This window comes from Hylobates moloch, unplaced genomic scaffold (genome assembly GCF_009828535.3).
Source record: "Hylobates moloch isolate HMO894 unplaced genomic scaffold, HMol_V3 SCAFFOLD_2, whole genome shotgun sequence".
Classification (NCBI taxonomy): domain Eukaryota; kingdom Metazoa; phylum Chordata; class Mammalia; order Primates; family Hylobatidae; genus Hylobates; species Hylobates moloch.
The window spans coordinates 33,054,931-33,118,511 of NW_026652277.1; the positions used below are offsets into that span (position 1 = coordinate 33,054,931).

General features: G+C 37.0%; 1 protein-coding gene across 3 annotated transcripts; it reads right to left on the reverse strand.

The window, feature by feature from the left end:
• Window positions 1–4,681: 4,681 nt before the first annotated feature.
• MTTP (microsomal triglyceride transfer protein) lies at window positions 4,682–53,727 on the reverse strand. Of its 3 annotated transcripts, none has more exons than XM_032163690.3 (18): window positions 53,566–53,727; window positions 46,768–46,955; window positions 45,350–45,493; window positions 39,522–39,629; window positions 37,418–37,534; window positions 36,978–37,117; window positions 33,895–34,045; window positions 31,587–31,744; window positions 28,068–28,236; window positions 27,097–27,204; window positions 21,710–21,922; window positions 19,696–19,907; window positions 17,431–17,528; window positions 17,218–17,339; window positions 15,530–15,757; window positions 9,573–9,697; window positions 7,451–7,621; window positions 4,682–6,006 (listed from the first exon to the last, which is right to left on the reverse strand). In XM_032163690.3, exons 1-18 carry the CDS (start codon window positions 53,624–53,626, stop codon window positions 5,835–5,837), a joined length of 2,685 nt encoding a protein of 894 aa, XP_032019581.1. In that variant the 5' UTR covers window positions 53,627–53,727; the 3' UTR covers window positions 4,682–5,834. The 3 variants fall into 3 exon arrangements, with proteins under 3 accessions (XP_032019581.1, XP_058285643.1, XP_058285647.1); XM_058429660.1 differs by lacking the exon at window positions 53,566–53,727 and adding an exon at window positions 51,838–51,916; XM_058429664.1 differs by lacking the exons at window positions 4,682–6,006; window positions 7,451–7,621 and adding an exon at window positions 8,189–8,270 and having other exon boundaries at window positions 53,566–53,706.
• Window positions 53,728–63,581: the final 9,854 nt, after the last annotated feature.

Genomic DNA, 63,581 nt, shown 5'->3' on the forward strand with positions numbered 1-63,581 from the left:
ATTTTTGAACATAAATCTTTGTAAGCATCTCTGATTATTTTCATGAGGTAAAGTCCTCTAATTAGAATTACTAAACAAAAGGGCATGAGCATTCTTAGAAATTCTGACACATGAGATTTTGAAATGTCTTCCTCCCTCCATCTCCCAATTCCACCATCCCCACACACACCTAAATCACCAGTTCCTTAGAAATATTCTATGCTAACAAGAGCTGCCCTGCAAACACTGCATTTAGAAACCTCATATTTTAGCACTTCACTTATTTCAAATTATCTTGAAGGTGGAAGCATGAGCAGCTCCTTGTGATTTGCAGAAATACATATTTCACTGCAGAAAGTATTATGTAAACTTTTACTTTGACATTTCCCTCACTTGCTACTTTACAGACATCAGGAAAGAGTAATGGACTAATGGTCTTACGTGGTCTTATGATTGTCATTTTCTTTCTTCATTCCTGGGTCAAGTTTCTCTAGAACAGGGCTCTCAAAGTGTGGTCCCCATATCAACAACATGGGAAACTTAACCTGTTTTCAGTGCAAATCCTTAGACCATCTTACACCTGTTAAATCAGAAATGGACAGGGAATGGTGAGAAGCTGCAATCTGTATTTTAACAAGCCCTCCAGGTGCTTCTCATGCAAATTTGGGAACCACTGCTCTGGAACACTGTGCCCTGGCAACACAGTTTGGTCACCTTCCTGGACGGCAGCAAGACTGATATTCCTGAGTAGAAAACTCTGCCCTTGACCCATTATATTAGTGTACTAGTCCCCAGTGAGATATTTTCTCTCCAATCCTCATTTTCCTCAATGATTTTTAACAATGGAGACAATAAATGCCTGTCTCAGGGTTTTGTGAACATTTCATAAAAACAATTCTTAAAAAATATTGTTTTCCTTCTATATTGATACAATTAATCTAGCCTTTATTTTTTGACCATTTATCTTTTTTTTTTTCTTTTGAGGGAAGTGTCAGAGTACCAGGGCATGAGGGGAGAGTAAATTGCTTTGCTATGGAGGCTGTAACAGAAATCTGCCCACTTCAAATGGCACCTTGGACATCCTGAAGAGCAGTTTAAGTTATGGATGCCCTTAGCATCCATAGGGAATAGCTCAGGGGTCATTGAACACAGACTATAAACTGCATGGAGAATGCCGAGGATATATACATGGCCCTGAGTTTGAGAAGCTCACACTTTATTTAGAAAGATATTTACATAAGTAATCTTAAAGTAAAACTTCTAAAAAATAATCACATAAGGCAACAGAGAAAGGCAGTCACCTAAGTTGGTTTGGTTAATTTCCAGTTGGATTGTATATTTAATAAGCGTATATGGGAAGCAGGTATCTCCATAGCTGGCAGATTCTATGTGCAGGAAATGTAATAGGAGCTGGGCTTGGTAAGATTTGTTTGGGCAGAAGGGAAGGGGGAAGGCAAGAACAGAGAAACAAACAGCTAAGGGTAAGATCTGTTTGGGACAGTACATATTTCAGGGGCAGGAAAGGTGATATTCGTGAAGAGTCATGCATAGGAGACAGGAATGAAGTGTGGAACCTGAGTGTGAGAAGAGAATCGAATTCTAGTCTTAGGAGCTCAGACTGGATCTTGCCATAGGTAGCAGACTCCTCTGGAGTTAAATCTTTCAGAATTAAATCCAGACTCTGCCTTTTGCCAGCTGTGAGACATTGGACAAGTCACTGAATCTCTCTGTGTTTTGATTCTACCTAAACAAATCGAGTGTGTAATAATAGTTCCTACTTGGTAGGGTTGTTATGAGAGGGAACTGATTTAATGCCTGTAAAGGGCCTAGAGCAGTACATGGCACTTAACAAGTGTAATATAAAATTTATTTTTATTTTTTTGTAGAGATGAGGGTCTTCCTATGTTAGTCAGGCTGGTCTCAAACTCCTGGCCTCAAGCAATCATCCCACCTTGGCCTCCCAAAGTCCTGGGATTACAGGTGTGGGCCGCCATACCCAGCCAAATACATTTTTTTTATTTATTCAAAATATAGTGATAACTTCACACTCAGTAGGATGACTATAATCAAAAAGAAGGATATTAATAAGTGTTGCTGAGAACGTGGAAATATCAGAACCCTTATACACTGCTGGTGGGAATGTAAAATGGTTCAGTCACATTGGAGAAAATTCTAGCAGTTCTCAAAAAGTTAAATATAGTGTTAACATTTGAGTCACCAATTCTACTGCTAAGTATAAAGAAATGTAAACATATGCCCACCAAAAAGTTTGTACACAAATGTTCATAGTGGAATTATTCATAATATCCAGAAGGTGGAAACAAATCAAATGTCCGTTAACTAATGAATGGATAAACTCATGGCATAACTGTATAGTGCAATATTATTCGACCATAAAAAAGAATACAGTGCTCATACATGCTACGACGTGTACGAAACTTGAAAACACAATGCTAAGTGAAAGAAGCCAGTCACAAAAGACTACATAGTATATACGATTGCATTTATATGAATTGTCCAGAATGAATCTATAGGCACGGAAAGTAGGCTAGTGATTTCCTAGGGCTGGGAGATGGGTACATTGGAAGTGATAGCTAAAGGGTACAGGTTTCTTTCTGGAATGATGGATACGTTCTGCAATTGATTATGGTGGGCTTCTGATTCCATCAGAGGAGGAGACCTGAACAACCACAGAGAAAGGGTAACTACTCCGCCGGGCGCGGTGGCTTACACCTGTAATCCCAGCACTTTGGAAGGCTGAGGCGGGCGGATCACGAGGTCAGGAGATCGAGACCATCCTAGCTAACACGGTGAGACCCTGTCTCTACTAAAAATACAAAAAATTAGCCAGGCATGATGGCGGGCGCCTGTAGTCCCAGCTACTCGGGAGGCTGAGGCGGGAGAATGGCGTGAACCTGGGAGGAAGAGGTTGCAGTGAGCAGAGATTGCGCCACTGCACTCCAGCCTGGGTGACCGAGCAAGACTCTGTCGCAAAAAAAAAAAAAAGGAAAGGGCAACAACTCTTAGCTTTATTGCTGCTGTCACATGTTTCTCATTTTCATAACCTACTGTCTGTATTCGTTTAGCAGCAAATCTTTAAAATCAAAAGCATGTGGGAAACATCCTATAATGGGTTCAGAGAGCAGGTTCTGAGGTGAAACTACTTATATTTGAGTCCTGGTTCTTTCACTTTCTAAGTGAGAAAGTGTCTTCTGTGGGGCAAATTAGATGTCTTGTGTGCCCCATATTGTACTATTCAATACAGCAGCTTCTAGCCACATGCATCTACTGAACGCTTGAAATGTGTCTCATCCAATCTGAAATGTGCTTTATATACAAGATATATACCACATTTTGAAGACCTAATCTTCCCCACAAAAGTAAAGCTTCCCATTATTAATTTTTATATTACTTACATATTGATACGATAATACTTTGGATATTTTGGGTTAAATAAAATATATTATTACAGTTTACTTTGCCTGTTTTGGTTTACATTTTTAATGTGGCTACTAGAAATTCCAAATTACTTATGTGACTCATATTATATTTCTCTTAGTGCTGATCTATCATATGGAAATAATGCTACCTGTTAAATATAGTTTTTATGAAGATTAAATTAATGTATGGAAAATGCTTTAAAATACCTCGCATATAATAGGCACTCAGTAAGTGTTAGCTTTAACACTTACTTGAGGGTGGTCAGTTTAGAGAAGCAGGGAGCAACTTGTCACAGGCAGGACTGCAATATGAGCCAAGGAATGACAATAACATTTCACAGAAGAAAAGAAGCCAGGCTAATCTTAAGGCTTGCAGGAAACATCTGACTGGACAGAGGCCTGGAGATTCACATTAGGGGGCTATACAATTCCCAAACAGATGTCTTTTCAGAAGACAAATGTGTCTGTATGCTGACTTTTGTAATGGAGAAGTAGTCAGAACTAGAGGACTGCAAATGAGGTTTGAAGTTATTTTTCTGGCTCCAATATCTTATTTCCAAATGTGGACTATCACTCTACCCCTCTTTATTTTCTATCTTGTTTATCTAAAAAAGGAGTTACTGTTTGTCCTATGCTGCTGCTTTCTTGTTTCTTTGGAGCATGTTAGAGTTGCTCAGGATCATCCATTCTCCACTGAGTGGGCAGATACTTGGCTCAGCAGCCCAGTAAACAGTTGGAAAATGGCAAAACACTAACATTCAGGTCACCGCAGTCGTCACTGTTAAGTAAATGATTACATTTTGCAGAGGTGGCTGTGATTTTTTTAAACCTCACAGGGCTGAAGTGCCTGAGTCCACAACATCTTCAGCTTAGTGCGCTAGACCAACTCACTTTCCCTGTGACGTCAGCATCTTTACAGAGTGGTTTCTCCAAGGCTGATGCTACCATATACCATGTTCCACCCACCACCTTGGTTTCTGATTCCTTTCTTCCTTTTTAGTAACGTGACAGTAAAGGCTCCAGTCCAGAGCCTTATGAAAACTGGGGTTATGGCATGTTTTCAAGCTCACAGGTCCTTAAGAGGTTCTGACTGCTGATATTTTCAGTGGCCCATTTTTCAAATGGGTCTGGTCTCCCATCTAGAGAACCTGGCCTGACCTATATTGCTGCAGAGGCTTAGCTGTGTATGTGTCTAGGTTCAGAAAGTGGCAGGAATGAGAAATATGGTGTTGGAAGTAATGAAAGACAAAAGGAATTCAATATTATTTCTACATATTTATTTTATCACACTTCGTTTTCAATTTACAACAAATAGTGGGCTAGCTAAACTTTCATTTCATGTGTCTGTGTTTAGTGGAAAATAAGCACCTGTCATTTGTTTTGGGTTTATCACCACATCTGTTTATTAATAAATATTTGCAAATATTCAACATGGATCTTTTAATTCATACAAATAAAGACTTTTTTTCCTTATTTCATATTTCGGAAATCCAAATCCACCAGTTTCTTGAAACAATGTTCTCTTAGTCATCCTAGCTATTGTGCAGATTACAGTTAAATGAACTAGAGCTCTTACCCCCAAAAAGGTGAGATAAAATGATTAATATAGGAGGATGTCCCTTAGAGGACAGTGTACCACATTACAGTCTCAAAAATACACAGCAAAAGAAAAATCAAATGGAGTTTCTGAAATTAATTTTCCTGATTCCTCTGTGCTAAGCCCAATATTTTTGCAGGGCTGGAGGTAGAGACCTAAATGTCTTTGGAACAACCTCACTAAAATGGTCAGTAGAAAGATGAGATGTTATTTCTATGTGCCTTCTACCTTAAGTCTTAAAACTAACAATAACAGAGACATAAATATTAATTCTTGAAGTTGGCTAACAAAAGTCTTTTAAAAGTCTTGTCCCTTCTCCCCCGGCCCCCAACTCCAAGAAAAGAGAAAAAAAAAATGGTTTGTGTCTTACTTACTTTTTTTTTTCAGTTTAGGGAACATGTTTGGTTTTCCTGTCATGCTTAAGGAAGTCCTATCAAGGGCTTCATATACATTGATCAAAAATTGTTGAAACAAAATTGGGTTCTCCTTGTGTGGTTTTGTTTTTGTTTTTGTTTTTAGCAAACACTAGCTTCCTCTTAGAGAATAACTATTCTGACTGTACCAAATGGGATTTGAGAGAGGTGTAAGTAAACTAAGAACGTTGTTGAAAGTGTCACATGATGATTCAAAATGACACTGTGGGTAGCATACTGCATATACCCAAATTTGATCAAACTGCAGTTTTTTGTAGCTTTTTACAAAAATCTTAAATACAGGTAAATATGTAAACGCTGTGCTCTCAGAGAGCAAGTACTTAGTCATGCCACACTGTGTCCCTTTCGGGGAGACAAATTCAAGTAAAATATCACAGGTCAGTTTCAAAACCATCCGCTGGAAGTACTGTCCGGCTGAGGGGCAAACACCACTCTGCACATCTCCGAGTTCTCTTGATGGAGCGGGAATTCACATCCTGCTAATACGCTTTCTTTTCTTTTCTGAGAGACATAACCTCTGCCTGTGGACAGCCTTTCGTACTTTTTCTCAAATTGCCTGTACAACAACAGCAACAATAACAGAATTACACACACAGTTAAGTCACCCTATACCTCTCCAGCCAAGTTACTGAATGTATACTTGAAGTTTCTGTTCCTAAGCAATTTGAGAAAGGATATGAGTGTCAAAGGCTACTCCATGAATGGGTGATTTTCTTCGCATTTCTTTTTATATCAACAGAAACACTTCAAATGCCTGGGATATGGGAGTCCTGCCATACATTTTTCTAGAATGAAAGACTAAATTCATTTCAGCTTTTTGGTGATGCTGTTAAGCTTTGCAGGCCGTGCTGTGTCTCACCCTTCATTCCAGAAGCCCCACCTTGGGAGCACTCTCCTTCTGAGTAACAGGCAAGCCCAGCTGGATTTAAGCAGAGAATGTGGACAGAGAAACATTCTAAGAGCTCTGGCCCAAGGCAAATGTGGAACCAAACCAATTAATCATGTGGATGGGTTGGTGGTCACTGCATTTCAACCATTAGAAGGTTGGGGTTTTTAAAATGCATTTGTGAGGTTTATTCTAGATATAAGTTAATGTAAGTTAGTGACAGCTGAATAGTTTAACTATAATGCACAATCTTTTATTCTGTGAGAATACAACCTACTCATGTTTACTTTTATATAATTGATGCATTTTTTAATATGAATCATGAAATGTCAGTAAAATAATGAAGGTGCTCAATTTTGGCCTCCTTAAAAAAGGAGATGATGTAAGATGTGGCTTGCTGTTTTAACTATACAAATGACCTTTATGGTTACTATAGGTCAACTATTATGAAAGGGTCTGTGCTACCTAGACCCAAGGCATTCTAGCTGTATGTGATAGTATTGTTACAAATAATGGTTACAAAATTCAAATGACACAGCATAAACGTTACATGGAAATTAGATCTTTGTATTTTAAAACACTAACAATTTTACCAAAAGCATTATTTAAAAAAATTCAGAATCCCAAACTCTGAAACTTGAGCCAAAACTTGAACAGGGTCAAGTTGCTGCTATATGGAATACTTAATAATTGCAAATTCATTTTGGCCCTTAAAGATGGTAAATGGATTGCCAGGTGTTTTATTTGAAATCTTTTGTCCAGCAGTTTACTGTGAAGATACCAGATGGTAAATGTGTATCTGATTTTTTTAATGAAACTATGTGGCAACTCCTATGGTAAATCATAGGCCTTTCTTTCCTTGATAAATTGTTTCTGGATTAGAATATGATACTATCTCCAGAATGAAATGAACTAGTCATTAGATTTTTTTGGTATCCCAGAAACTGACTTTTTTTGGCCTTATCAATTATTCTTCTACTCATTTAAAGAAAATTCATCTTTCCCTGGGTTTCTACTGTTTCCTTTTAATTCTGAAACTGAATGTTCTAAACTGAATGCAAGTTCCTGGTCACTGGGGATGGTCCTGGAACATGACCTGAATGCTGCATCTTACCTGAATGGAGCTTCATCCTTGTCCATCTGCATGCAAACTAAGAACGGGTACTGAGAAAACTGCACTGTGGAGATAAACTCCAGGCCTGCTTCTGTTTCTGTACTGGTTTCCAGGCCAGCTTTCACAAAAGAGGAGTCCACTGTGATGTCAGTGGTTATTACCACCGTCACCCTAAACATTTGAGAAAAAAAGAAAAAACCTGTTCATATTATATTTAATGGAATTGGACTAACAGCTATAACTTTACAGGGTCTGAACGTATGATGCCAGTGACTGGAAGGAAACACTTAAGGGATTCAGAGGTGACCTGGATGTGCTTAGAGTTCTGCTGGTAACCAGGGCCTGGTGAGTCTCAGATATTGGGCAGGGAAGGTTTGCCCTTCCCCTGAGCTCTCCCCTGCCTTCAGTTGCAGATGTGGTGAGTGTCTGTAAGATACTACATTGTTTTGTATGGGCATAACAAAGACCAAAATGAAAACATTCCTGGAACCCAGTCCTCTCAGCAGGTCAGAAATACCCACGTTATATTAAAATGGATTCTAAACTCACCAAGAAGACAATCGATGCTTATAGTTTTTTGTTAACTATCTCTCTGTTGGCTTCTAGGCAGCTATTTTAATTCCATTTCATTACCTTCTCCAAAGAGTCTCTAGAGGTGTAAGCCCTTGATTGCCAAGATATTTGAAAAAATATTGTGTTACAAAAAATCATTCTTACAGTGGGGCATGTACAGTAGGTCCCAGGATGAAAAATATGGCGGTTCCTTTAATGATGCTCTAGATAACTGGATAAACAGATTGCATTGGCTGGGGAATGTGCCCTGGATAATAATGAAGAGGATAAATAATTTCAATAGAAGACTTATTTCTACTGTAATTGAATTGTGGACTTTAAATCAAACTGTGAGAAACTACTTTCACAATTAAATCAGAGTTCTATGCCCATATGTTTTGACAGGGATATTAATTTTTGCCGTGCAAATTAAAACCCCTGCTGCTGTTATGATCAGTGTAAAAATAGGTCAGAGGTCGTTTTAATCCCTGAATCACTTATTCTGATGGCCTATATTTAGCAAAGGTTTGAAAGATATTTTTTCAAATGAACAAGTGGAAATGGAAGACAGACTGGTTACAAAATAGATAATGGTAGATTCTTAAGGATACTGTGTACTTTTTTTAAAAATCCAAGTTACTTTTTTTGTTGTTGCTGTTGTTGATTTCTCTTTGCAAAGAATTCAATTCCATTTCATTTGGAAAAACTTCTGTCTAGAAAGTACTTTGGAAAGAGGTGAAAGATGGCTGATTATGTGGGAAGCCCTAAGTTATATTGTGAACACTTTGATGACCAGTGTCATTTTTCATTCTGTGGCTCCTTTTAGTAACACTGTGGGTTACACTTCACATTAAATGTGCTACTGTTTGATTGCTCTCGGTTCCTTCAACCATAGTTCAAGATGAATCAAAAATTTGATTTTATCACATATGTCACTTTTGCCTGAATGTGTTTTTAAATATCAAAAAATTAAAATTAGTTGCATTTCTATTTCCTTTTTAAAAATTCTGTAACAAACAGAAGACTAATAATTTTCATCTTCACACTAGTTCAAAGGCATTGTTTTATGTTCAAAGTAAAACACTTTCATTAAATCTCACAGGTAGATTAGAAAAATTAAAGGAGCTTAGAGTATTTTATTTAGAAAAAGGAATGCTGATGAAAAGACTTAAGGACTCCTAACATTTAATAGTTTCTGCACAGATGAAATTATCTATTTTATTTTTCCCCACTGAAGACAACAAAAGAGGAAAGTTTACCTTAAAGTGAAATTTCTTCTCTTGGTGGAATACCAAAAGAAGATGAACCATCTGATTCACAGGGCATCCTGTCTTATGTATGTCTTTAAAAGCAGGAAAATTCTTGGCTGAGTCATATTAGGTACTGACCTGCTCATAAGAAGCTATGGACAGAATAATTTCCTATGATCACTTCCAACTCTATCGTTTTATGGTTACAAATAGAAAGCATAGATTTTGAAAAGTCAGGTTAATTCCCAAAACATATTTCTGAAGTTCTCTGCATATAGTCTTATATGTAATTCATAAATGTATAATGCATAAACACTTACCTATTTTTTACTCGGGTTTTAGACTCACGATACCACAAGCTAAACTCCATTGCACCTGAAATATCAATAGCTAGACCACCCTGGACCTCTATATTGGCTTTTAGTCCAGATTGTAACTGAAGTTCCTAGAAGAAAAAAGCATAATAATAGTTATAAAAATAAGAAGTACAATTTAGTTAACCCCCTTTCCAATGGCACATTTGACCTCCTGCTGTAGATAATTCCATTTGAGTTGTGTTGATGTTGGAGTCTTTCTCTAGGCTTGGAAACATGCTGTCCTAATTTTAATCACCAAAAGTAGACTCTGTTGATTTGCTAAATTAATTAGTCGATTAAAATGCCAGAGTGATGAAGTGCCAATTAAGAAGGATGTTTTCCTTCAATCATTGCTACACTTTGAAAGGAACAATGGTTCTCAAAGTGTGTTCCTGTGAACAACAGCATCAGCATTGCCTGGGAGCTGCTTTGAAGTACAGATTATCAGCTCCCCTTCACACCTAATAAATTAGAAACTCTGAGGATGGGGTCTAGCAATCTATGTTTTAACAAGCCCTTGTATGATTCTGATCCACCTAAATTTGGAAACTTTTGAACTAAGGAAAATGAAGGCATCTCCATCAGAAATCTAGCTGTGGCTTTTTGTCCAGGGAAGTAAGGGGAGGAGGTTTGGATCAGGTGATCTCTCGAGGTCCTTCAGCACTTCTCTAGTTATGTGCTGTGTCAAATACAGTCAACTGCATCCTGCTAGAAAATAACAGACAATATTTAAAACTCCTGGTGGAGTGTGTTTGTCTGTTAGTATCCAAGGGGAACTGGTTATAGGACCACCTTTGCCCAGCCCTGAGTATAACAAAATCCAAGGGTGCTGAAGTCCCTTATATAAAAAGGCATAGTATTTGCATGTAACCTACACCCATCCTCCCATACACTTTAAATCATCTCTAGATTACTTATAATATCTAATACAATGTAAATGCTATGTTGCTGTTATGCTGTATTTTAAAAATTGTATGAATATATACTGTCGTTTTGCTATATTTTATTGTTTGGTGTTTTTTTTCCAAATATTTTTGATCTGAGGTTGGTTGAATTTGATGAGGAACCAGCGGTTACAGAGAGGCCAGCTGTGTACAAGTTCCAGGAATTGCTTACATCCAACTAGAAAAAGAAGGCAAAGCAATTTAACTAAGCCTAATACCCTGCTGTCTGACATTTGAAATGACACTGAGTTAACAGTCAAGTTCAACATGAACTCAATAGCATTTTTCAGAGGAACAGTAATTATTTACAAACATGGCCCATCCTGAGCAATTTTGTGGTTGTCTGAAACCCATTGTTTTGTGCTGTTTGCCTGCATTTAGCTTTTAAGTCTTGCATTTTTTTTCATGTACATTAGTTGAGGTGATGTTGGCACAAAACTTTTTAGCTGGATTGGAATCAGATTGCCTGGGGACAGTGTTGGAAGTGATAATGATTTTGAGAAAAAGACGCAGTATCCTTAATTTTGATATTCCTCCAAAGATCTTAAATTCCTGGCAACCGGCAGGATGACTAACTTCTTTATGTAACTGCCCTACTCAGACCAAACAAGCCATGCATTTGCCAGCTATAACTGCCATGATTCCACTTTCTAGCAAGGATTGTGTTGATCTCCCTGAGTTCTCTTCACTTTCCAAAAAAAGGTCACAGGAAACCCCAGGGAAAGGACTTGGTTTACAACCAGGTGTACTAAAAAAGTATGGTTGTGGCATGCAGCTACTTTCAGTCTGAAGGACACTCTTTGATGGAAGCATGACAGTCTCAGTGCCATGCTCAGGACACATTAGGAGACAGCCCTAAGGATACTTAAAGAGACATTTGATATAGAACAAAATATGGCTGCATGGGATGAAGGTGTTTTCTCAGGCATTATAACTAATGTGATGGACACAAACTATCCTGAAGAAAACACAATAGTCATGCCCACATTTTCACCTATGCCTGTGAACTATGGGACCAAAATATGAGAGTTCTGTATGTGTACTCCAAACATGATTGTTTCCAAATGAAAGCTATGGTGTGCCTCACCTCAGAAGTATTCCTTTCTTTGCATCTTTTTCTCTCTTCCTAATTTGAAAATTATAATCTTGTTCATCCACCCAGTCCAGCAGAGGCCTGTGATGTGGATCTTGGCCTTCCCACCAACCATATATTAAATGGAAGGCAAAATACACCAAGTGCCATGGAAAAGGCCATTTCATGGCTGTTAGACAACGCACGTTTTGTGGGGAGAGAGCATTTCCATTGCAAGGTGGGTTATGAGGAGTGCCTTGGATTTCTGGGAAAATTCTACTTCTTTACACAAAGGGACAATAGAAGAATGCATGTGCAAAGAGGAATTTTCTTGGACCCCCTTATAAAGATAAACCACTGACCCCTGAGGAAAAACAAAGCACTCTTTCCTTTTTGAAAGGGACTAAGCCACATGGTGCTAATTTTTAAGCAGTATAAAGTAAGTGGAACTAACAGGTTTTGAGCACCTACTGTGTGCCCAAAGCTCTACAAAGCTTTGGTGTCTCATTTAATCGTCATACCAATATTCCATGGTAGGCATCATATCTTAAGATTGAAAGGAAAAATCAGGCTCAGTGGCTACATATGAAGCCAGAAGAAACACTCCAATTGTCTCTAGGGTGAAGACATTTCTTTTCTTTCTTTCTTTGAGATGGGGTCTTGCTCTGTCACCCGGGCTGGAGTGCAGTGGTGTGATCATGGGTCACACCAGCCTCAACCTGCTGGGCTCAAGCAATCCTCTCACCCCCACCTCAGCCTCCAGAGTAGCTGAGACTACAGGCATACCCCACTATACCCAGCTAATTTTTTTATTTTTTGTAGATCTGGGGTTTCACCATGTTGCCCAGCCTGGTCTCAAACTTCTGAGCTCAAGGGATCCACCTGCCTTGGCCACCCAAAGTGCTGGGATTACAGGCATGAGCCACTGCACCTGGTCTGGGTGAAGACTTTTCTACTAATATTCATGGCTATCACAAACTCATACCTCTCTTTTGTCTCCTGGTGTACAAGAAAGCCTGTTCTAAGAAATATTGCAAAAAAGAAAACAAAAGAGAGAGAGAGCATAGGTTTATGTCCTTGTTTGGCCCAGAGTGCATATTTATTTAGATTCTTTCCTATGAACTAGAGGAAAAAGATATTAGAACTTTGTAGCTAATGTGACCGCTTTGATCCTCTTGGTCCCATAAGTGTTTCTTATAGCTCAGATGCTGACATTTTGACAACTCATCCTGTTGCTTCCATTTAGGGAAATATGTTCTTTACTGGCTAAAGAGGATCCCCTTATTAAACTGACTTTATCAGACATCTTTCTCTGAAGAGTAATCCAATTAGCTGAAGAGAGAAAGTGTGAGCAAGCACAGAGTAATTCCATCTGCCCTGGTGGCTGTGATGGGCTACCCACTGCCAATACTTCCTTCAGTGTCAGCACTTGACCTAGAGTGGTATGTGCCGCTGAAGCTAGGGTGGCATTACTGGAGTGCTCTGCAGAGCCAGGGGGCCTCAGACAGCTTAATTTGTATAATAACCTCAGATCTGCCAAATACTCCAACCCGACACACAGACACTGGGCTATGTTTAATTGCTAGGGGACAATCTTTCTCATAGAATACGCCTTGCCTTAGCTGCCCTAGCTTAGTGAATAGAAAAACTGTACCAGATAATCTAGATCAGGGATTGGCAAACTGTGGCCAGCAGACAAGTCTGGCCCACTGGCTATTTTTGTACATAAAGTTTTATTGGAACACAGACATACTCATTTGTTAATGTATTGCTGATGGCTGTCTTCACTCTACAGTAACAGAATTGAGTGGCTGCAACAGAGACCATGTGGCCTGCAAAGCGTAAAATATTTACTTTCTACCCTTTACAGAACAAGTTTGCTGACCCAGGTCTAGATTACTCCTCGTGGTTTTACACCCCGATTCAAATCCTCAGGAATTGTTTATGGGTAGCTAAGCACATACAGGTGGTGTTGAGCTGTCCTCTGTGTCTTAAAACGTGGACTACTTTTTCAGTACTTACGCTGCCTTTAGACGATTCTTTCATTAAAGCTGGAATTGTGCAATGTAAAATTCTGATATAATTTGAGAACTGTTTTTTTCATGTGTGACTTGAGGATTAAGGGATACAAGACACACTGCTCTTTGTCCTTTCTACATTCGTATTGATGGAAACAATTTTGTTCAGACACCCATTGAAAAACTATGTTCAAAAGCTTCCCTCTCAGCCACAGATAGCCATGTAACACCATTTTGGTCCAAAACCTAGACAGGGATTCCAAACAATTCTTGAAAAAGAGTCAGACTCTGTGACCTCTTATCCTTCCCTTCTTCCATCTTGGAATGAGGAAGTGATGCTGGAAGTGGAGCAGCCATCTGATAATCACAAGGTGACAAGCATGAGGTCAAAAGTCACAAGTAAGAATGGCTGAGCTGAAGGAAGGCAGCTTGGATTCTGATGATATCTTAAGGTTTCCTATTAACCCTGGACCACCTACTTCCAAATGTTTGTTACACTATAAAAGTGAAACTATTTAGTTAAGCTACTCTAAACTGCTTTTTGTTTTTGTTATATACAGCTATCCTGAGCTGATATGAGGAACAAGAAAGATAGAAAATTAACACTGTTTAATCCCAAATAATGAGGTTTTGGAGGAGTTTTAATACAGTCTAATATCTAAGATATCTCCCAGCCCTTAAAATCTATGATTTCATAACCAGAACCTAACAAATCAGAATACTCAAATTATCTGGCAAACAAAAAAGCTGATAAAATCTTCAGACCACCTGTTCCAGGTGCCTCACTTTACTAGTATGAAATTGTGGCTTAAGGCTATTAAGTAACTGCCCAAGAGCACATAGCAAGAAGGTAACGGAGGCAAAATTCAGACGCAGGCTATTATCCATTAATGTATTAAAACAATGAAGTAAACTTTACAAGTCAATTCAATCATCTGTAAATTTTTATTTCAATCTCCTTATATATTCTCAAGATAATAAGCATGAATTAGAGTACACAGTGATCACTTTGATTCCTTATAAGATTTTATTTAGCAAATATATCATTTTTTATGTTGCTATGCTTAGTGAAGCAGAAAATAAATCAAACTATTAAAGAAAAATTTTAAGCACCAAACATTCAAACTCAAAGGTTATTCAGATTAACCCTCTTCTGTTTTTCAGAAAATCTAATTAGGCAGACCATCTCCATCCCACAGTATCTTGGCTACTTAAATCTTACTGCACCAAAGATAGTATTGTCATTTTTTGGTACAGCATCATAAGATTTCGGGCCACAAAAAATTGAAAACCATTTTGAAGAATGTGGCTCTAGAGAATGAAAGTACTCCTATACTCTAAGAATGAACACATCTTTCTAAGATTTTATATACATGAGAATTTTGGGCAAAGAGTCTTCGTGATTTCTTGCATGTGGCTCATGGCCGTGGTTGCTTGTGCCTCTACTAATTTGGCAGGGTCAAAATGATGCTCTGTAGGCATCTTTATCATCGCTGTCATTACAAATGTCATCAGTGACTTATAAGGCCACATAGTTCAGCTCCTGCCTTCAGGATAAATATCACCTAAGCCCTCGTGCCTGAGAAAGCCAAGTGAGGAGACAGTGGTAGCTCTATTCTGTTGTGTCCTAACCTTTCTTGTTTCTGTTAGCATCAACATTTTCTCTTTGCCTCAAATTAGAGGCACTTATTAATCATCTAATAAATGAAATTATAACATATCTATAGTAAAGGAGAAAGGGGAACAATACCAAGAGGGCCAAGTGCTTGGAATATGAGCTCCAAGATGGGCACAATTTTGTCTTGTATCCTCCAAGAACTAAGCATATTTAAAAGGTGCCTGGATATTTTAGGGACTCAATAAATACTCACAGACTGAATGAATTACCTGAGAATGATCTATTAGCAGAATAAGTCCTTTCACCACACTGATAGGGTCGCCAGAGGCTGACAGCATTTTGGACATCAAATCACTGTATCCATTGAAAAAGGTGACAGGTCTGAGCTGAACATCAAAGAGGATGGCTGACATACCAGCATAGGAGTCAAGGTTCTCCTCCCCCTCATCAGGGGTGGCTGCGATTAAAGCTTCCAGTCCTTGGGCTTCAATAACCACCTGGATAAAATCAATATAATGTTCATGACACAAGCTCCCTGCCTGCTCTGTAAATAATGGTGAAGCTTCTGAGCTGCAGCTAGAACTTCTCAAGGGGCCAAAAACTTAAATATTTGCAACAGCTAGAAACAAAAACTAAAACAGACAAAAACCTCTATGCCTGAATATAAGGTGGGTTAGTTTTTCATTTAATCCTCACAACCACTCTTTGAAGTACATATGATATTACCCATTTTGTAGATGAGGCAAAAAAAGTCTCAAGTTTACTCAGCTAATAAATGTCAGAGGCAGGACCCATAACCCTTCTGTCTGACTATGAAGACCATGAGCTTTCTATTTTATGATGTCATCCTAGAGACTCTTAGTCTTTCCAGGACTGTGGTATACAATGCATCAGCTATCTTGCAGAGCATCTAAAAGTAGATGGAAAAGTGTTGGCAGAGTCATTCTAAGGCTGCTGCTATGTGAGGACATGGTATTCTCTAAGCCATGACTCACCCCATTCCATGTGAAACTTTTCTCCCTAGCCGAAAAAACAAACAAAAAAAACTCGATAAACACCATGAGGGGGCTAACACACTTATTTCCACAACAAATAGGAATCCTACATATTTTCTGTCCTCCATACCCAGCCCTTTAACCCCTGGGTGTTTTGCATTTCAAAGTACATATCAGAAAACAGATTGTGTTTCCTCAGGACGGAAAGGCATAGTATTCTGACTAGTAGTACCAAAAGGTATAGTAATATAAGATTGATAAAAACTCAAGTTTTTATAGCATTGGATCATTTTAAAAACTTAAATGGCTGTATTTACAAGGTTATAACTTGATGTGCATAAAAACTAAAAAGAAAGTACATGTCATTATTAGGAAGTCTTTATAGACCATCACCTCAATTTGGATAACACTACAGGGATGGAAATCAGCCAGATGTTGAATGCCTACATTTTATTCTTTTCTCTCCTAGCAGTGTTGGAGAAATATAGATTGACTCTTTAGAGCATCATATTCTATTATGAAAGGTTTTATTATGGGGAATCAATCTCTTCATAGAAACACCCAGAAAAGGGAAATATATTCTAGAATTAAATACTTGGGGGTGAGAGGAGGCTAAGAAATATATCTGTGAATAAAAATAAAATATTATTTTTAAACGTTTATGTGAGAAATATTGGCACGATTTCAGTTTTGTGAATATGTGCACCTTTGAAAAGACAAATGGACATTTGTCAAGTTCAATGGATCAAATTACTTAGGTTTCAAGTTCAAATTTGAAACTTTCTCTGAGTGACTATAAACCATACAGCCTCTTACAGCTAAGGGAATCATGGGCAAAATATGACAGAAGCCACCATTAACTTATACATTCTATAGCATTACCCACAGTATATGTGTTTTATTTTACCTCAGCCTGATTTCTTGCATACTTTATTAAGCAAAATCCATGAGAAGTGAGTTACCTGGCTACCGTGAAGACCAGCCTTCCCAATGTACTGAAAGATGTTCAGATTACTTCTCCTTAGAATGCCAGAACCCGAGTAAAGAATGTCTAGGCTGTAAGTAGATGCCGAAAGGGGACTACCTGTTGACACACAATAACTGTAATTTAATAGCAGTTCCAGCAATGCTAAGTGTTGGGGTACAGAAGGAGAACCTATTTTTGGTGTACATACGTTCTATGTAGCCAGTGTAGGCAGAAGAAGATCCCCTCCTGGAGAAACGGTCATAATTGTGAGCGACCATGTCCTTCAGAACTCGACGGACAATTTTGCTGCAACATATGAGGAAAAAAAAAAGCTGCACATTCATTGTAGTGACTGTTTCCCAAGTCAAATTTGGAAAAAAAAATCCTCAGTGGAAAAAAGAGGAAGCCAAATTTTCCTCATGCCTTTCCAAGAGCCAGGGCGGTGCCAGCTGGCGTGGTAGCCTCAGGATTAGGGCTAGCCCCTTCATCAGTCAGATATTTGAAATTTAGTTTGGTATCAAAATGACAGCAAGGCAAGGGTGTCCAGCTTAGAGGTGGCTTAAGTTGACTAGTAGACACATTTCAGGCACGGCAAAATGCTTTGATTCGTCATAGTTTTATTGTTAAATAGTGCATACACTTAAAGGAAAGTTGTGCCAAACTGGGGAGATTGCACAATATTTCTTTAAATGTTTTTCTGCATTCCCTAATAGTCTCTCTCACTAATGACATATGACAGTACATTTCCAGTATTTCTTCTATATCTGTGAAGTTTCCAATTACAGAAACAGCTCGGTAAAACCCGTATAGAAATCATTGTCTCCTCTGGAGTAAGTCTTAATGCTTACCCCATTGCGTCCATCTTGTCTAAGTAATTAGTGTTAAGATGTTCATTTCTGATTACATAAAATTAATCATATCAGTAATAGCAACATTATGACAACACAGCAAAACATCAAAATAATCAACTATAGAAATCTGTTCCTAGGTCTAAGGTAGAAAATAATTGAGGGGAGGCAATGGCATCCTGAGAGGTTTCCCCTCCAATATCACTAGGTTATAAGATTTTAGCCTAGAGAAGCAAAGATGAGGAGGGTCATGATAGCTATCCTCAGATATTCAAAGGGTCTTCTTGTGGATGAATGACTAGACGTATTTTGCTTTGCTCCTGAGATAAAACCAGAGCCAATAGGAAGATTTCAGGTTATACAAAGACATAATGATGAGAGTCTCTGAACAACACTGGCACAAGTTCCCTCAAAGATGGTGAGCTTCCTGTCATTGGGAGAGGGAAGCAAAGTTTGAATACCACCTGCTGGGAGACTATAGCCCTACAGTGGACAGATACCAAGCAAGGGAGCCTCTAGTGTTCCTCCCCACTCTAATGTTTTTGGTTCTGAGACTCTGACCCATAATGTTGGTGATATTTTCCTCACAATTTCTAGTCTGTTCTCTACCCCACTGTCTCCCCTTTCTGGGTCCCAGAAATGCTACAGCCATAAGACAAAGGCAGCAAGTACACCCAGGATCTCCTTCACAGGGTCTCATAAAAGCAAAGAAATGGAGAAGCCAAATGCGTTCAACTGGAAATACAAGGCTGCAGAGAGACTTGGCTTCTTTTCTCACTCGCTCACCTGCTCCATTGCTCTTTCCTGAATGTCCTGCTCTTATCTCTGTCCTACTCACATCCATGTTTCTTATGTCTTCCTTCCATCTTAGTCCTTGTTTCTCTTTCTTTCAACCTTTTAATGCTGTCTTTTTTCATTTTCTTTCTCTTTATTTTCCACCCTTCCAATCTCTGTGGTGAATGCTTAAATCTGATCTTTCCTGGGGGTAGTGTTCTGCATGTAACTCAGGAAAAATGAAACTTCTTTCTCTGACCCTCTAATTCCAGGGAGGAGGCACCTTGGGGGAGCCACTTTGCATTTGGGAGGACAGACTTGGGAACTGGAAGGAAATTAATTCAGCAAGAGTTATAGAGTGATGAACTCTACTGATTGCACTCTTTAAATTTTGAATCAGCTTAAAATGTGGGCCGTGCCTAAGATTTTAAACTTAAATGGGAAATTTATTTGATCTGTGATAAATGAGGCTTCAAAAATTCCTAACACTTGAAATGCTACAATGAAAATCATTTGGTAAGAATTTACATTGTTTTGTTGTACTTATTTTTAAAATCCTGTTGAAAATGCAGTTAGCTTTTAAAACATTCGGCAATATACACTTGCCAGACTGAACAAGACATCCCTAGTAAAAATTATACCCAGAGTTCCCACTCATGGACTCATAGTGCCAAAGTGAAGTTGTTTCATCTGGCCCCCTAAATAGCCCTATTATGGGAAATCTGGCACTCTTTGGTTTTGTGCAATGTAACCCTGCATAATGACCACATCATTATTCTTAGCTACATGGGTACCCCATGAACACACAAATAAGCTTGAATACACAGAGAGACATGTGCAATGTATTATACCTTGCAGGCATTTCAAAACGTAGGATGTCTTGAACAATGGCGAGCATGTATTTATTCATTTCTTGGGGAAGCTCCCCAATAGACAGCAGGATGTTCTTGACGTCCATGTAGGATGGATTGTTATTTAAAATTATAGCAGCTGCAGTAGTGCGCACAGTCTTTTCGTGAACTTTACGGTTTTGGTGGTATATTCTATTCAAGGTCTTCTTCACCTGTTCATAAGATGCTCAAACTTAGTGCACATCTAGATTTTTAAAATGGACATTTCAGCAGGAATAGCAGGAATAGTGAGTGTTCATAAAAATATACATGTGTTACTACATTTCCCAGATTCCTTTGTGATTTGGTGGGGGCCACGTGACTAGTTCTGGCTAATGGGCCATGGACAGAATCTATGAGGATCACTTCTAGGCTGAAGCCGTTAAGAGCTGGTGGCTTTCTCCATCTCTTTCTTCCATGACTGTAGTGAACTTCAGACCACATACTTCCTTATGCACATTAGGCATAGCATGAAAAATAAACACTTTTTTTTTTGAGGCAGAGTCTCACTTTGTTGCCCAGGCTGGAGTGCAGTGGCACAATCTCGGCTCACTGCAACCTCCACCTCCCAGGTTCAAGTGATTCTCCTGCCTCAGCCTCCCAAGTAGCTGTGACTAGAGGCGTGTGCCACCATGCCCAGCTGATTTTTGTATTTTTAATAGAGATGGGGTTTCACTATGTTGGCCAGTCTGGTCTCGAATTCCTGACCTTGTGATCTACCCACCTCGGCCTTCCAAAGTGTTGGGATTACAGGCATGAGCCACCATGCCTGGCTGAGAAATAAACTTTAAACAAATTGCTGAGATTTTGAGGGACATTTGTTATGGCAGCATAACCTGGTGTTACCTAACTAATATAGAATTTAAGGATACTACATGGCAATGGGGCTCTGGGGAGAGGTAGTTACATGAAGTAATGTTTTCTTACAATGAAGTACCTCAGAATCTTCCCATCTCTCTTCTTTTTAATTAATAGACTTTTTAAAGAGCAGTTTAGGTTCACAGCAAAATTGAGTGGAAAGTACAGAGAATTCCCACACACCTTTTAACCCTACACACACACAATCACCCCTTGTATCAACAACCTGCACCTCAGTGGTACATCTCTTACATTCAATAAACCTACCCGGCACTTCATTATTACCCAAAGTCTGTAAGTTACATTAGGATCCTTTTGTTTTCTAAACAAAACATTAGCATCGAAGAAAACGTGCCAAAATAATTGCATTCCATAGCAACAAGTAACTTCATTGATTATTAGAACTGCCTAATGATATTCAATGTGTAAGGATCTATACGAAGCATTTATAAATATTTCTTTAATTTCATTTCCCTTTACCTTTTACTAACTCCCTCAAATCTTGGCTTTGCTCTCAAATATGTAGATGTTAAATAAGTCACCCAAGAACAAACAACCAGGGAAGGACACAGCCAGAGTTTATATGTAGGTCTGTCTTTCTCAAAAGCCTGTGCCCCTAACCATCATGATTTGCAGCCACCAACTTCAACACAAAACTGGTGGGAAGGTGCTTAGCTACAAACTGGAAACACCATTCTCGGCAGATGGTTTATCTTGAGATTTATAGACATTCTCTGCCCTAACAAAGGTTTAATTTAGATGGCTTCCTGAAAAATGTAGTTGTAGTAACAAACAAAGTTATACTTAAACCAGGATATTTCAGTATTGAAAAATGTAACAGCATCTTAAAACTTTATAAAAGTAAATATATTTCAAAAAAGAATTTGTTTCTTAAAATAAGACAATATGCTTCAATATTTATGCTTCAGGATATAGGATGTTACCCTGTAAGGATATTTAGAATAGCCTCAAATGCAATTTAAGAGTTATTTTTAAGCAGGAGAGAAGACTATTTGGGGAAAATATAAAGTGACTTGAGCGGAATTTGCATTTGACTCATGTTCAGCATGCTTTTTTTTTCTTCTGTAAATGTTGCAAATATTCTTGGAGATTTTACCTCATCAGTTATGAAAGGGAGATCATATCTCTGGAGAGCAGTGGTAGCGAGGTGGCTGATGGGCCCTTCTCCTGCTTCTGCATACTTCAGAAGACTTGGGATGCCTTCTGGAAGCAGGGCATTCTTCAAAGCCAGCAGATACATCCTGGTGTCCTCTTTTTTCCCTGCTTTTTCAAGTCCTCCCAGGATTAACTTCTTAGCTTCCACTACTGCCTGAAAAATCATATACCTTAGATATATACATGACCATACATTGAAGAAGACTTGAGCAAGACTGGCTTTATTCTTGGGTTCAAGAAAGCAACCTACAGTTTTACAAAGTTTTTCATTGGTTGCTTGACTGAGGCACACAGTGGAATAAAAGCAAACAAGTAAAGCCTGATAAAAGTGTTTTGCTTTTTTTTTAAAAAAATACATATGCTAATACATTTTTCAGAAGCAACAAGTATTATCAATAATGGGCATATTTCATTTTGAACACATTTTGAATATATAAGGCCACTTTTTAATTTCATTGTGATTGGTTATTCAAAAAACTGCTCATTCACTGAATTGCTAAAGCAACAATTAGATGGAGGCTTAGTGTCACCATACACCTTTCCTTAAGTAAGAACTTGGGTGAGACCTCTTAGAGCTCAACCGTAAGGTCTGGCTCTAAATGTTTTAAAAGTGCTTGTTTTCACTTAATTCCAAATTTAATTAGTGCTTCAATATAGTTCGAAAATATTTCTTAAGTACCTCCTATGTGGTAGGTACTTTACTAGGTACTTTTCAAATACGTTCTATAATCAGAAAAGTCCTTTTGTCCTAGTCTGAGAAAAATGGGGATTGAGTGTAAGTTAATAGTTTAATGGGAAAGCAAAGTAGAAATAGGGACATCTGGGTTCTGGTCTTATATTTGCCACTACATATGTTTTAGAGGCTTCAGTTTCATGTTTAAAATAAAGAGTCTTTGGATGACAGTCTAGGCTGAAAAAAGTTTTTTAAAAATAAAGGGTTTTAAGATCTAATTCATCCACAGGATTCATAACCTCTGAAATTAGGCTACAAGCACACACAAACACACACACACATAAACACACACACATACACGGGGTTGGGGAGAATGGATGATATGGGGAAGAGTGGAGAAGTATTAACAAAAGGCTCCCAATAGAAGGAAAGATGCTAAACATCACACTTAATCAGAGAAGTGACATTTCTCAACTGTCAAATTGGTGAAAAATTCAAAAGTTTGCTAACATATTTTGTAGGTGAGACTATGGGGAAATAGGCCTTTTCATAAATTGCTGATGAAAGCCAAAATGGTACAATTCCTGTGGAAGATAATCTGAGAAAAACAAACAGAACTGCTTTTTGACCAGCAACTCTATCCCTGAAGCTACATCTCAACAATAGCAAAAATCTGTGCCTGAGATTTTTCGCTTCAGTATTATTTGTAATAGCAAAATAGAGGAAGCCACTTACATGACCATTCATAGGAGATGTTAAATAAAACATAGTCCATAGACACGATGGAGTACTAGGCAGTTGTCAAAAGGAATGAAAAAGATCTCTATGTAGGGAATATTTTCACGATATATTGTTAAGTGAAAAATGTAAGATACAAAAAGAGCCATGGAATAGGTGATTGAGGAAAACATCGACGATGAGACCTCTCTCTAATAGTATTTTTTTTTTTTTTTTGAGACGCTGGAGTGCAGTGGCGCAGTCTCGGCTCACTGCAAGCTCCGCCTCCCGGGTTCACGCCATTCTCCTGCCTCAGCCTCTCCGAGTAGCTGGGACTACAGGCGCCCGCCACCACGCCCGGCTAATTTTTTGTATTTTTAGTAGAGACGGGGTTTCACTGTGGTCTCGATCTCCTGACCTCGTGATCCGCCCGCCTCGGCCTCCCAAAGTGCTGGGATTACAAGCGTGAGCCACCGCGCCCGGCCTCTGATAGTATTTTTAAAACACAGTTTTGCCTTTTGAACCACATTACTATTTCACATGTTCAAGAAATAAAAGTAAATCAACAGGATGGAAAGTTATCAAAATTCAATTTAACCAGAAACAAATGAAACTAAATGTCTATCAACTTGATAATATGACTAAACAGAAGAGAATGAAAAAGAATTAATCCAAGTAACTTTTGAGCATAGAACTTTGTGTACATGCGATGGAATATATTCTAAGGACAAAAAGAACTGTAAAAGTCTTGAACTTTGGTTAGTTTTCTGTAGTAATACCAGTGTAGCAATTCCAAAAATATATTGTGTATGTTTTAGAATTGAGCAGGTGAATCAACATATTGGTGTTCTCGAAAACCACAGTTGTCACAGTGGGAGAAGGAAAATATAATGATGAAATGAGGGAAAAAATAACCCTATAGTGTTGAATTAGAATTAGAATTAGAGATAGCAGTGGGAACTCACAATTTGGTAAATACATGTATTTTTTTCATTGTAAGAGACTAGTTGCAATGGCACTCAAGTAATAAGAAGTAAAAGTATATAGAGGTAAAATGTCAGATGTCTGCAATTTACTGTCAAATTATTCAACTAAAATAAGACAGAGAGAGATAAAGCAAAGATGAAAATACGTTAACAACTGATGAATCTAGATGAAAGATATCTGGGTGTTCATGGAATTGTACTATTCTTACAACTTTTCTGTAGGTTTAAATTTTGTCAGGTACAAATTCAGTGAAAATAAGGAATTAGGATGCCAGGAGGTCAAAACATAAGCAAAAGACAAACATAAAAAAGAAACATGTGGCATAGTACTGGTTGTGCACTTGTCTGGCTGCCATTCACACTGTCACAGGACAGTAGCTTTTATGCTAGTAAGTTCTGAAAGGCTATAGAACTACACAGAATGGCAGGTTCCTTTTACACAGCATGCATATAGTGTGCCCAGTAGCTACCTTAAATTTGTGCGTATTTAATATAATACATAATTTTCTTTCCTTCCTTTCATATATCCTTGATTTGGGTAAAAGGTAGATGAGTGTTTCACAGCAGAAAATTCAAAAGAAAAACTGAACCTTTACTACAGTTGTTCTGTAGTAAATTCACTATGGCCAAATTTCATTATCCTCAAAGATGAAAAAAAATGTTTGCTCAAAAACATTAAGAAAATTGAATGCCAGTGATAGTAGAAGGTTTGCAGCTACCTTCAAGGTAATTTTAAAGATGTGATGAAAACCAGGCTGTCCATTATCAGAAGAACTTTAAATTTGATCCTTTGCTCTGTTTCCTTATGCTACATGACTTTCCTAGGTAACCCCAGTCTCTTTCAAGGTTTCAGCCACTCTCTATTTCTGACCCTAACTTCTCTCCTGAGCTGCAGGAGAATGTGGACACCTGCCTGTTGGACAACTGAGCCTGGTGACCCAAAGGATTTTGAACTTAACATGGCCAAAACAAACTAATAGCTCTACTCTCCTCCCACCCCCAAACCAGGCTGTATAAACCTTACTTAAGTGGTTGGCATCACCATACACGTGGTAACCTCAACTGAAAGCTTTAGAGTCACCTGGATTCTTATCTCTTTCTCATTTTCCACATCTTATCAGTCACTAAATAAAGTGGCCCTTGAATCTATCTCCCCTCAGCCCTCTGCCCCTACATTAATTCAGACCTTTACTAATTCTTGCCTAGGTTATTGCAAATGCTTCCAGTCAGATCTCACTAACTCTAATCCAGTAAACAATCAGTCCACACAACATCTTGCTTCTCTCTTAATAAAAAATCTGAGTATGTCATTCATCTGCTTAAAGACTTCACTGTTCTCTTCTTTCTGTGGAATGAAGGCCAGACTCCTTAGCTTGTTATTAATGAAGATCCGGCTCACCTTCTATCTCTTTTCCCATCTTTCCTGTGTCTCCATTGTCACTTATCTGCCCCCAGAAACATACATATTTTATGTTCCAACCCCACAGAATTTCTCACTGTTCCCAAGCATACCAGGCCTATTTTGACTTTGGGCCTTTTCATACATTATTGTATGTCTCCTAGAAGGTCCTTCATTCCATACTTTGACCTCTTCACTTAAAAACCTCTTCTAGATTAAGTGCAAAAATTGTTATTTTGGTGGAAACTTCTCGAGCACACTCAAACAGAAAACGTTCCTGCATCTTCTGTATTGTCTGAGTACTTTGTTTATATTTCAATATTATTTATTTGTTTATATTTGATAAACAGACTAGGAGTTCTTTAAGGATGGTAGAATATTTCATGTATCTTTATATTTGAGGATTAGCATCATGCCTAGCACAGAGTAGATGCTCATTAAATACTGCTGAACAGATCTTTTGATATGTGGGTTTTATCTTTAGCCAAGATATTTAATACACAAATACCTGAAGTAAATCAGCTACTCAAATAATTATGGAAATTGAAAAATATAAGAGGTCATGCTTCCCTAATATAAAAATAAATTTAATTTCTGCCAGAACTTAATAAGTTAATACTCAAGCCTTTTCAGTACTACTGGTTTTTAGTGATCTTTTTCATACTTAATGTATATTCTAGCTTTGGCTTGCCTCTTTTGGGACCATTTGGTTTCAAGAACATTTTCCCTACTATTTTTAATAGCAAGCACTTAGTAAGTAAAATGATATATAGTGCTGTCTGAGGTAGAAAAAATGCTGATGGGACACTGGCTGTATAATGTGGACAGAAAAAAATACTATGTTTTTATATATTTAGCATCTTTATTTGCATTATAGAAAGATGGGCTGTGTTAGACGTTAATCTATTTTGGTTTTCCATATTTAGTTAAACTTTAAAAGTATTTTTGCTTTTTGCTTTTTAATAAGAAAGATGTGAAAATTGATAGTCCACTCAGGCAAGTGGAAAAGCTTTAGGCAAATGAAATTGAAAATAAAATATAAAGTTCTCTGTGATTAGAAGTAACTAAATTCCTACTATCAAAACTTAAAACTGGAAACCACACTTACTTATAGACAAAGTTCTACTCTAGGAGACAGCCTTAGAGTCTAATATTTCTCTGAAAACAAGAAGTATATCATACACACCATTTAAAACTGAGTACATAGTGGGCACTCAATAAAGTATATGGGTAGGGAGGTTATTGTACTATTCACTTTTTAGTAAGTCTTTATTAAATATTATCTATGTACCAGGAACTGGTGAGCAATTGGTGTTGAAAAAACTGAGATCCATTTCTTCATGGAACTTACATTCTAGTGAAATAGAAATATACAATAAACATAATAAATGACTGAATTTTAATATATGTTAGATGGCAGAAATTGCTATGCAAATAAGGTAAGTAGAACAGAGTAAAGAGAATTAGGAGTGCCAATAGTAGGCAGCATGATGAGTATCAAATAGGATGATGGTGTAGAATGATATAATACATGAGACTGGATTTGCACTTACTTTGAGTTTGCAGCCTTCATTCTGACACAACTTTCTGACAAGTGTCCCAATGATGATCATAACAGTTTCTCTGATGTCACCGCTCCCAATAGAACCTTTGAACTTACTCTATTAACCAAACAGGGATAAAACAGGTTACCAAGACATTTAAATATTTCCAAGGAACACTTTTAGTTAAAAAATAAATACATACTTGGGAAAGTATTTTTATGTTTCTAGATTGCAAACTCAGAATTTTGCTTTTGAGACACTTACACATTTGCTATGTAGCTTTGAATTGAAGAGTTAATCCCCTTTTCAGGGATTTTTAACCTGCGGTACAGGGAATTCTTAACCCTGGAAGTTTATGGATTGGATTCATGGGTCAATGAACAAAAAAAAAAGGGAGTGGAAGGGTTATAAAATTTTATGTATGAGTAAAAAGGGGCCTCATCACTTTTATCAGATTCTCAATGGGTACATTTTCCGTAAAGATTATGAACTATTCCACTAGATCATAGGTAGTCAAGTGCAATTAGACAGAAAACATTCTTGGACACAAGAGAAGTCTAGCTTTTGTTTTCAACATAAATCTTTAACAGCAGAAGAATTGTATCTCTTCAGTGTAGGTGTATTAAATATCATGAGAATTTTTGAAGTCAAAACAAATCTTGTAAAATTGATTACTGAAGCATAACCTAGATTTCTCCCCTCTGAAATTCTGTCCTATGCTATATAACATGATAGGTGAACACAATTTTTAAATTTCCATATAGTTTATACTATTTATTGAAATTGCAAATAAGGCACTAACTGAAATAATTTATTGTACGGCTAATAATTAGTGGATAGAAAACACCCCAATTTGAATATGAATACTCAGCAGTCTCTAGTTGATAGCCTTCATTCTGATCTAAGAAACTTTTAATTACTGTTAATATTCTTAAGAAGTTTCATAGGAGTTGAGGGTCTTTATTTTCTATTTGACTTACAACGAGGGCTCTCAGGAGTTCTTCATTGGGATGAGAAGCAAATCCACAGGCATAGAGAAACCTCTCCTGGAGGATAATGCTACTATCACTTTTGAAATCCAAAAAGTCCAAAATGGCTTCTAATGAGTCTGAGGTCTGAGCAGAGGTGACAGCATCCACCAGCTGAGGTCTATAAAAAAAGGCATAATCATGGTTATCAACGTTTAGGGGAAGGAATACTTAAAAATCTCTACCATTTACAGAGTCTCTATTGGTTTGAGTTTTCTCAAGAAGTGATTTTTTTTTAATTTGAACAAATGAAAAAATGATTAAGACTTTCTCAAAAAGACCCCTCCCCATTTTATTTTAATTTTCTCCTTTAACGCCCCTCTCTCTCACTCAAACAATGTATACTCAGAATATACAAACTAATTTTACTATATTAATCTAAGCCAAGTATAATTTGGAGATTTGTAAGTAAAAATTATATAAATACAATTATAAATTAAGTTCAAATTCTTTCCTATGTGAGTAATACATAAAAGCTATGAGTCCCCGAATTTATTCTCTTTCTTTGATTAGCTTTGCAAATACACATATTTCAGAAGTGCCTAATTGAACTAAAGCAGTATTATTTGATGGAAAATCTTTTAACCTTAAATCTAAGGGGAAAGGTTTTCCTCTCTTTAAAAATAAAAAAAACCATCATGGTATAGTTCTATGTTTAACCACAATCAATATGTGTGAGCAGAATGGAACCCCTACAGGAAAACTCTAGTTATATATTCTAGTCATCAAAAATCTTTGGTTTTTTGAGCCTGGGACGGTAAAACTTCTAAAAGTAGTTGTCATACTAATGAACACATGTATGTAAATATTACATACTACATCTATACAAGCACACCAGACAATGTGACATGTGCTTAGTAGTTTATACTTTTAAAAAAGATGTACTATTTTGATCATAACAAAAACCTAGTGAATTAAGCTTAGATAACTAGAAGACATAATACTTATTGAATTTATATTGTGCAAGCACTGTACTAAAAATTTTATGTGTCTAATCTCTCTTTAAGTTCTTCATCTGTAAAATGAAGCTAAAGTGGTATTTACCTCAGGATTGTTGGGTGGATTAAATTATGTTATCGCTGTAAAACATTCAGAAGAGTGCTTGACATATAGTAAGTGATTGATAAATATTAGCTGTTATTAGTACTACCACCTCATTTAATCCACTGAACATCCCTGTCAGTTTAATATTAATATTCCCCTGTACATGCTAGGAAACAGACGCAGATATACCTAGTCATTTGTTCAAGGTCACATAGCTGGTAAATGGCATTGCTAGGATTGAAACCTAGGTTTTTCTGACTCTGGAGTCCACGGTTTCTTAATTACATCGATGTTTCTCAAAGTGTTTTCCATGTTAACACTAGTCTTACAAAATGCTTTAAGAAAAGGGATTTTCAAGATCATGTGTTTTAGAAAATATTCAAAACTTACCAGAATATTATCTGATTAAAGATACTAAAAAATTCTGCAACAGAGAGAAATTAACAAGGTTTCATCCAGTTTTGCAAACTCAGTTGCTCACAGAATCTTTTCCTTTTTGCATACCTGTTAACTTCCTGCAAATTACAGGATACAACATATAGGCTGTTTGGGAAATGTTACATTCCACCACCCTTCCTCTCACTATCCTACAATAAATAGAAAGAATTATTATCCCTATTTTACAGATGTTGAAAGTGAGGCTCGGAGAAGCTAAATATAGAAGACTTCCTTGGCTATGTGTGGTGGCTCACGCCTGTAATCCCAGCACTTTGGGATGCCGAGGCAGGTAGTTCACCTGAGGTCAGGAGTTTGAGACCAGCCTGACCAACATGGAAAAACCCCATCTCTACTAAAAATACAAAATTAGCCGGGTGCGGTGGCACATGCCTGTAATCCCAGCTACTCGGGAGGCTGAGGCAGGAGAATTGCTTGAACCCTGAAGGTGGGGTTTGTGGTGAGCCAAGATTGCGCCATTGCACTCCAGCCTGGGCAACAAGAGCAAAACACCGTCTCAAAAAAAAAAAAAAAAAAAAAAAAAAAGACTTCCTTTTTTTTGAAGGATATACTATTATTGGAGGTCAGAATTTAAACTAGATTTTCTGATTTTAGTTCATCTTAGTATCCTTTCTATTACACTACACTGCATGTGTGTTGCATGTTATATGGTTCGATATTGTGTAAATAATCTGATTTATAAAATACATCATGCAGTCCTCCAAATTATTGCTGCCTTAAGATTTTTAGGATACAGATAATGCTAATAAGGTTTAGTGTAATCTCTACTCTAAATTAATACCTAATTATTCCACTTTTATTCTCAGTAATTTCTGCCTTTAATGTTAAGACAATGCCTATGTACTTTGAGAGTGGTAAAACTTTTAAAGAATCTTAAAAATATAAAAAATAATGTTAAGACAAGTCCCTCTACCAATATATTTTAACATGCTGTAATTAAAACAGAGCCTGATAATTTATGATTTTGCTTCTTTTTCAATTTCTGGTTTATTTATTTTTGAAGAGAATAACCAACTTTGGTTAGTCATTTGGAATTCCTATCAATTTTTTAATGTCCTTAAGGCAAGTAAATAAATGCAATTGAGCATAAACAGACTTTTCAGAAAAAAGCTGCAATTTTCCTCCTGTTGGGGAATTCAGTTCTTTGAACTCAGTGACTGCTACTGCTGTGTGTGTGTGTGTGTGTGTGTGTGTGTAACTTGGCTAATTTCCACTTTTGAGTATGTTAATGAATGTTTTTCACTGTTTGTCAAATTAATTGGGCCTTGTTCTATATCATCAATTAGGATAATTGGTATCATAAGCTCAATTTGTATATATACACAAATTTTGTATTATAGACTAAAAATACATTCTATTTAGAAACAGATGCAATGTTTTGGGGAAAGAATTAAATCAACTCTGTTTATTACACATGTAAAATGGATCATAGTTTCACCAAATATTAAGTAATGTATGGATTTATTTTCTCCAGATTCTTTTCACTGTTCGCCTCAGTTCTCAATTTTCTACATAAAACATAGTCCAACTGGCTCTTTAGTGAAATCACATTTTCAACTGAAGAAGTCAAACCTTTTTTGTTGTTTTCTTTTAAATCAACTCAAATCTGTTCAGGTGTCAATTAACAGCATGAGGGACACAATTTCAAAAACGAGGCAGCACATGCCCCACGATGTCATGACAAAGCCCTGCCTTCACTTATCTATGTACCAGTCTAGTCCTGATTTAAACTCATAAACACAACAACATGTTTATTCCAAGTCCCTGCTAAAAATCTGCTATTGTATTTCTGGTCAAGTGACCATTAAATTACTGCACTGTGGCATAACTCTTTGATGAAAATGTAGTACAAGAAAATAATTGTTTTGGAGGTGGGGCAGTTGCTTTAAAAGGGATCTTTCTTACTTCAAAAAACCAACAATCCAGAAATGTTTCTGACAGACAACCCCACACAAAGGTTGGGGAACTTACAATACTTCCTTGTTTTCCATCTTTAGGATTTGAAGGATCTCTTCTTTCTTCGAAGTCCTGAGGTGCTGAATGAAGGCCAGGAAGTTTCTGACAGCCTCGGCCTTGGAGAGGTTGTCAGGCTGCAGGTATTTCCTGGTGGACTGCCAGTGCTCCAAGAGCTGTAAAACATAAACTGCAGGCTCATACCCCACTCATAACTGTGAACATCCACATTTACAAAGGGTGTTCTCCCTGGAATAAAATGTCCCCTGTGTCTGAAGCAAAAGCAGCTTTTCGTACCTTACCTCAATACATCTGACAGTTCCCTGCCCATATCACACCCCTGGGACTTCCATCCACTCTGTGTACCATTCCTCTGTAGGAGGACTGTTTTTGTCTATTCATATTTAGCTTGAAGATCCTAGGGCAATAATTAACTGGTTTCTGGGTATATAGGTCATTTCATGGATACACCAAGGGAATTGTATCCGAGGCCAGGCTTTGACTACTATAGTGCAATTTAAATTGTGCAGAACTTTAATTAACAGCAAAATATTTCAGAGATAAAACAATGAGAACTGCTGAAGAATTTCATCAGGTTTCTAATTTACCTGCACCTCACTGAAAATCAACTTTTCGGTGAGCTCCCTATTCTCTCTCTTTATTTTATTATTTGTATGAAATTCAATGTTTTGCTGTTGCTGAGGTCTAAATTATTCATTTCTTATATCTATGTTTTTTAGAGTAGCATTTAGATAAAGGTAATTCTCACACACACTAAGTTATTCTATTGCGATTTTAAAAATAGTATTAGGTTGTCACAAAAGTAATGGCAAAAACCACGATTACTTTTGCAACAACCTAATAAATAGTTCTAATTAACAGCATCTCTCGGCTTTGAAACTAACTGAAGAATTTATTTTTCATACTTTACTACTTTCCCCCCTAGTTTTATGAAATCCTATCAGTGACTTCTAACTCTCTAACTCTATAGTAATAACTTGCTGCCAGTTTTTAAATTATTCATTACTTCTAATAAGCAATGGATCTTTTTTTTTCTCTTTTTCAAGTGCCTTTTAGCTATCTAATCTTAAGAAGATATTCCAAGTGAAACTCCAGCTGCACTTAGCTAAAGATTTACTGGGTCATTTCTGAAGCAGAGAGCATATCAATATGAATTCAGGTGTTTTTATTTTTGTTTTACTTTAAAGAGCTGCAATAGAATTTACAAAAGCAAATTCCTCAATGACATAAATAAATCCTTTTCTATAATAATTAAGAAATATTATCAAAAATCTTAGATGGCTCATAATGTTTAATATCTATGAGAGAGAAATTAATAGTGCAGAGCATAAGAAAAGATTAGTTTTATTAGCCACCTTCCTAAATAATTTCCATCTCATACAGCATTAGAAAATTACATTAGATCATTAAATGACATATGGAAAAAAAAAACAGGTAAAAGAAGAAACAATGTTTGAAAATGATGATTTTGTGTTTTAAAATGTTTCGTTTTTCCTCTAACTCAATTTCAGAAACTAATAAGCAATTACTGTCTTGTACTTTAAGCAAATTATGGAATTACATCTTGATGATTTCACTTTTCTGAACACCAGTAATATTGAAGGAAAGAGCATCTTCCTATAGTTACACACAGAGCATGAAGCCAGTGGTTTGCTCTTCTGACAAGAGATTACAGATAAGGAAATGCTGGATGGTAAGTCATTTCTCTGAATGTATATCATAACTGATTCATGCAATAAAAGGAAAATTTTCTTTGTTGGATTAAAAATGTTACAAGATGATCTACACTTTGCCCTGGGGATGAGATATCGCATTTCTGACAGGAATTGTAGGGGAGACTGGGGTAAATAAATGTTTCCTAATTTAGGCAAAGATCCTGGTATCCTTTTTCAGTCCTTGCAGCAATAATCAGAACACTGAGGCCAGTAAAGTATGTCACCTGTGGACAAATAACTATTATGTGACAGAACTTTCAAGGTTCAGCCTTTGTTCACGTTCTTGATACCATATGCTTCCCCCTAACTTCATTAAGCCCTCTATCCTCCCTGAATTCTAGATGTGACTTATTAAAGGCTGCCCTTGAGTTATAACACTTTTTGAGAGGAACGAATGGTAACTATTTGTTAATTATTGATGTGTCATGCACCATGTCAGGTGCATATTGTGAGACTGCTTTCATCACAACTCTGTGGTAGCTGGTAGTTCTTTAGAAACTGTCTTCATTGAATGAGTTGATGCTTTCACTGGAGACAAAATGAAAACAGAGTCTGATGTCATGATTATTCCCATATTTGTCTGCACTTACAGAAGGACATCCTTTACACTGGCTCTGGAAGACCTGCCCCACAATGGGAATGGCCGTGTACTTTGAATCAACTGCTTTGATTATGGCTGCAGCCTGCTTTCCAGACATCAGTCTTGGGCCTGCTTCGGTTGTCTTCAGCTCTAATTTCTGCCTGCATAATACCAAAAGGAAATGCTATATTATAATCATTCTTTTGAGTGAACAAGATACTAATTGCTATTCTTTTGGCAAACAAGATAGTAATTTACAAGTTGTATATAGCCATGTCTTTCAAACTGTGATATCTCCAGAGGTAACTGAAAGCTCATTATGAAGTCTTTCTGGAGCGACGATTATATTAAAAGATTTGAAAATTTAAGTTTGGATTTTCAAAATATTATGTCAACAGTATACAGGGAAGAAAAATTGCCTGGATGATGAATAAGATATGCAATGTCAGCTCTTTTGAATTTAGCCCAGCTTTCTGAAAATTATATCGTCAATACAACCGCATGTTACTTATTAATCAAGACAGCTAGAAAATCTTATTTTCCAAAAATAGTCTCAACTATATTTTTGTCTGACATGCTCTTCCAGAACCTGTCTGTCATCAAAAGGTAGGGTCTATATCCCTCTCCTTGAACCGGGGTAGGACTCTGTGACTGCCTCAACTAATAGAGGAGACTGAAAGTAACACTGTGTGATCTCTAAGGCTATGTCTTAAAAGAGAATTCAGCTTTTCTCTGGCACACTATCAGTACATGTGCTTCGGAGCCTTGAGCTACTACATAAGAAGTCTGACATGAAGCTGCAATGCTGAGACGCCACAGGGAAATAAAGATAGTTGCATGAGGAGCCTCAGATGTTTGAGTCTTTCCAGCCCATGCACCAGATACATGGGGGAACAACCTTTGAATAGTTTGACTGTCTGCAACTACATAATAGATGCCTAGCAAGGCCAAGGCAAGCCTGTAAATTATGACAGAGAACAGTACAGTGATTGTTGCATTTTATACCACTAAATCTGGGGTTGTTACATAGCAATGGAAATCTCATAGGCCTGATAAGTTATTTAAAATATTTATTTTATATGAAAATATAATAAAACACTATAGATATACCAGTAGTATATGAAGTAGAATGCAAAATTGTATTCCAGATGAGACTTCTATAAAATTTCAAGCATTTTAATGAGGCATTTTTACTACTATTTTGCATCTATTTGGTGCTAATATTAGAGCTACTCCAGAGAAATTTTTTGAGAAGCAATGGCATAAGGTATAACACATTCACTGCTAGAAAACATTGTTTTCTGAATTAAAATCTGAAAATAACAGAAACTCTAAGATTTAAAATTCTAGTTCTTAATCCTGTTAGAACAATTCTGTCCAGAGAATGGTCTTCAAATGATAAACAGGCCTAAATATTTAAGTTGCATAAGTCATATCAAAAATTTTGTCGCATCTCTTTACTATGGAACTTTTTATGTTTTTTAACAACAATATTGTTTTAAAAACTCTTAAAGAGAAAAATTACAAATGCTACCACTTTTTTACCTTAACATTAAAAACATTTGACAGAGAAATTAGAAAATGAACTAGAATGAATCAAGTAGTTTGTCTTTTTAAAACTTAAAACCTGTTCAATAAATAATTGATTTTTAATACAATTTTATTTAAAAAGTAATTATTTACCATGTGCCATGAATTGTTGTAGATGATGTAAAAAATAAAGATGAACAAGATATAATCACTATTTTCAAGGAGCTCACAGTTGAAATGAGGAAGCACAATAAATACAGTCATGTGCTGCACAAGGACATTTTGGTTAATGATGGACCCATGTACGAAGGTGGTCCCACAAGATTATGAAGCTGAGACATTCCTCTTGCCTAGTGACATCATAGCCGTCCTATCATCACAGTGCAAAGCATTACTTACCTGTTTCTGTCAATGCTGGTGGTAACACACCTACTGTGCTACTGTTATATAAAAGTATAGCACATGCAGTTACGTACAATACATAATACTTGATAATGATGACAAATGACTATTACTGATTTCTGTATTTATTATACCATACATTTTATTATTATTTTAGAGTGTACTTCTTCTACTTATTAAAAAAATTAACTCTAAGACAGCCTCAGGCAGTTTCTTCAGGAGGTATTCCAGAAGAAGGCATTGTTATCAGAGGAAGTGACAGTTCCATGTATGTTATTGCACCTGAAGACCTTTCAGTGCGACAAGATTTGGAGGTTGTAGGTGCCTTCCACTGGAGGAAGACAGTGATATTGATGATCCTGACCTTGTGTAGGCCTAGGCTAATATATGTGTTTATGTCTTAATTTTTAACCAGAAATTTTTAAAAGTAAAACATAAAAATAAAAAATTTAAAAATAGAAAAAAGCTTATAGAATAAAGATTTAAAGAAAAAATATTTTTGTACATCTGTACAATGTGTTTTAAACGTGTTATTACAGAGCAGTTCAAAAGTTAACAGAAATTAAAAAGTTTTTAACGTAAAAATGTTACAGTAAGCTAAGGTTAATTCATGATGGAGGAAAAAAGTTTTTTAGAAATTCAGTGTAGCATAAGTGTACAGTGTTTATAAAGCCTACAGTAGTGTACAGTGATGTCCTAGTCTATGACATCCACTCAGTGCTCATTTGGTGATTCATCCAGAGCAAATTTCAGCCCTGCAAATTTCATTTATGTACCTTTTATGAATAAAGGTACACATAACTGTATTTTTTTGCTGACTTTTTCTATGTTTAGATACACAAAAGCTTACCATTGTGTTTAATTGTCTGCAGTATGCAGCACAGCAATATGCTATACAGGTTTGTAGCCTAGGAGCAATAGGCTATACCATATAATGTAGTGTAGGCTCTGCCATCTAGGTTTGTGTATGTATACTCTATGATGTTTGCACAGTGATGGAATTGCCTAACAATGCATTTCTCAGAACTTATTCCCATTGTTAAGCAATGCATGACTAAACACACACACACACACACACACACACACACATCTATTTACAAATCAAGTATAATAATATAACAAAGAATAGCAAAGAAAATAAAAATTTTAGCATTATCTTACTTTGATACTATTTTCCCCTTAATGGTTTGTAGGAAATTCAGTCCAAAAGTGTGTGTTTCTTCAGCAAGCACAGCTATAACAAAGCTGTCTTCTATGGTATAGGTGGTGACAGATGTAGCTTTTGAACTGACACCCAAGACCTAAATAAATAAATAGCCATATTTACAACAAGTAATCATCGTTTAAATTATCGAATCAAGTCAAATAGCAAACTGTCTTTCAGTCTACAAACAGCTTCCCCATTATACCCATCCCTCATTACTAACACCTACAACTTATTGAAATGGGTCTATTCATTACATATGTGTGAATTTGTAGCCTAAACTAAAAATTATAAATGTTTCAAAACTCTATTTCTACTTGATTTTTCTATTACATTAAATTAATCTCTACAAAATGTAATTATCTGAATGCCTCAAAGAAAGTGACATCTATCATACCTGATTTGGGGTCGTAAATCCAGACCTCGCTATTTTGCATGAATCCAAGGCCTTAATTTTGATCACTTTGTCTTGATGAGCCTGGTAGGTCACTTTACAATTTCCAGAGATATCTACCTAAAAAGAAAGGCAAGGGCATAATGCTTGGGACTCCTTGTGGGCCATTTGAATTCTAATGAGAAGTGGCTTGAAAATTGAGGTCTCTAACAGGCCGTAGGGGACTTTTTTTCTCCCCCAGGATGATAAGATACAAAGACAAGAACAAGGTTTCTGGTAGCTCGTTGATTCCCTCCCATTCTCTATGGTTGAGTCTTAATAGCGCCTTCTCTTTTTTTTTCACTAATGATGTGGGATTTCCTACTTCTCTCTAAATCCAATTAAAATTAGACAAATGGCCTGCTAATAATTGAAACCAGATAAATGGGTAATTCTGTGGCAAAGGAGTTGATTGTTAATGCTGTATGTAGATTCTGTGTGTGTGTGGTGTGTGTGTGTGTAACTTCAACTAGCTGAACATGATTAGAAATTCTTTTTTATTTATTTATTATTTTATTATTATACTTTAGGTTTTAGGGTACATGTGCACAATGTGCAGGTTTGTTACATATGTATCCATGTGCCATGTTGGTGTGCTGCACCCATTAACTCGTCATTTAGCATTAGGTATATCTCCTAATGCTGTCTCTCCCCCCTCCTCCCATCCCACAACAGTCCCCGGAGTGTGATGCTCCCCTTCCTGTGTCCATGAGTTCTCATTGTTCAATTCCCACCTATGAGTGAGAACATGCGGTGTTTGGTTTTTTGTCGTTGCCATAATTTACTGAGAATGATGTTTTCCAGTTTCATCCATGTCCCTACAAAGGACATGAACTCATCATTTTTTATGGCTGCATAGTATTCCATGGTGTATATGTGCCACATTTTCTTAATCCAGTCTATCGTTGTTGGACATTTGGGTTGGTTCCAACTCTTTGCTATTGTGAATAGTGCCACAATAAACATACTTGTGCATGTGTCTTTATAGCAGCATGATTTATAGTCCTTTGGGTATATACCCAGTAATGGGATTATTAAAATCCTGTGGGATTAACTCAAATCATCATTAGCTACATCATCAGTTTGAGTTTAGGCAAATGTATCCCAATACAGACTCTGTGTAGATTCTCTGAGCTTTTTCCTGGGGCCTCTGCCAGCATCACAGAAGCAGAGGTCTCTTTTCTAGCAAGCTAACCAACATTCTTTTGGTCCAACCCTACCATCAGATTTTTCACCCACTCATGGGCTGGTTGAATTCAGTCTAAGAAACTTGGACTCCAGCCTTGACTCCAGGTATGATACTGGAAGATCCACCTAACTTCTCTAGTTTCTTCTTTTGCAAAATGAACAGTGTTGGTATAGACCAGTGGTTCCCCACATTGACAATGCATCCAAATAATCCACAAAGACTGTTAAAATACAGATGTTTGAACAAGCGCGTTGGCTCATGCTTGTAATCCCAGCACTTTGGGAGGCCAAGGCGGGAGGATCATCTGAGGTCAGGAGTTCAAGACCAGCCTGGCCAACATGGTAAAACCCTGTCACTACTAAAAATACAAGCTGGGCATGGTGGCACACACCTGTAATCCCAGCTACTTGGGAGGCTGAGGCAGGAGAATCGCTTGAACCTGGGAGGCAGAGGTTGCAGTGAGCCGAGATTGTGCCACTGCACTCCAGCCTGGGCCACAGAGTGAGACTCCATCTCAAAAACAAAGATGTTCAGGTCCTCCCCGATCTACTGAATCAGAATCTCTGGGATGAATATAGGGAATCTATATTTGTAACAAGCCCCTCCATGGTACAGTAGTGCACAGTGATGTCTGGGAACCACTGGAATGATCCCCATGAAGCTCCTTTAGTATAAATATTTCTAATTCTCTCTACCTTGTAATTAATTAACAAAACATTGGGATAAATGGCAATTGTTTCATAGGCAAATGAGACTTCACTACACAACTCACCTTTTCTGAGCATTACCTTAGTAGTAACTCTTCTACTGAAATTGTATAAGTAGAAATCCTTACAAACTTTATTGAGATGCTGAATCCTTAATATTATTGGTAAGTACCTCATTGGTGGTTCCAGAGCTTAACTGTGTCTGAAATAGGCTAGCCAGGCCTCTCTTGATATTTTCTATGGCCACTGCCTCATTTTGATATGAGTAGAACTCTTTGACCTGGTGGGGAGAGGGGAACAGAACAAAAATGAAGCAAAAAACGCATCATTTATCAGATTTAAATAAATGTCAGGCAAGGTCAGATTCTTACCTGTGTTAATCCTAGGAGAAAGAGATCTGACACTCCAAATCTGGAATTTCCTTTTTGTGAAAAGAAGCTATTTAAACCTCTGAGACCATCAGAATATGAAGTTTAGGGAGACTGATAGTGAAAGCTCTTGCATGATGGGCACAGCATTGGGAAGGAGCACTGATATAGGCTGGGAGCCTCATGAAAACAAGAATGGCCCAGGGAAGAGAAATGATGAACATTGTTTGAACATGTCAGCATATTCTCTACCTGTAACTGTACTAGAAACAAAAAATAACTAAGGTTTAAAATAATAGCAAACAAAAAAGTTCTTGGACAAAAATGGCAATCACTACCTTTGAGATTCCTGAGATGGTACAGCCTTTATGGGCTATTGCAAGGCCCCAGGCATGGCCATAATACCCATGGTCAACATTTCACAGGGGCAATGTTTTCCACCCTCCATATATATATATATTCAGAAGGCTGGAAAATTTGAGGTTGAGATTGCTATTGCTGCATAACCTGCCCCAGGCACTGCTTTGAGGTTCCCATCAGAAGGCAGAGAAAGGAGGTTGAAATGAGGAGGGTGATTATGATTTGGCAGGAATAGTAAGCCACTTAGCTTTGTTTTATCATCTTTGATATTTATAGGCACAGAGATGATAAGTGTCTTTTGCCATTTTGATAATTTAACTAATGTTTAAGAAGCAAGGATAAAAGCACAAAGCAAATTTAATGGAAATCAGCTTGTTGGTTTTCACCCTGTAGACTTGATATGCATCACACAATTTAGAAATAGAGGATAGATACGTGTTCCCTGTAAAAATTCCCAAGGTCTATGATAATTACAGCTGAGCATTTCTACCAGGAATATCCTGAATGCCTTCCTAGTACTCTTTAAAACCAACCATAGCTTCTAAAGTAAAACATAAAGCTCAATAACTATGCAATGAATCCAAATAATACCACGCTCAGTAATTTAGTCTACATAAAAACTCTCTTGTGCCTTAGAAGAAGAGAATACTTTTCCTGAATTATCCAAACAAGTGTCTCAAATTTCTATTTTTACTTCCTACATATACTCTGCCTAGTGATGGCTTTACTAGGTACTTTATCTGGCAATCAGTTTTAGTCATTAGACTGGACTAACCTATAAATGTTGGAATAGTGTTTGTCCGACTTAGAAAGGAACTGGAATAATGACCTCAGTGTCTGAAAATTCACAGTATCATATTCTCAAACAAATCACTGGCAATATCTCAGACCCAAGCCTGAGTTTCTGAAGTTCTATTTTGTAAACTGTATCTCCTTCCTCTAATAATCACAGTGTAATTTCCTTTTCAAATATTTGGAAGTGTATCTCCAGATATCATGACTATTAGAAGTTCATAACTAGATTGTCCCAAAATAGTCAGAAGTGTTCACTCAGTGGCAATGCACACATGTCTATATGGCTCATGTCTTTTTGGTATGAACCTTAAATACTTTAGAAAGCAAGATCTCCTAAGTGGGAAAAATACCAGTATTGTCACCACTATTCACTTTCCTTCCAGGCTACAAAATGTACCTGAGCTATTTCTGAAGTTTTACCTAAAAGGTAAGGAAACCCAGTTCTTGGATTTAATCTTTGGACTGTGCATAAGGTTCAGTGCTTATCTGTTACTGACCCACTGCAATGGATCAAGTTTTGATCTTGACCTCTGGATCCCTTAGAAAAAGGTGTTAGAGCCTTTTTTCCCTCCTGGCAGGCTGAATGATAGATATAAACTGTGAGACACAAGAAAAAAGCTTTTTTCATCCTTTCTATTAGTTTTTATTGCTTCCCCAGAACTAGAAAAATGAACACATCTCTTTTTGTTTTATATGACTGCTACTTCTAGGGCCTAAATTCTGTTTCTTTAGTGTAGACTGATGAGATCCAAAGTGAAGATAGTACTGATATCCATACCAGCCAAATGTCAAAACTGTTAGAATTGAGCTGCCTTGTAATCATTTAAAAAATAATAATTTGAAATCAGAATTTTGCAGTTCAAGCCACGTGGCTGTCACAGCAATAATCTTAAATTTATTATTTCACAACAGGAACTGAGTAAGTTTTATTATACTCAGGCCATAAAGTTGATTACTCCATTCAGCAATGAAATTAGTTCTGAACATCCAAGAGCACTGGGTTCTTATCTAAATTCACAGTACTCAGAGCTTCCAAAGAGCAGCAGCAGGTACGACCTGGTTACAAATGAAGTCTTTAACCCAAGGAAACCACAGTTAGAGGGAGACTAGGTAAAATGGCTGGGAAGGTGGTGCAGTGCCTCTTCCAGCCAAATATGAGGGGCCAGTTTCCTCTTGAAATAGGTAGGCATCATTCATGTTGTTTTTTCCTTAGGAAGAAGATGCCTTTCTCCACACCTTCCTTTATATTTATTTTGAGAATAAGAGGAGACTAAATTCCATTAAGTGGCCAAACAATAAAAATAATAAAAAGAATCCCAGCAAACAAAGATTAGTAATTTTATCTTTGATATCTATCTAAGACAGAGCATGGCTAGGAAATGACACACTGGAGAAGAAACAAGTAAAGAAATATACAACAAATTTCAGAAGGACTTTCAAGGTGTCACATTTCTTATGGCAGTTCAGTGCGTGTACAAGAGCCATGCTGATTTAGAGAGCAAATCAATGCCTGGAAACAATATAAAATAAAGGTCTGACTCAGCAGCCAAGTGGTTAATTTAATCAACACAAAGCCAAAACCAGAAATGCAAATCTGGTAATTATCCAGTTAATTGGATCAGCATTTCAGGCCAAAAAAAGAATCCATGGTATAACTTGAGGCATCTTTCACTCGCCAGCATTAATCAACTTAATCAATAACTGTCACGTTTACAACTTAATGATTTGTAGACAAAACTAGAGTCATGCCCACTTATGTAGGGAAGATGAGTGGGCATGGAAAAAAGAAGATGTGCAATGAATATGTATCTAAGTATTTTAATGGACTCTCTTTTAAAATGTAAATATGAGAGCCTCAGCTGGGAAAGGGAGACAGGGGGAGGTCTGGAAGGACAAAAATTACATGCTGATGAGCAGCCTTGAAATCCCAGAAACTTCAGGGAGCACAACTTAATTTGAGCCTGTGGTAGAAAATGCTCTCTAAGAAAATAGCCTGTCCATAGCCTTACTCTGCCTGTCCATAATTTCTCTCATAGTAAAGTGAAATGATAATTTAAGTAATGATCTTTCTGACAGTGATATGGCCAAAACTTCCTGTTGGCTTCTTAGTCCTCATTGTTAAGTTTTTTCCAACAAATATTTTATTACATACTTGAAAGATACGATGATGTACTTTAACCTGTGGTTACAGTAAATCATCACAATTCATAGCTCCTCTAGAATTGGCCCATTGCAGTTACTAAAATAATGATGTGGCAGTTCCATCCCAGCCTTTGAACAGTGAGGGTACTGAGTCCTTTCATGTGTGTAGCAGGAGACTTTGTACTCAGCTGCTACCAAAGGAGCTATAAAATGATTGGTTGTCATTAAGATTATAAATGCAAATAATATCTATGAACTCAAGTGTCTTGCCACATTGGAAGCTCAGAGAAGAAAATAACAGTATTTCATGTTGTTAACAAAGTTGAGCCATAAGAAAATCAAATAAGTCAACTGATCTCATGACGTAAATAAGGAACACTACAAGTCAACCAAAGAGGCAGGCATTTCTCCAAATACTTTCCAGCTAGAAGACAGTAGACATAGAAGTTTGAGAATAGACTCTATTTCAAATCCCAGCTCTACCGCCTGCCAGTTGTATGACCATAGGCAAATTTCCTAACTTTTCTTAACTTTGGTTCCTCATCTATCACAAAAGGTTGATAAGGCAGCCCTTACTGCTCAGGGCCATTACAAGAATAAAAGAGACAATTCATGTAATGCCTTTAGTCAGCACCTAGCACACAGTAAGTGCTTAGTTCGTTTTAGCTATTATTAAGTAAACAATAAGTAAAACATTTATCAAAGTTCAACTCAGTTGAGCCCCATATAATCTTATTTGTTTATCCTTTATTTTAGAAGCATCTATATTCAGTCTCCCCTATGAGCAAGGTGCTGAATAGACAGATACAACTCTGCCCATGAGAAACTTACTCTGAATGTGGAGAGCCAAGACATAAAAAGAGAATGACAATACACTGTGATAAACGCTTTGATAGAAATAGGCCCAGGGGTTTGGAAAGATGTCAGAGAAGGCTTCATAAAATATTCAGTGCAAGGCATAATTCTGGGTGCTTTGGAGAAGGAGGGAGTGGAAGGGCATAGAGGTGAGGGGGAGAGGCTGAAATACAAAGAGGAATTGGATTTTTTACTATCCAACACCCATAATCTAGCAATGAACACAAATGACCAAAAAGAAAGTGATAACGGTCATGAGTGAGCTGCAAAGTGCTAAGAGTATTCTAAAGAGTGATGGTTATTTCCAGCTGGCTGGAAGGGTGTGAACTTTATGACAGAAATGGCATGTGAGCAGTCAGAAACATGGCAAGTATTTTGACAAGTGGAGAAGGAAGAGAAAGCATTCTTGAAGATAGTGATTCATATTTGGTTGTAGGCGAGGTGAAAACACAAGATTTCTTCTTGTGAGTTCCTTTTGAGAGCTTCATATAAAAATGTGCATCATGATTAGCAATATACATATATGAAATGCCCAAAGTATTTGTTTTCAAATACTTCAGTTGAAAATAAATAAAGTATTACTTTATCAGTATATAAAGATCAGTTTATCTTTATTTTGAATTTAGAAAGTGAAATTTTAGAGATGTATGGAATTATAACTCTAATGTTCCCTTTCTGTTTTCCTGCTTTTGTTCCTAAAATTGAGCTGTCATCTTTAGACATATTTTTATGTATGTCAACACACTATCTGTAATTTTCATAAACACACATATGTAACGCCTAATAATTAACTGATCACAATTGTTTCTCAATTCCAAATTTATTAAGATCATTTTAATTGACTAGAATCAAGCCATAAGTGAGGCACACTTATAGAATTTTTAAAACAGATTTTCAAATAGATATTATAAAGTGTTCAATCATTATTTTAATATATAAAATGCCTTTCCATATCAGAGTTTTAAAATAATTTCTAAAGGCTTTAAAAAAAACTCTACTTTAGACTTGTCATACCCTTTTAAAAGCTTTAACCTTGTACTTTAGCCAGATATCGATAATCTCATAACAAATCAATATTACTAATCTAAGTTGGATCATTTCAGTCTCATAATTTGTCTCCTTTCCTGAAATCATCCAATCATGCTTTGATGACTTGCTTTGTTACATTATGTTTGTAATCCCTTATAATTTGATAAGAAATTTACCTTTTAATAATGCCTTTCATCAATAAATAAATACTTGATTCTACTATAAAGATTTCCAGAAAAATAGGAAACAAATTGGCTAGTAAATGTAAGGGAACCCAGGGCATTGATTTAGTTTGGAAACATTTAATTTGCAACCTCTGTTCTTTAGTTCTTGAAGAAATTCCATTTACCATAAAAGTAGTTACAATGTGATTACCTCAAAATAATATCTACTGAAGGAAAGAAAAATATGAAGTTGGAGAAAAAGATGTGGAACCTAAACGCCCCTTTACCTTTCCATGGATTAGATGAAGGAGCATAGGTCTTTGCAGAGCTTCCAAGTTTTCCTTTCCCATGATTTTAGATGGACTTTTCCCCTTGAAGATGCTCTTCTCTCCTCTCTGCTGATTCACATTTTCAACATTTACATCCTTCATCTGGAGTAACAGAAAGAAACCTGTTATAAAAACTTCCTATGTCTGTCTTCATCAGAGTCTCTCCGAAAATAAAATGATAAAGAAACAGAGTTGGCCACAATTTCTTCTGTCATTTTTCAGTTCATGATTTATAGGACCTTGCCACTCACTTTGAAAGAATGGAGAAGGCATTTAAAAAGTAGGTTTTTTAATAAGGCAAAAATAGCAATACTTAAAGAACTCTGTGACTTTAGGCTTAAAATAACTGTGACGTGAATGTGGTTCTTTCCTATCATTGCCACTCTTCATTTGTTTTGTGTGGTTGCTGTCTGCCTGATCACTTCACTTCACTTTACCAGTTGTTAGAAAGGACCCCTGCCCCATTCTACCTCATCTGTGTAAATAAAAATAAAGTCTAATTACTGAATAAGGAGGAATATAATGTTTTCTGGAGAATAGTTTACTGTTGTATTGAGAAATGGCTCAGAGAGATGGATGATGATGCTTTGATCTAACTTGGAAAACACAAGAGCAATTAGAGACATCCAAAGAAGCAAATATCACCTGTAAATGTATTGATATGACCTCAATATAAAGGACATCAGCAACTACTTGTTCCAAGTACTTTGTCCTGTGTGCCTGTTTCACACCAGGATGTAGAAGAATAACTGACTTTACTCAAGGAATCTGTTATCTTTACGTTCTTGAGAATCAAATAAGGGAATCACCATATATTACAACTGGAAAAGGCCCCAGAGACTATCTAATTTGGCCTCCGTTCTCAACACATAAATCTAAACCATTTTAACTGACCAAACACTGTTATTCAGGGGAGTACTTGGTTCCTTCCTCATGAAGAACACAGACTAGGTTTACTCTCTCTTCAGTAATTCCACCTGTTGTATCAAGGAATTCAGGAACCTCCTAACTGATCTCCTCTTGAGTTAGAGTGGTCTAAATTGTTTTTCATACAACATGGATTATTGACCCTTCTCTCCCAGAACATTTTGAAAAGATTCTAGTATAATGTCCCTATTAACATGATCTATAGAATCGAACACCATACTCTGGTTGTTTACCAGTATATACCTTCTATTGTCTGTTTCAACAATTTGGAAAGATCAGTTCACTTTTCATCAGCAAAACCTTTAAATACATAGAACTGCTTATTTTAGTGATAGATAAGAAACTAAATGGATGTATAACCAGGAACCCAAAACAAGTGCTGTCCAGTGGTACACTTCTCAAAAACTCTGACATCTAATCTTTGCATTTATCTGGTAGAAAATGCCTACCGTGATTTGGATCAATTGGTCATCATCACCATCAGGATTCCTCCACAGTAAGGCCACATCCACGTTGGAGGAAATGCGGTAGCCCACGCTGTCTTGCAGTTTTCCTTTGCCCCGATCAAGAAGAACTTCAGTGGAGTATGTGAGCTTGTACAGCCGGTCATTATTTAATGAGAGACCAGTTGTGTGACCTGCATAAAGATAATGACACATACCCAATTTTCATTGTAAGGGAACATGCTGTCTCACCATCAGTGCATCTCTCTACCACAGTGGGGCTCAGGAAGCTTGGTAAATATTCGCTGATTGAAACATGGTTCTACTTCTTCTGCTGAAATCATTGACTTGAAAAACATAGATAAACAAACAAAAAACAAACAAATAAGCTCCCATTTCAGAGAACTTTAGTTTGTATTCCTAATCAGTTATCAGACAATGCCATGGTTGAACTATAGATATTTTGGGGTTTTTTTTGTTTGTTTAAATGACATTGTATTTCTCTTAATTATATGAACATGATTTCAAGTAGAGGACCCACCAGGAATTGGTTTATAAATTTAATATAAGCCATTTGTAATTAACGTATTATTTAAATGCAAGCAGATCAATGCCAAGGTAATTTTAGTGGTTAGAAGGAAGTTCTTTAATTTGGATATTTTTGATATTTAAGAAACATCTCTTTAGTGTAATTTACTCTATTAATGTAATTAGCAAACTTTTTGTACAAAGGTACATTTCAGGGTTGCACATATGTAACTAAATTAGCTGTGCCTGAATAAAATAATGTTTTACTATATGAAATCTTAGTACAGGCTTAAATTTAGCATGGGATAATTTAAAAAGATCAAATAGTATACAAATCTGTACTGTAAGCCAAGAAAACTGATGTATGAATGAGTTCACACAGTATCCAATTCAGTTTATCTAGCCCAAAGAAATGCCAAGGAGCAAGTCTTTCCCAGAGATGACTTAAAATGTATGGTCACATAAAGCTTTTTTCTTTTGTATATTTTCTATCTATGGCTCTCAGGAGATAGTTAAAAAAGACTTCAGTTTACCTTACTCCTCAATGCTAATGGAGTTGCATTGCCCAGTTTACTATAATAGGCAACCATAATCTTTTTTTCTCTCAGGAAATATACATATGGGGAGAGGTACAGAAAAGGGGTTTGGGGTGACTAGACAAGAAGCAAAGCAGCCGAGAAAGGTGATAGCAAAAATTACTTTGCAATGCCAAAAAATTAAGAAAACTCTGAAAAGGCCTTACCCACCTACACAGTAACAATCTGTTCACTGTCTCCTCTACGTACGACAGCTCGTACTTGCCCAGAGGAAATGGTGGTCAAAAATCCATCATCTGCATGTTACGTGTATTAACTTATTTAATCCTCACAAAAATCTAATGAGGTAGGCACTATTATTAGTCTCATTTTATAGATGAAGAGACTGAGGGGACACAGAAACTATATAATTTACCTAAGGTCACCCAGGTAATTCATCATAGAGACATGATTCTTTTTTTGAGACAGAGTCTCAGTCTGTCGGCCAGGCTGGAGTGCAGTGGCATGATTTCGGCTCACTGCAACCTCCATCTCCCGGGCTCAAGCAATTCTCCTGCCTCAGCCTCCTGAGTAGCTAGGAATACAGGCATGTGCCACCATGCCTGGCTAATTTTTGTATTTTTAGTAGAGACGGGGTTTCACCATGTTAGCCAGGCTGGTCTCGAACTCCTGACCTCAGGTAATCCACCCAATCTCGGCCTCCCAAAGTGCTGAGATTATAGATGTGAGCCACCACGTCTGGCTGGAGACATGCTTTTAATCCAGGCTGTCTGTCTCTAAAGATGATGCTTTTATCTATACTATATATCTCTAAAACTTTAGGTTGAATTGTTTTCCATTCCTAGGCAGTGAGCTAGAAATTTATTCATTCATTCAACTAGAATATAGTGAGTACCTGTTGAATAGTACTTTTTAAGGCTCTAGGACTACACCAGTTAACAAGCAGAGAAAGGCAGAGAAAGGCAAAGAAAGTCTCTTCTTCTTTCTTTACTTTTTTTTTTTTTTGAGACGGGGTCTCACTCTGTCACCCAGGCTGGAGTGCAGTTGTGGGATCTCGGTTCACTGCAACCTTCGTCTCCAGGCTCAAGTGATCCTCCCATCTCAGCCTTCTGAGTAGTTGGGACCACAGACTCACACCACTAAGCCCAGTTAATTTTTATATTTTTGTAGAGATAAGGTTTTGCCTTGTTGGCCAGGCTGGTCTTGAAATCCTGAGCTCAAGCAATCCACCCACCTCACCCTCCCAAAGTGCTGGGATTACAGGCATGAGCCACCGCACCCGGCCAGCAGACAAAGTTTCTACCCTTTGTAAATTTAATACCCTTTGTAAATTTTCTACCCTTTGTAAATGTAAATTGGAATTTATATTTAAATGTGATGGAGAAGAGCAATAAAAAAGTGAGTACATAAGCAAGTTATATATTATGTTAGAAGTGCTCATAAAGAAAACTGAAGCAGGAAAGGGAATGGAGATACTGAGAGAAAAACCTCTATGGAAAGGTGACATTTTGGACAAAGGTTTTTGGTGAGCCACATGGATATCTGTGGGAAGGGCATCCCCCTCCCCCAACGCCTACCCTTTCTACCCCTTCCCCTCACAGAGGAAGCAGCAAGTGCAAAGGCCCCTAGGAGGGCTCCTGCAGGTGTAATGGAGGAAGAGCAGGGAGACCAAAGATGCCGGAAATGAGTAAGTAAAAGACACAGTGAAGGAGACGAGGTGAAGGAGGTACCTATGGGTGGCAGGAAGATTTAGGGAGTTTGAGTGAGATGGGACGCTGCCATAGAATTTTGGGTAGTGAAGTCACATAATCTGTCGAACCTTCAAAGAAAAGGGACAAGGATTTTCATAGGAATCAAGAAGAGCCAGGAGAAGGAAGTATGAAAGGATCTAAATGTGTACACACAAAACCAAGCTGTGTCCAAGCACCAAGTCAGGCAGAAGCTGCGGTGTGAGATACAGAAGGCAAAGAGAGTCAGGAAAAACCTTGAAGGAGATGAAGGCTGGGATTCCGTCTTATGTCTATCTCTTCTGCATTTTAACTGGGGACTCTATAGCAGGTTCGAATACTGGCTTTCTGGTCAGGAAAAATATTTCGGTCAGGAGGCCTTCTTTTTATGACACCTATCGAATTCCACATAGGGCAAAAAGGAAATACATGTTGTCTTATCTAATCCTCAGAGCAATTCTGAAAAGTAAGCATTGTGCGACAGCAGATAGAAGCTGACTCCAAGTTCAACCCGACATAGCAAATATAATGCAGATTTGATGTTTAAATTTACCAAAATCCAAGTTTTGTGGACTATATTAAGGTGTCCTCTGGTTAAAATAACTACGAAACATTTGTAGGAAGGTAACCTCTCTTAAATTCCAAAGCTTTCCAAACTATTATGTTATTCACTTTTTTTCTTACCTCTACTTTACTGGCCATATAATAAATCAATTTTTGACTATGAGTAGGAAATGTTAAAGCATAGGAAAGAATGGGCCCTTTCTTCCTCCAAACTGTTTCCTACCTCTTTCAACAGGAGACAAAGCCTTAAACAGTTCAAATAAGGTGGACTTTGCTAGAGTGTCATCCTCTTATACTTTCCTTTTGGATAAGTTCTTCTCTGTTTATGTTTTGCAGAGATCTGGCAACACTGGGCATTGGGGCGTGTCCCATTTATATTGTTGACTTAATTCCTTTTGCAGCATATTGCTCGTCAGAGTATGTATAATAATATTTTTTGATAACTGTTGTTAGATAAAACCAAAACAGAAATTAATATTAGCAAAAAAAGTCAGAATCTCTTTCATTTGCCCTTCAAGTGCATTTCGAATTTTTAAGTGACTTAAAAGCAGCAAAACTGTTAGTTTTGAATCTTAAAGAAATATTTTTAAATACTCCTTTGTCAGATTTATACGAGTACAATCACTGATAACTGGCTTAGTCAAGAAGACAAAGCAGAGCTAACAGTGAGGTTTGAAGAGACATGCAGTGATGATAAGGGTGATAGGTAATGGCATTTATGAACCCAATAGAAAACTAAAGGGTCAGAAGTTAAAAAGGAGGATGAAAGGTAAGAACAAAAAAGAACTGGAAGATGATTAATAAAAACTGACTAAAAAGTAAGGGTGGGGTGAGGGATTGAGAGAAAGGCTAGAAATGAAGGAAGTGTACAGGTTTAAAGGTGACAAAATTAAATAGAAGGTAAAAATACGATTTAAGGAAAACACAGAGAAGGCGCTGAAAATAGTCCAACCATTACAAAGCATAATTAAGAAAAAGTAGGGAAAACTTGAGTCTTTAGAAAGTTCACACAGCAAATCACATAGATGTGCTCTTTTATCCTAATCCTAAAACCCTCTTCAGATTCCAATCTGCCATTCAATTTTCCTTTTTCTTTTCTTCCTTCCTTTCTTTCTTTTTTTTTTTTTTTGAGACAGAGTTTCGCTGTTGTTGCCCAGGCTGGGGGCTGGAGTGCAATCGCGTGATCTTGGCTCACTGCAACCTCCACCTCCCAGGTTCAAGCAATTCTCCAGCCTCAGCCTCCTGAGTAGCTGGGATTGCAGGCATGCACTACCATGCCTGGCTAATTTTGTATTTTTAGTAGAGACGAGGTTTCTCCATGTTGGTCAGGCTGGTATCAAACTCCCAACCTCAGGTGATCCACCTACCTTGGCCTCCCAAAGTGCTGGGATTACAGGCATGAGCCACCACACCCAGCCTCAATTTTCTTTAGATTCTAACCTGCCCTTAACATCCACCCAAATCTGAGGATTTACCAAACGGTTGCCTTGGTAATTTAGAGATGAGTTTTGAGGCAATGAGGCATGGGATCCCCAAATTTTAAATGGACTGATTTTAAGGTAAACTCTTCACAAGTTGTTTGCTAACTAATGTCAGTTGTTACAAGGGCAAAGAATCTATAATTAAATCATGGTGCCATAATGCAAAAAGTTATTCTATCTAGGTAAAGAAGCTCTCAAGTCGTACACCTTTAATTTATGGTATCAGCATAAGCAACGTACCATAATGCTAATGAAGCTTAAGCTCTCTTGCCCAGGATACTTCCAAAGACTCCAGAAGAGGATACTAGCAATGTATCCACATGCCATATCTTTTTCAGTAACCTTTGTGATAGTAAGATATTTTTGTAATCTTTTCTCAAAAGTGGCCCCTAAATTATATATGTTTCAAGCTTTAAAAATATAGATTTACTACTAAGCTTGTACACAATAAACTGTAGCTACCTATAATATTCTAAACCACATTTTCTCATTTATGCCATTTCCCATTGTCTAGTGTATGTGTATATTTAAATCTTCTATAAGTACATTTGAAAACATGAGGTCGCCCAATTTTCTAGTTTATAAAACGGGAAAACAGGAGAAGCTCATGATAAGTACCATGTCTCAATTATTTTTCTCAAAATACTTATGGTATTAGGTTTGATATTAGGGTATTTAAATCACACGTATTTTGACTACTCAACAGTTTATTTGGCAGATGAAATAGTAAGTTCTCTATATAACACTCTTAGTCAGATATAATTTATAAATCTTTTTCTCATTAAAAAAATTCTTTTGTCCAAGTAAGAACTGTATGTTTAAATAGTAAACATTTAGAAATTGGTGAAAATATTTTCTTTAGTTCAAGAACCTACAGTGTGATTTGCTTAGGTGAACTGGTTTAAATTTAGCCCTCTATTGCTCCAATAATGAAGATTAGTTTTTATTACTCATGTGGAAATTTTCTACACAAAAACTCCTGAGGCAAACTTTACTTTAACATCAAAAGCCACATTTATCCCTAACAGGTTTTAGAAGTTTATAAGTGAACTGTTTTCTATCAATTACTTAGAGTATATGGTTTTAAAATTGGTCCCTATAATGCTAAGTTGTTATATCAACTGGTTTTAACAGTGTGTCTTCTTAAGAAACTAAAAAGTGATCATTTTACGTAATGCAGCACTTGGAAAACCGATGTTTATAATCTAGCTGATTTGAAGCAAGATTCTATATTAACACACTTCACAACAGTTCCATTAAACCATTCCTCATAAAATGTTTGTTTTTTCTCTTGCCTTTTCAATGGTATTAATTCATATGTATTTTTAAAATTAATTTCATCTTAAAATAGAAACTGTAAGCAGCAACATTATTTTTCCAAAGATAATGTCTTATTTCTTAAATCTACATCAGGAAATTTAATTTTTTAAATTCACTATGAATTCTATCATTTTTGAATTGTAACAGAATTAAATACATGTTGTGCCATTTCATTCATAATTCTTTGGCAAATCAAATGCCTTTTTCATTGGGTCTAATTGTTCTTGAGATCACATTGCTAAGCAACTACAAGAAAATTTAAGAACTGAGTTTTTTTTTAAAAAATCCTCATTTACAATTCAAATGAAGGAGCTGCATTCAGTGTGACCAACAGCAGCAGGTAACAATAGTGGGTATCTTTTTTCCTTCTTTTAAAAACAGACCATGAATGAGAAATTGAAGCAAGAACACACCGGTCTGAGGAACTGAAACTAAAAGAATTATCTATTTTCTTAATGTTTGTAGGGATTTGAATTTGGTTTTCATTTCAACTCAGCCATACTTTCACAAACATTCCAAAGTTACATGGTTTTGAAGATAGTTTAGTTAGAAACTTTCACTATTCACTCACACAAACACAAATGCACGTATCCGCCTCCAACCCCAAAGATGGAGATTAAAGTTTAGCAAAAGGCAACACAAACTCACCTTTAACAGAAGCTGAATATGAGGAAATGAAGCAGAGAAAAAGCACAGCAAGAAGAATCATATTGACCAGCGACCCTCAACTGCATCCAGTGCCCAGCTAGGAGTCACTGAGAAGTGGACTCTTTCAATGGCAGCCAGTGAGGGAGTGACCCTCTTCAGAACCTGCAACAATCATGTTTATCTTTGAGGAAAGGTCAGATTCCAAACTCTAAAATCAGGACCTAAGTTCACTGAAGGGCTCACTATTAATGATTAAACGTAGGTGGGCTGCAGTTTTCAGTCTCTCACTCTTTTTAAATTTTTTTTACCCAATGAGGAAACTTTAAATGTTTTCACTTTTGAGAGCTAAACCAAACCAGTCTACCATCCTATAAATGCAGAAGTACTGAGGGGCATTCAAAGAAAAATACTGGTGGTGATACTTCTTTCTGCTTAATACATAATCATCATTATGCCTGTAATAGTAACTGCCTATATTGACATTACAATACTATGTGAGAGGTTAGTAAGGATTCTTAAACTCAGCTAAACCTAACCAAATTTTAATATTTCTTGTATGGACATCTTTGAATTTTTATACTATTTGTATGCTATTATAAAAAATTCACACTGAATTTTAGGATTTAAATTTAAACTGTTAAGTCATACCACCACCAATCACTCCAAAATAATGTTAAAGTAGATAGAACTTTCATGAAACACAGATGATTGTCCTTATGTGTGAAACTGTATGAGGTTGGAGCAAATCAGGATTGTCTGTCGTTAGCACACTAGCAAGCCAATCGAGTATTTCATAGTAGACCTTTATTTGTGTGTGTGACAACACACATTTGTCTGAGTCCCCAAACAGTCTGGATGCAATCCTGTCCTTTCTGAATCTCATTTCTAGGAAGAGATTAAGAGGGGGAATTCCTGATCTTAGTTCTTTTGCTACAGAATATTAATTAGAAAACTTCTGTAGAATTAAAGCAAATACCCTAGTACGGCTAAGGCCGTACTAACTGAAGCAATCCTTGTCCCTGGAAACTCCCATGAGAGAGACCTGATATGAACAAAACCTACTAACCCTACTAGAGCACATAAAGCCTGCTAAACCTGCTAAACCTACTAAAATGAGGTGACTTAGGCTGCATGTGGGAATGTTTTGGCAAAGAAGGGAAAAATGTGCTAGCAAAGGGCTATTTGAATGTATTTAAAAATATTTATGGCCATATTTTAGTACAAAATGAATTCTTAAATCTACCCTGGTCATTCTCAAAACCCTTTTCTCAAACCTTAACCTTGAGCTTAAATCTTCCAGATAATCTAGGTAAAAGATAGTAGACTTGATACAGACACAATGCAATTTAAAATGTAAAAATCTACGAAGTTAAGCATATTTCCCCTTGAATTATATCTTTATATGAAGATCGAAACATGGAAACTGTTTGTTCTTATCTTCTATTGGGATTAGAATTTCATTTGCTATCGCAAATTTTGTATAAAAATATAGCTATAGTACCTAGCAAAAATAAATTGTTTGGTTGGAGAAACCGCCTTAAGTTATAAATACGAAGTTTTCCAGGAGTTAAACAGAAAAGTAACTTTGTTAAAGAAATGTAAGTTTTTATGAAGAGTAGGGATTTTGAATACAAGGCAATGTGAAAGTGCTTTGTTACTTTCCATTTGAATAGATTTCTACAGTTTGCCACAATTTCTGTAACACATACATAGGGATATAAAATCATTATAGTTACTTGAACTTTACTTACATATTAAAAGCTAGTTTGTATTGTATTTGATTGTATGAGAGCTGTCCTTATGTATTTTCATTTGAGGCTTACAGTTACAAGACCTTTAATGTTTGTGGTTAGACTATGTGGTGCATGATTCCTGTCCTTCGGGTAAAGTACTATTCGTTGTCAAGTGTTTTCCAGAGTCCAATCAATAAAAGACGTATCACTATTGCCTAACAAACTAAATTCTATTTCATTTAAGCATTTGATTTCCACTAGAAAGCTCCTATGAGTCACTGTATTAAGTAGCGATTTCAACATAAGATGTTCAAATAAGCCTGCTTCTGCTGGTTATAAATAACATCATCCTTTTATAAAATATAAACTTATAACTTATTTTTTTACAAGGACATTTTAGAAAAGACTTCTTGAGATTGTTTCATTGCAGATGACATAAGAATGCCAAAGCCTTTCCAAATTCAGTAAACTCTGTGTATCGAAGAAGTATTCTCTTCTGTTACTGTTGATCAAGCACAGCCAACACTGGGCAAGTATGTGAGCACTACCTCCTAAAACTCCCCAGCTATTTTACATAACATGTGAAGCAGGGCAGAAGCAAAGCACAGTAAAAAAAACCAGAGCTGCCATTTATGGAACAATTACATACTTTTGTTAATCACCTTACATTTTTATAGTAATCCTTACAACAGTCATTTGACATATTAGAAAAATGAGTCTCAGATTAATTTACTGAAGTTATTTTAGGACTATAGAAAAATAAACCTTGAAACCTAGACCCAAGTATTCTTCTTTGCTTAAAAAAAATTACAGGTGGGAAGTGAGAAAAAAATTGATTTCTTACAGATGACATGCAATTGTTAATTGGGACTGTCTTCATAATAAGTCATCACAATTTTGTATGAAAACTAACAGAGCCCTTGATTTTTGTGAATTTGTGGTTAGACATTCAGGCTGAACATACAGGGGTAAAAGTTGATCTATGATAGATCAAAATCAAATGATACATTTCAAAACAATGCTATTGCAATGAAATTCCTTTGGAAGTACATGACACTGTGAAATATTTGCTATACTTCCATTTGCATTGATAAATAAGGAGACTATGAAATAAAGGCAGATAATTAATTCCAAAGTACAGTTGTGTTTCTGTTGAGTGTCAGAGGTTGTCAGGAGTTAACGTATTTTCTTAGATTAGAAGACAAATGAACTTCACCCCACTAAAGGTTGGAAGGAAATGTATTACTCTACTAGATGTAGAAAGTCAGGATGTATGAAAGCTATGTGAAAAAACAGTGTGTTTATAACATTGAAACACTTTGTTCTTAGAAAGAAGTATGACATTAATGAAAAAAAATTTAGAAGGACACTTTAAGTTATCCCTACATGGTCATAATAGTTTAAAATCTAAAAGTATTTTCAAATCAATGAGGGAGTTAGCATTTTGAAAGAATCTTGAAAAAATTTCTTAAGTTAAAAATATTCTTAATGTGATGACATTTTTTATTCGAAGGCAAAATTATATAGGAATACATACAATATTTTGAAAGATATTGTTTTAAAATTCTCTACAAGAAAATAAAGATTCATTGAATTCCTTATCAAAAGCAAACCTGGTTTGAAACACTGGGAATCTAAGACTCCAAAAAGAACACTCATTTTTCCAAAATAGTCATTAACCAAATTTTCTACCCCCTATACATATATACGCACATACAAATTTGACAACCAAAAAAATCCTTTGTATCATATCAGTTACCATAAAAGGATTCTAAATTATCTTTGACCACACAAAACTGAATTGCTAGCATTTAAAGGAGAGAATTGATGGAAACTCCTTTAGTAGACTACTATAAATACAATAAGATTTTAATTTTGATCAGAATAAATTTATTGGACATTTAAAAAAAGAAATTTCAAAACCTAAAATAAAATAATATCCAAGCATAAATGCAATTTTCCTTTTAAAGTATATACGATGCAACCAATTACATTTATGAACTAATTCTTAATATCTAGGCATAAAAATTGTGAATTTATTTGAAGTGGAACCAGAAGCCAATTGTTTTAAATAATTACCAAAATAAGAAAATAAAAAATGTTAAAGAGAGGTCAAGAGATATAGAGGATAGAGTGAGTGGGGCAAAGGCAACATTTGGGGAATATATTTGAAGAACTTCCAAGAACTATTGAAAGGCACTGTATCAGTTCTCCATAGCTACCATAACAAATTACCACAAAACTTAGTGGCTTAAAACAGCAGATTTATTGTCTTACACTCTCGGAGATCAGAAGTCTAACACTGGTCTCACTGGGATAAAACGAAAGTATTGGCAGGTGTATCCCTTTCTGGAGGCTATAGGGGAGAATCTGTTAACTTATCTTTTCTAGCTTCTAGAAGCTACCTGCATTCCTTGACTCGTGGTCCCTTCCTCCATTTACAAATCCAGGAAGAGTAAGCTGAATCCTTTTTACTTCATATCACTCTGACCATCTCTTCTGTCTCCCTCTTCCGTTTTATGAATCCTTGTGATTATACTGGGCCTGCCTAAATAATCCAGGATAATCTTTTTCCTCTGAGGTCTGTGGATTGGTAACTTTGATTTCATCTACAACCTTAACTTAGAATATCACAGGTTCTGGAGATTAAGACATTTAACATCTTTGGGGAGCCATTGTCTGCCTATTACAGATACCAATCCACAGATTCACAAGGCTCAATAAGTCTTAAGCAGGATAATTTTTAAAACTTACATACACACAAGTAGACACATCATAATTAAACTGCAGAATATCAAAGAGAGAGAGAAGATATTTAAAGGAACTAGATAGAGAGGACAGATTATTTTCAAGGAGAAAGAGAAGCAGACAATTACTAAATTATTAACAGTATCAATGAAAATTAGGAGACATTAGAATGTTGTCTTCAATGTGCTGAGAGCAAATACTTGTGAATTTAGTATACTATACATATTCTGTAAATACGTGTATTTTAAGTATAAACTTGAAATAGAGATTTTCCAAAAAAATGAAAACTGAAAATTTACAAATAAAGGAGCCCTCCAAATGACATCTTTAAAAACCTGCTTCAATTAGAAAAAAATTGACCCCAGATAAAATCTGAGATGCAAGAAGGGATGAAGGGCAAAGAAAGTATGGTAGAGAAACACACTGGCTCTTAATAATAGTGTCTTGTGGAGATGAGCATAAAGTGCACAAAAAAAACATTAAAAATGGTGTCACAAGAAACTTTATGGTATAGTGAAAATTTGGATACCATGTTTGTTTAATGACAAAAATTAGTTCAATAAATTATGGTGTATCAATTCGACAGAATTCCATGAAGCCATTTTAAAATAATACTATATAAGTGTGTATTTTGTATAGTTTGGTATATGTAAATATGTAAACATGTAAATATAGTATATTTACCATATCTTAGTAAGTAAAGGAAGCAGTCTGCTAAACAGCAGATGTAGATATGGTTTGAGATTCTTGTTTAAACAATATACATACATATGAGCACAGAAAAAGGATTAGAACAATATTCACTGAACACCTTAATAATTATTATCTCTGAGAGATGGAATACAGTTTGTGCTTGCATTTTCTTTTTTGCCATTATATTTTCTCACATTCTATAATGTATATGTTACTTTAAAATAGGTTTATTGGGCCAAAATTCTTCAGTTAAAAGACATAAATCGAGGGTGGAGCCAAGATGGCCGAATAGGAACAGCTCCGGTCTCCAGCTCCCAGCCCCAGCGACACAGAAGACGGATGATTTCTGCATTTCTGCTTGAGGTACCAGTTTCATCTCACTAGGGAGTGCCTAACAGTGGGTGCAGGACAGTCGGTGAAGCGCACTGTGCGCGAGCCGAAGCAGGGCGAGGCATTGCCTCACTCGGGAAGCGCAAGGGGTCAGGGAGTTCCCTTTCCTAGTCAAAGAAAGGGGAAACAGACGGCACCTGGAATATCGGGTCAGTCCCACCCCAATACTGCGCTTTTCCAACGGGCCTGGAAAACGGCACACTAGGAGATTGTGTCCCGCACCTGGCTCGGAGGGTCCTGTGCCCACGGAGTCTCGCTGATTGCTAGCACAGCAGTCTGAGATCAAGCTGCAAGGCGGCAGCGAGGCTGGGGGAGGGGCGCCCGCCATTGCCCAGGCTTGCTTAGGTAAACAAAGCAGCCAGGAAGCTGGAACTGGGTGGAGCCCACCACAGCTCAAGGAGGCCTGCCTGCCTCTATAGGCTCCACCTCTGGGGGCAGGGCACAGACAAACAAAAACTCAGCAAGAACCTCCACAGACTTAAAGGTCCCTGTCTGACTGACAGCTTTGAAGAGAGTAGTGGTTCTCCCAGCACGCAGCTGGAGATCTGAGAACGGACAGACTGCCTCCTAAAGTGGGTCCCTCACCCCTGAGCAGCCTAACTGGGAGGCACCCCCCCAGTAGGGACAGACTGACACCTCATTCAACCGGGTACTCCTCTGAGACAAAACTTTCAGACGAACTATCAGACAGCTGAATTTGTGGTCTCATGAAAATCCGCTGTTCTGCAGCCACCGCTGCTGACACCCAGCCAAACAGGGTCTGGAGTGGACCTCTAGTAAACTCCAACAGACCTGCAGCTGAGGGTCCTGTCTGGTAGAAGGAAAACTAACAAACAGAAAGGACATCCACACCAAAAACCCATCTGTACCTCTCCATCATCAAAGACCAAAAGTAGATAAAACCACAAAGATGGGGAAAAAACAGAACAAAAAAACTGGAAACTCTAAAAAACAGAGCACCTCTCCTCCTCCAAAGGAACGCAGTTCCTCACCAGCAACGGAACAAAGCTGGATGGAGGATGACTTTGATGAGTTGAGAGAAGAAGGCTTCAGACGATCAAACTACTCTGAGCTACGAGAGGAAATTCAAAACAATAGCAAAGAAGTTAAAAACTTTGAAAAAATATTAGAAGAATGGATAACTAGAATAACCAATGGAGAGAAGGGCTTAAAGGAGCTGATGGAGCTGAAAGCCAAGTTTCGAGAACTACGCGAAGATTGCAGAAGCCTCAGTAGCAGATGCGATCAACTGGAAGAAAGGGTATCGCTGATGGAAGATGAAATGAATGAAATGAAGAGAGAAGGGAAGTTTAGAGAAAAAAGAATAAAAAGAAATGAACAAAGCCTCCGAGAAATTTGGGACTATGTGAAAAGACCAAACCTACGTCTGATTGGTGTACCTGAAAATGATGGGGAGAATGGAACCAAGTTGGAAAACACTCTGCAAGATATTATCCAGGAGAACTTCCCCAATCTAGCAAGGCAGGCCAGCATTCAGATTCAGGAAATACAGAGAACGCCACAAAGATACTCCTCGAGAAGGGCAACTCCAAGACACATAATTGTCAGATTCACCAAAGTTGAAATGAAGGAAAAAATGTTAAGGGCAGCCAGAGAGAAAGGTCGGGTTACCCACAAAGGGAAGCCCATCAGACTAACAGCTGATCTCTCAGCAGAAACTCTACAAGCCAGAAGAGAGTGGGGGCCGATATTCAACATTCTTAAAGAAAAGAATTTTCAACCCAGAATTTGCTATCCCGCCAAACTAAGCTTCATAAGTGAAGGAGAAATAAAATACTTTACAGACAAGCAAACGCTGAGTGATTTTGTCACCACCAGGCCTGCCCTAAAAGAGCTCCTGAAGGAAGCACTAAACATGGAAAGGAACAACCGGTACCAGCCACTGCAAAAACATGCCAAATTGTAAAGACCATCGAGGCTAGGAAGAAACAATAGCAACTAACGAGCAAAATAACCAACTAACATCATAATGACAGGATCAGATTCACACATAACAATATTAACGTTAAATGTAAATGGGCTAAATGCTCCAATCAAAAGACACAGACTGGCAAACTGGATAAGGAGTCAGGACCCATCAGTGTGCTGTATTCAGGAAACCCATCTCACGTGCAGAGACACACATAGACTCAAAATAAAGGGATGGAGGAAGATCTATCAAGCAAATGGAAAACAAAAAAAGGCAGGGGTTGCAATCCTAGTCTCTGATAAAATAGACTTTAAACCAACAAAGATCAAAAGAGACAAAGAAGGCCATTACATAATGGTAAAGGGATCAATTCAACAAGAAGAGCTAACTATCCTAAATATATATGCACCCAACACAGGAGCACCCAGATTCATAAAGCAAGTCCTCAGTGACCTACAAAGGGACTTAAACTCCCACACAATAATAATGGGAGATTTTAACACCCCACTGTCAACATTAGACAGATCAACGAGACAGAAAGTTAACAAGGATATCCAGGAATTGAACTCAGCTCTACATAAAGTGGACCTAATAGACATCTACAGAACTCTCCACCCCAAGTCAACAGAATATACATTTTTTTCAGCACCACACCACACCTATTCCAAAATTGACCACATAGTTGGAAGTAAAGCTCTCCTCAGCAAATGTAAAAGAACAGAAATTATAACAAACTGTCTCTCAGACCACAGTGCAATCAAACTAGAACTCAGGATTAAGAAATTCACTCAAAACCGCTCAACTACATGGAAACTGAACAACCTGCTCCTGAATGACTATTGGGTACATAATGAAATGAAGGCAGAAATAAAGATGTTCTTTGAAACCAACGAGAACAAAGATACAACATACCAGAATCTCTGGGACACATTCAAAGCAGTGTGTAGAGGGAAATTTATAGCACTAAATGCCCACAAGAGAAAGCAGGAAAGATCCAAAATTGACACCCTAACATCACAATTAAAAGAACTAGAAAAGCAAGAGCAAACACATTCAAAAGCTAGCAGAAGGCTAGAAATAACTAAAATCAGAGCAGAACTGAAGGAAATAGAGACACAAAAAACCCTTCAAAAAATTAATGAATCCAGGAGCTGGTTTTTTGAAAAGATCAACAAAATTGATGGACCGCTAGCAAGACTAATAAAGAAGAAAAGAGAGAAGAATCAAATAGATGCAATAAAAAACGAAAAAGGGGATATCACCACCGATCCCACAGAAATACAATCTACCATCAGAGAATACTAAAAACACCTCTATGCAAATAAACTAGAAAATCTAGAAGAAATGGATAAATTCCTTGACAAATACACCCTCCCAAGACTAAACCAGGAAGAAGTTGAATCTCTGAATAGACCAATAACAGGTTCTGAAATTGTGGCAATAATCAATAGCTTACCAACCAAAAAGAGTCCAGGACCTGACGGATTCACAGCTGAATTCTACCAGAGGTACAAGGAGGAACTGGTACCATTCCTTCTGAAACTATTCCAATCGATAGAAAAAGAGGGAATCCTCCCTAACACATTTTATGAAGCCAGCATCGTCCTGATACCAAAACCTGGCAGAGACATAACCAAAAAAGAGAATTTCAGACCAATATCCTTGATGAACATTGATGCAAAAATCCTCAATAAAATACTGGCAAACCGAATCCAGCAGCACATCAAAAAGCTTATCCACCATGATCAAGTGGGCTTCATCCCTGGGATGCAAGGCTGGTTCAACACACGCAAATCAATAAATGTAATCCAGCATATAAACAGAACCAAAGACAAAAACCACATGATTATCTCAATAGATGCAGAAAAGGCCTTTGACAAAATTCAACAACCCTTCATGCTAAAAACTCTCAATAAATTAGGTATTGATGGGACGTATCTCAAGATAATAAGAGCTATCTATGACAAACCCACAGCCAATATCATACTGAATGGGCAAAAACTGGAAGCATTCCCTCTGAAAACTGGCACAAGACAGGGATGCCCTCTCTCACCGCTCCTATTCAACATAGTGCTGGAAGTTCTGGCCAGAGCAATCAGGCAGGAGAAGGAAATAAAGGGTATTCAACTAGGAAAAGAGGAAGTCAAATTGTCCCTGTTTGCAGATGACATGATTGTATATCTAGAAAACCCCATTGTCTCAGCCCAAAATCTCCTTAAGCTGATTAGCAACTTCAGCAAAGTCTCAGGATACAAAATTAATGTACAAAAATCACAAGCATTCTTGTACACCAATCACAGACAAACAGAGAGCCAAATCATGAGTGAACTCCCATTCACAATTGCTTCAAAGAGAATAAAATACCTAGGAATCCAACTTACAAGGGATGTGAAGGACCTCTTCAAGGAGAACTACAAACCACTGCTCAATGAAATAAAAGAGGATACAAACAAATGGAAGAACATTCCATGCTCATGGGTTGGAAGAATCAATATCGTGAAAATGGCCATACTGCCCAAGGT

Excerpts from the sequence above, each read along its gene's own strand:
- MTTP (XM_032163690.3), bottom strand. The coding sequence starts at position 53,626 with ATGATTCTTCTTGCTGTGCTTTTTCTCTGCTTCATTTCCTCATATTCA. Across the intron at positions 28,237-31,586 it reads ATGGAAAACAAGGAAGTATT|ACCTCAGCTGGTGGATGCTG; the intron begins GTAAGTTCCCCA and ends CTTTTTTTATAG. Across the intron at positions 27,205-28,067 it reads AACTCCTGAGAGCCCTCGTT|AGTAAGTTCAAAGGTTCTAT; the intron begins GTAAGTCAAATA and ends TTTGGTTAATAG.